This window comes from Pistacia vera, unplaced genomic scaffold (genome assembly GCF_008641045.1).
Source record: "Pistacia vera cultivar Batoury unplaced genomic scaffold, PisVer_v2 Contig1130, whole genome shotgun sequence".
Classification (NCBI taxonomy): Eukaryota; Viridiplantae; Streptophyta; class Magnoliopsida; order Sapindales; family Anacardiaceae; genus Pistacia; species Pistacia vera.
Window position 1 is genome coordinate 80713 of NW_022195172.1, and position 61728 is coordinate 142440.

Here is a 61728-nt window from a genome sequence, read left to right on the forward strand (position 1 = left end):
ACTCTGGTTTACAACTAAGAATAGGGTTCTTCAATCTTTGCTTATAATTCATGAGTCTGTCATTAATGAAACAATTATTGTTTACACAAAAAACCCAGGGGAAAGCTGCAGCCCGCACTTCATCTTATGGCAAAGCCTAGAAATTGGCATGAGATTGCTTTAACATAGTCAACCTACTAGAGATGAGCTATCAAAATATGAGAGCCAATCCTGATACAGAAATGAATTTATCATTGTTGTGTTTAAAACATAATTCAAACCTGTCAATCAACACTCACAAACACAATCATAAGATTTAATCTACCAAGAACACAATTTTTTTACCGTGGTTCGTTTATTCCAATGGAATAAACTATATCCACATTGAGCTCCAAGCAAATTGGGACTCACTGCACTATAATGATCAAAGTATTACAAGTACAACTCAATCACAACCCAAATCACTCAACTCTTACACTGTTACAACAATCACTCTAACTTCCCTGTAATCACAATAAGCTAACCAGAAAAACCGAAAGCCTATCCTAGAAAAACACTTTGTAATTTTTGCTAACAAGATTCTCAAGAATCTAAAACCTGATTACAATATTTGAAAGAGTAGAAAAATAAGAGCCCTAAAAAACCTGATGTAAAACGCGTGAGAGAAGAAGATAAAGCTATTGTGTTGATTTTCCCGATTTGCTGCTTTTATACTTTGACTTGCTAGGATGGTTATAGCCGTCAGATCTGGGTGGATTCAATGGTTGAGGATTGTCACTTAAACTAACACCAAAACGACAGTGTATCAGCTAGGCACAATGCGACACCGTTTAAGCTTCACTCATCAATCATAATAGCAATCTCCAAGAGTTTTTGCGATGTCAGAAGCATTAAAATGAGTTGGGAGTTTTTGCGGGAATGGAGACGAGGTGAGACGGGTGAATAACGAAATTCCGGTGGACCGAGCCGTAGATTCCCCCTCCTAAAGGGAACGGGCTTGGTCCTAGGGACGGGGACGGGCCTGGGATAGTGGTCACCGGACCGTTGTCATCTCTACCCAAAATGCTTATGCTGAGCGGCTCTGCTGGTGCTACGTTAATATTTAGCGAAGTTATTAGTACATCAAGGTCCAGGCCGACTCCTGTTACCTCTAACAACTTCTTCTCGTTCCCTTTTATTGCTACAGATTCCACAACTGTCAATATAAATTTAATACAGCTTCAATCATGAGTGTACAGAACCAAAAACAGTTTCCATTTGCCAACATTCAATTTTTGTGGTGAATTTTCCAAGGAGTCTCACTCACGTGTCTTTTTTATTTTTCCAAATTAATTGGACTTCAAACCTATAGGAACTAGCCAAGTGACAATTTTTTTTCTTACAATTCCTTTGGATCATATTTTGATAGAAGTTAACAAAAATTTCCCATTCCCTTGCTGATTACACCAAACCAAACACCGCCTGATTTCTTACCTGAAAAGGCGATTGCAGTTGTCAAGGCCTTTACGCGGCTGCTTTTGCTTGTATCCATCCAGGAAATTTCGATCTCCACCTTTTGCTGCAAACCAATAAATGAATAGATGAATAAGAAGTTCGTTCAAGCATGTAAGAAAGTTACAATCTTGGAACATATATAATTCCAGATTCATGCAGACCTTCATGGCCTGTAAATTCTTCCAAAATTGTCAAATTAAGCCGCTGAATGAGTTAAGTTTTCTACCTGCAGGCCCTTTATGAGTTTACAAGGGACAGATATTTCCAAAGCAATAAATCTTCAACTCTTCATATGCTTGACTTGATGGACGATGTCCTTATAACTTCCCGAAAATTATGATGTGCTGCCATTAAAAGAATAACTAAATTCAAGTCATAAAAAGAACCTTTTTTCAATCAAAATTAAAAAAAAAAAAAAAAAAAATTCCTATGGTGGAGTCACCGTCACCGACCCCCGCCAGACTCCTTGGTTTCTACTTTTCTACTTTTATGGGTTAGTGACAATTATGGGTTAGGGGTTATGGGTTTGGGTACGCTATTATTTTAAGTCTTCTTATAATAGATTTTAAAATAACTACTCTCAGTTATAATTTAATTTTTATTTATCTATGTAATTTATTTTTAGTTATACTTACAAATTATTAAATGTATAGTTTTTATTATTCATTTAATTTGTTGCAAATAATTAATTTAATCTTAGTTAATCTAATTTGTTTTAAATAATTAAATTTTAAGCTTAAATTAAAATTTATATTATTTAAGAAAAAAAAGATATAATAATGTTACCAACCCAATCCAAACTAATTACAGTCTATATTTTAAAACTATTAGAGCATCTCCAATGGTGCTCTTTATTTTAAAGAGCATATTTCACATAAATAAAGCGCATCTTCATTAATTTCTAAATATAAAGAACAAAATTTGTATTTAAATCTAATAGACTCTTTAAATTAATTAAACTTAATAAATAGGAGAAAGACCTAATACGAGAGAGAATTAATAATAAAATGCATAGAAACTTATAATTTATTAAATAAAATTGGGATAAAGAGTGAGATTTGATTCTCTAGATGTAGAGAGTGAAACTCACTCTTTAATTTATATTTAAAGAATAAAAAGTCTATTGAACTTTTGTTTTTATGGACAAACTCCTTATAATAAAGAATTTTTATCATATAAAGAGTCCTTTAGAGATCCCAAACTCTTTGTTATAAAGAGTCTATTTATAAAAATAAGAGTCTAACAGACTCTTTATCCTTTAATATAAATTAAAGAGTGAGTTTGACTCTCTACATTTAGATAATCAAATTTCAATTTCTATCATAATTTTAATTAATAAATTATAAGTTTCTATGCATTTTATTTATTAATTCTCTCTTCCATTAAGTCTCTTTCTTTAAAATAAAGAGTATCTTCATTAAATTTAAAGAATCCATTAAATTTGAATAAAAAAATTGTTCTTTATATTTAGAAAATAATGAAGATGCTCTTTATTTATATGAAAGATGCTTTTTATTTAAATAATTACATTTAAAAATCCATCACGAAGAACTTATAGCGTATCTATCTATATATCTATATAAAGCTGAGCCACCCCCTTGATTGATGGACATTTAATTAGTACTCATTTTGGGAGTATAGAATTGTTCCATCTTAACACATTGGATTGACATGTTGGATTTGCGGTTTAATGAGCCCACTAAAATTGCTCCATCTTGACATGTTGGATGTGTATTAATAATAATTATATAGGTGTATTGCATTAACATTCTAAAGGTCTTACTATTTTGACATGTTGGATGTGTATTAATAACAATTATATAGGTGCATTGCGTTGACATTCCAAAGGTCTAAATAAAAAGATGTAAATATTGGAGTTAGTCTCTTCATATTCTGTTTTGTAGCTTTACAATTGCTCCATTTTGACACGTTGGATGTATGGTTTAATGACATCTACCTAGAATTGCTACTAATAATTATATAGGTGCATTGTATTGACATTGCAAATGTTTCTTCATATTCAATTGCATTGGCATTCAAAAGGTCTAGATAAAGAGTTATAAAATAACCGTCTGTTCAGTTGTGTATCATCACAATATGTTAGTTGGTGTCAACAATACGTCTGGTCTTTTGTTAACTGTTTATAGGGCATGTTAGTTGGTGTTAATAATATGTTTAGTCTTCATGATTTTGTTAATCGATGATTTTTTGTTGTTGTTTACAGGTCATAGATCCAGGAATTGGCATAGAATAAAGACAGGACATTTGAGTAAGGAATTGAAATTATCAAATCAGTTGTTATTTCAATTCGTTCTTCCGAACTGTAAGTATATCTCCTAACTATTTTAATATGAAACTGTAAGTATATCTCCTAAGTATTTTAACAATTGTTATTTGATTGAATGATTGTTTTTGTTTTGTGAATCTGTTTGAATGATTAATTGTGTTAGTCATGTCGAACGGCAAGTGTATTCCTTAACAATTTTAATATGAAAATGAATTAACTTTTGTTGATCCCGTTTCAGGTAACAATTGTTATTTGAATGAATAATTGTTCCTTAACAATCTTAGTATGAAAATCGATTAAATTTTGTTATCTTTGTTTTCAAGGAAATATTCATGTACTTTACTAAAATCAAATCGAGGATGATCTTATTGTCTGTCGAACTGTAAGTATATGTCATATCTATCTTAATATGAATAGTTCATTTATGTTGAATATGTTTTTTGGAAAAACATTCACGTATTTTAAGTTGTTATTTGAATGATTGATTGTTTATGTCATGTTGATGTGTGAGTATATATGTTAAATGAATTAATTTTTGTTGATTTTGTTTTTCAAGTAATAGGTGTTATTTGAATGAATAATTGGTTTTGTACTGTGGAATGTTAAGCATATTTCTTAACAATCCTAATATGATAATCACTTAAATTTGGGTTCATTTTGTTTCAGGAAAAATATTAATGTGTATTAATGAAATCAAATTGAGGATGTTTCTATGCCCTGCCAATCTGTAAGTATATTTCTTAAAGTATATTAATATGTCAGGCAATTAATTTTTGCCTGTGCTGTTTACACCGAGTAACATATTGTGATATTAGTTGAGAGACTATTCCATGCTTTATATAACGAGCAACAAAATAGTTTATTGTATGAGGATTGGTCATGGTGAATGGCTAGGACTCGTAAGGCGAAATTGATTTCCTTTGGATTTATGAAAGGCCGAACGACTTGTGCATACCCAAGATTTATCGTAACGACAAGTTGGTACCCAAAAGGTTTTGAAACGACAAATAGGTACCTTCCGTCATGTTCTGTTAATGATTTTTGTTTATTAATAGTGAAAAGACTAAAATGCCCTTCAAAGTTTCAATTTTAGTTTTTTATAAATTTAAAAATTTCTAAAAAACCCCCTAGGTTTGCTAATTTGATTAAACACCCCTATATATAAAAAGTTTGTTAAATGACAAAATGTGCTGCCATTAAAAGAATAACTAAATTCAAGTCATAAAAAGAACCTTTTTTCAATCAAAATTAAAAAAAAAAAAAAAAAATTCCTATGGGAGTCACCGTCACCGACCCCCGCCAGACTCCTTGGTTTCTACTTTTCTACTTTTATGGTTAGTGACAATTTGGGTTAGGGTTTAGGGTTTGGGTACCTATTTTTTAAGTCTTCTTATAATAGATTTTAAAATAACTACTCTCAGTTATTATTAATTTTTATTATCTATGTAATTTATTTTAGTTATATCTTCAAATTATTAATGTATAGTTTTTATTATTCATTTAATTTGTTGCAAATAATTAATTTAATCAGTTAATCTAATTTGTTAAAAATAATTAAATTTAAGCTAAATAAAATTTATATTATTAAGAAAAAAGATATATATGTTACCAACCCAATCCAAACTAATTACAGTCTATATTTTAAACTTTAGAGCATCTCCATGGTGCTCTTTATTTTAAGAGCAAATTTCACATAAATAAAGCGCATCTTCATTAATTTCTAATATAAAACAAAATTTGTATTTAATCTAATAGACTCTTTAAATTAAATTTAACACTTGCAAAACTACAGAGTTAACAAAAATTTCCCATTCCCTTGCTGATTACACCAAACCAAACACCGCCTGATTTCTTACCTGAAAAGGCGATTGCAGTTGTCAAGGCCTTCACGCGGCTGCTTTTGCTTGTATCCATCCAGGAAATTTCGATCTCCACCTTTTGCTGCAAACCAATAAATAAATAGATGAATAAGAAGTTCGTTTAAGCATGTAAGAAAGTTACAATCTTGGAACATATATAATTCCAGATTCATGCAGACCTTCATGGCCTGTAAATTCTTCCAAAATTGTCAAATTAAGCCGCTGAATGAGTTAAGTTTTCTACCTGCAGGCCCTTTATCAGTTTACAAGGGACGAATATTTCCAAAGCAATAAATCTTCAACTCTTCGTATGCTTGACCTGATGGACGATGTCCTTTTAACTTCCCGAAAATTATGAGCATGTTTGGCTTATTATTTTTATCCATATTTCCAATCCTATTCTCCAAATAATGTTTGGTAAATTATTCCAGAAATATTACCCTATTTTTTTTAATTACTTTAGACCCCATAAGGTTATTAATTTCATCAAATATGCCCTAAAAAAAAAGTTTAAAAATTATCAAAAACACTCCCATGACCCATACTTGCCAGATTCCGACAACCACCATCGGTGGTAGCTGGAATCTGTACAACGGCCTACCTGCCGACTAGAAATGGCCGGAAGTTCACCGATCTGGCCTTTTTCGGCCAGATCCAACACAGATCTGGCCGTGAACGACGATCAAAGAAATTTGGCTGACCGAAAACGACGGCCATATCTTTGGCCGTCGTTTTGGCCTTTTCCGACCATCGCAGCCACAACAGGCCGTAGATCTGACATTTTCTGGCCAGATCCGTGGTGGATCTGGCCGAAAAAGGCCATAACGACGCGTTACGACACAGATCCGACCGGTCTGTGTCGTAACACGATTTTTCGGCCAGATTCTGGCAGGTGGTGGGGGTGTTTTTGTCATTTTATGTATTAGGGTATTTAATTAAATTAGCAAACCTATGGGCTTTTTCATAAATTTTTAAATTTTACCTCGTAATATTTTCCTATCCAACTACCCAATATTATTCTCAAAATCATATCCAAAATAATAAACCAAACACACCCTACGATGTACTGCCATTAAAAGAATAACTAAATTCAAGTCATAAAAAGAACCTTTTTTCAAAAAAAAATAAAAATAAATAATTCCTATGGTGGAGTCACCGTCACCGACCCCCACCCCCACCAGACTCTTTGGTTTCTACTTTTCTACTATTATGAGTTAGGGACAATCCAATATTAGGGTGACTGTAGACTGGGATATGTTTGGGTACACGATTATTTTAAGTCTTCTTATAATAGATTTTAAAATAACTACTCTCAGTTATAATTTAATTTTTATTTATCTATGTAATTTATTTTTAGTTGTACTTACAAATTATTAAATGTATAGTTTTTATTATTCATTTAATTTGTTGCAAATAATTAATTTAATCTTAGTTAATCTAATTTGTTTTAAATAATTAAATTTTAAGCTTAAATTAAAATTTATATTATTTAAGAAAAAAANTGCAGAAATAACCAGATCCATGCAAAATAATGAGATAAACATTTAATTGTTAGTGAAGACTACAACTAGGAAAATTGCCCGACTCAGAGCTCAAAAGGTTGCTTAAAAGAGTCGGCCAAATTAAAAATTAAAGTTCAAAGATCAGACTGAAAATTGTTTTAGCAGTTTCATTTAGCCTCCTGGCCTACCAATAGCTATTAATACTCCCAAAAGCTATAAGGAAATATAGTGAAAGGATATAACAAATTGCAGTATGAACTGGATTAGATATAAAGATCTTCCAATAAACTATAACTAGGAAAACAAACAGGGAATTGGAGAAATAAGAGACACTGTAGACCCCATTTTGTTCTCCAAAAGGGACTTCCTGTCTTTGCAAACTTAGAATTTCTCTGTATAGTCGTATCATTAATTCTAATTCCCAAAAAATGTGATGGTATATAACTCCCAATTATTATCTAATTTGACCCCATTTTTTAAAATTGTAATCCTTATTTTCATAGTTACCCTTGTTATGAATTCTTTTTCCACCTAATTATTGCAAATTAATTCACAGAATGTCGTCGCAACTTTAACCAAACAACAGTTCTTAAACTACCATCCCTTCATGAAATTCCCCGTATCCTTTTACTCTACGGATCATGATCTTCCTTCACTATTTTATTCCTGCCACCTTAGGAGAATATAGGCTTCATTTGGTTGGTTTTTGGGAATACTACTTTTAGTATTCTCAAAAAAGTTAAACAGTAAAATACCTACAAACTCACAATATTATTCAACTTTTTTTAAACCCTTTAAATTTATTAATTTAGTTAAATACCCCTAAATATTTTTTAAAAAATTACAAAAACACCCCAACAATCCACATTTACTAGATTCCGACCACCACTGCAGGAAAATGGCCGGCTATCCGTATTTGAGGGTGGGTTGAGGGTGTTTTTGTTAACTTTTAATATTTTATTTAGGGGGTGTTTTGTAAAAAAACAAACATAAGGGGTATTTTAAATTTATAAATCCTACGTCGTAATACCCGCTCAATTCAACTTGTTTTTAACTTTTTTCAAAAAAAAATTTCCAAAAACACAAAATTGTGAACCAAACAGAGCCTAGTTTTATCTCATAATTGTAGAGTTAAAATCCAACTTTACAAGATTGTATGCAGTAAGACTTAGGATTTATTATTTGAAAAGTGAAATTTAAACTTGTTCGGTAAGAAAGGTTAAAAAAAAAAAAAAAAAAAAACAGTGTGTAGTCCGTCTGTACTCTATATGACACCCAAAATCTGAATTTCTTGATTGTGTTAATTGAGATGCAATGGAGAGTAGTAATGCTATTTGTACAAAGCCTCTTACAAAGAGGTTTTGTATAAACTTACGTGGCATGCTACATCAATGGCATATGGCATGTGGGCCACGTTACTTAATGCCCTAAAAATTAAAAAATCAAACCCAGAATTTCTAAATCAAATTCCCTCTCAAATTTTACAATCCCTAAATCTGATTTTCTATTTCTTCTTCGCCATTTTTCAATTTTCAATTTCTTGTTCTTCTTCTCATCGCTTTTCTCCATTTTTCATTTTTCAATTCTTCTCCATCGCTCCTATTTCTTCTTCTCCATTTTTCAATTTTCTATTGTCTATTTCTTCTTCTTCTTCTTCTTCTCCATTGCTCTTCTCCCCGCCAACAAACCAAACCCTAATCCTAACCACTGAAACCATAGAGAGTCCAACCTTGTCATTTCAAAAGCTTCTAAAATCTGACGGAGGAACCAAAAGAGAGAAGTGAACAGAGTGACCGCCGTGATTCTCTGAAATTCTGTTGTTACCTCCACTGCAGCTCTTCGCCAGAAAAGCGTGAGTCTCTTAATACGGATAAGTCCTCTTTCAATTGAATTTATGTTGACTTTGATTCTAATTGTTCAGTAGACAAGTTGAAAAGATGTTAATGCTAAAACTCCTATTTCTTTTGATGTCTCTATGATATATTTTATTGAGAGGAATTCAGTCTTGGTCGCTATAATTTTTTCTTTACCATGCATTAAACGGAAATTTGTTATCACTACCACTCATGGCAGTGGCATGCATTCTTTCTTCTCTTGGAGTCTATTTTAAAATTTAGATTGGTTTTGAATCTTAATTTCTGAAACCTAGTTGTAAAACCATGCCTATGGATCAATTTTGATCCATTGCAGCGTAGAAATGTGGCTTAGTTGTATAACAGAGCAATTGAACCAATACGCTATTTGTAAGTTGTCTATTTTATCTTTTGTCAGCTTTTCTAACAAAAACAGATTTTTGGAATCGGTTTTGTGCCAACATTGTCAATTGAGTTGTAATGACTGTTATTTAACTTATGTCATTTCTAATTGTTGGAGGGGAATTCTATTAGAAATGGTCAGGATAATGCTTCAAATACCAATTGGAAAAATGGTTCAAGGAAAAATTATGTAAGAAATCCAAAAAGATAGCAGTCATGGGGATGAGTGCTTTTACCTTTTTTATTTTTTGGTTTACGATTTCTGCTGGTATAAGATTTCGACTAGTTATTTGTTTTCTATTTATTACAGGTGAAACAAATCACCTTTGTTATATTTATTTGGATTGTCATAGCAAAGGAGATGTGATCTATTTTAGAAGTTTGATGCACAACCAAAGATGTGCAGATTGTGGACTATAGGAGGCTGGAGAATTTGTTGTAGAGGGCTGATAATGTCAACCTTTGGACATGTAACGATTAGGGCCGTCTCAAGAACATTTGTGGCCCTAGGCAAAAGTTGTTTTAGGGGACTTCTAATAATATAAATATATATTAAAAAATTATTTCAAATTTATTTTTCTTGCCTTTTGAGATGCAAAATCACTAATTAAATTTTCATATTCAAGTTTAAAAACCAAATCTTTTTAAATTGATAATATAGCTAAATTACCTAATCTTTCTTGTGACATAGTTGAACGCAAATAAGATTTTATTAACTTTAATTTTGAAAAACTTCTTTCTGCTGAAGCTACAGTAACAGAAATAATTAACGGTATTCTATAAGCTATCCATGCATTTGAAAAGAATTTACCTTTTTTATAAAATCTAGTATTTCAATGGTGTTTTAATTTCCACGTTTATAATTTCTTTTAAAACTTTTAATTCTGATATAATATAAACCATCAATACAAAGAGCATGTCATGTTTTGAAAAGTTTTCAAGTTTAACACATGTTTCTGTAAACTATCATCATTAAGCAATTTTAACTTTTCTATATTATAAATACCAAATTAACTATATATTTCAAATATCAAACCTACTTTGAAGTGAGGAAATGGCATGATCAACTAAATATGTAAATAATTATTCTAAAAGATTCTTTAGCAAACAATTTCATCTCTTCGTTTTCATTCTCATCAAATTGTTTTTTTCTCTTTATTATAAGTTTTTCATGAAATTTTGGTTCTATATTCATTTGCTCTGCAATCTCTTTAGTAGAAATCATAGAAGATGTAAACCCATTTTCTCTATATTTTTTTAAAAATGAAACAAGACATTTCAACTGATCTGTTGCAACAACAATATCCATATTTTAATTGTAAATATCTACTAACCACATTAACAGCAAATAACATTTCACCAAATATTCATGCCTAATAGAAATTCAAAATTTTCAATCTCATACATTACTAAAGAAATAGTTTCACTTTTGTTTTAGGATCTTCACTAGTTTCTGCTAATTGATATAAACATCTCTTATATGTGAGCTTGAAATTTATTGCTTTAACACTTTCAACACGACTTTCCAACGTGTTTGTGATAATGGCTTAAGTGTCAAATTAGAAACATGATCTTGCAATTTTCCATCATTTTGTAGAAGAAGAGAATAATGAGTATATACGTGTATCACTCCAAAAAATGTAATAGCATTAGCATTATAGTCATATCACAAAGAACTAAATTAAGACTATGACAACCACATGGTATAAAAATGCTCTAGAATTTATATATATAATTTTTTTTGCACACCTTGAGTTTACCTTTCATATTAGACCCATTATCAATCCTTGTCCTCTCATATTATTTACATCAAGTTGAAGATTTTTTAATATACTTGTGAGAACATTAAAAAGGCCTGACTAGAAGTATCTTCCACTTTTATAAAATCTATAAAGTACTCTTCTTTTTTTATTGGACTTATTGAAATATCTACATATCTTAATATAAGTGATATTTTGTTCTTGATACTTGTATATGGGGTACAATCAAATATAACTGAAAAATATTTTGATTCTTTGATTTTTTTAATAATGGTATTTCTTATTTCTAATGCTAAAATATTTATCAACTATTTTGTATATTATGACCAAAATAATAAGTTGAATTTCTCCATTTTGAATACGTCTAAGGTGTTCTTGCATTATTGGATCAAACTCAGCAATCATTTCAATAAACTCAAAAAATTTCCATTATTTTCTTGATAAATCTTCTCATTTGTACCACGAAATGCCAAATTATTTTTTGAAAGATTTTTTACGACCACTATAATTCTTAATAGTACATTCTTCCAATGCTCTTTCTCTTTATTTATTTTCTCTGTAAATGTTTTCAATTGTTTTTTTTTAAGCAATCTCATCTCAACATCAACCCAAATGTTCATATTTATAGCATGTTCATTACTATTTCGTGACTTTTAAGCTTGGCACTAAGATTTTTCCAATCTCCACACCCTTCATTTGCTAATTGAATTGTATTTGCTTTTAACTAAATAATTTACAATAAAACAAAATACTTTATTAATTCTTTTGAATATACTAGCCATTTTCTATCATGTTTTTCTCCATTTGGTAATTTTCGAATGTAATGAATTGTAGAAAATCGTCTAAAATTTCATCTCTTGAAAATCTAAAACTTGTTTAATTGGACATTTTTCAACTAATAAATCACATAAATTTGTGTCTAAATTATTCCAATATACCGGGTCATAAATTTTTTAATGGTTGTTTCATCTTCATCATTAATATTTTCATTTTTGTCGAATAAAATTTCTTCTTCTAAATTTTCATGAGACTCCACTAGTATGATGAATTTGAATTGTTATCTTTAAGAATTTCTTCACCAATTTTCAATTGTTTTTCATTTAAATCTTCATTTGTTTTTTCTAGCATTTGGTGCTGTATTAATAACAAATTTATCAAGTACACATTTTGGGATTGAATTAGTTCTTCTATTCTTTTTTTTTCTTAAGTTTTTCAAATACAGATTCACACTTCCTAGTAACATCTGTATCAAAGAATAAATAATTTAGAGCTCTTAATATTATTTGCTAAAATAAAAATAATTATAAAATTAAGAAGGAATTTTAGCACCTAATTTATGCTCTTGATTTTGCTTTTTGCTATGCTAATACTAAAAATCTTATATTATTACCCTGCATAAAAATAATAATGTAAATCACTTGATCAAATAAAGTAAAATCAGTTAACAATGCTAAGAGTAAAAGATTTAAAACTCTTAATATTACCTTGCATAAAATATAATATAAATCACATTCACTTCATAATTCACGTAATAAAGATAAAAAGGAGAGACAATATGAGAAATGAGACAGGAGAGTAAAATAGATGAGAAAAGTAGAGACGAGAGTAACTGAGGTAGAATAAAAGAGTAAAATAGAGAAACCTTGAATGAACGAGGTTTAATAGATGGTGATTTGGGGGAGATATGAGATGTGTTTGACATTTGAGAGTTGGAGAGTTGCGTGAAAGTATTTCAAATTGCAACAAGAAAGTGAGCGGCCATTTGTGTTTTAAGTTTAAGAGATAAGCATGGTTGATTGGACAGGGGAATCGATGGCAATTAAAAAATTATTATATTAAAAAGCTCTTAAAAAAATCATTTTGGTAGAGGTAGAGGTTAGAGGTAGGCATAGGCGAGTAAATGCTAAAGGTGGGATTGATGAAAAAAAAAATTATAAATATATTAAAAAGTATTTTAAAATATAATTTTGGGCCCCTTTTAACACCTTTTTTTGGGGACGGGTTAAGCCGGGCTGGACTAATGATCACTATGATACAATTCATTTATACTGAAGCAGTTGCTGGACTCTTCTGTATTGATATTGTTACCATTAGGTTGTTAATTGTTAAGGCCACTAAGTTTTTGATTCCTAAGGCGGCCGAACGACTTGTGCATACCAAGGTTTGTCATAACGACAAGTTGATACCTAAAAGGTTTTGAAACGACAATAGGTACCTTCTGTCATGTTCTGTTAATGATTTTTGTTTATTAATAGTGAAAAGACTAAAATGCCCTTAGAAGTTTGAATTTTAGTTTTTTAAAATTTAAAAATTTCTAAAAAACCCCCTAGGTTTACAAATTTAACTAAATACCCCAATATATAAATTTTTTATAAAATACAAAACAAAAACCCCCCGCCACCTGCAGTGTCAGATCCGGCCACCACTGCCGGAATCTGGCCGGAAAGTTCGTTACGACACAGACCCGTCGTCTCTGTGTCGTAACGTGCCGATATTTTTCTTTCCGGCCAGATCGCCACAGATCTGGCCGGAAAAGACCAGATCTGGCCGAAAAAGGCCAGATCTGGCCGTCGAAGCAGCAACCAGATCTGGCTTTTTCCGGCCAGATCCGTGGCTAATCTGGCCGGAAAAGGCCAATCTACGGCCAGATCTATCCGTCGACGCCGCAGATGGAGTTTTGTGCGTCGTCGGCCAGATCTAGCCGTAGATCTGGCCTTTTTCGGCCAGATCAGCCACGGATCTGCCGGAAAAAGCCAGATCGCCGCTTACGCCACAGATCCGAATGGTCTGTGTCGGTGATGCAGCTTTCCGGCCAGATTTCGGCGTTGGTGGCCGGAACTGGCACTGCAGGTGACGGGGTGTTTTTGTTTATTTTATAAAAATTTTATATATTAGGTTTTTTAGTTAAATTTGTAAACCTATGGGGTTTTTTAGAAATTTTAAAATTTATAAAAAACTAAAATTCAAACTTTTAAGTCATTTTAGTCTTTTCACTATAATAAACAGAAATCATTAACGGAATATGACGGAAGGTATCTATTTGTCGTTTTAAAACCTTTAGGTACCAATTTATCGTTACAGTAAACCTTGGGTATGGTAATCGTTTCTCCCTTCCTAAGGCTTACCAAGTTGATTGCTCAAGAATGAGCCTGGATTGATCTGAATGTAATTTGTATGTTCTGACCCACTTGAAATTAATTTTATCTGTTCTTTTGTTGCTGCTTGGTATAAGTGAAGAAGAATTTTTTCTTTGTTCTCAAATTTAAATCTGCAGCAAGTGCTTTGCACTGCGGCTATGATTTGACAGTCCACAAATGTAGTTATGAGTTGAATGGCAATTCTCTTTTCACTTTTAACCTTTTCATTCAAAATTAGAGAAAGTAATGTCCTGTTATTTTTAGATAATAAACTACAACTGCTGCACATAAGAGTATTCAATAAATCCCCAAATAATAACTTTGAAGGATAGAGAAAATTATTCTGATTTGAAATCAATCAACTCATTACAACAAAATACTAGGATTTCTTACAAACATATGTAACTGAATGTTGGACTATAACATATCATGTTAATCTTGGAACTCATTTTGATGCTAATGCGTCAAAACAGGTTATTTAGGAGCAAGTCTTTCAGCTTTTAGCTGCGCAAAGATCCTCTCAAACTTACAAGACTACTTTTTCTTAAATAAACTACTTATGCCTAGAAAAACTTAAAAGTTGACCACTTTATCACGTTACCACCGTTACTCATCAAACTATCATACACAGCAATACTCAAGCATTGTGTCCAACAATGACCAGGCTGGAATCTGCTTACGAATGAACTGTAACTCCATGAAATTCAGCTTCACAACAGCACATAAACACAGCAGAAAAAGCGAAAAAAATGCAGCTGACAAGCTGTAAATCCAGAAAATTCTGCCAAAACCAAACTTCTCTACAAAACACTGCACAAACAACAAAAAAGGTGCAGTATTCAAGCTGCAGCAAAAACAGATATCAAAGGACACTAATCACATATCGAAATCCCACATGCTTCGGTATCCAACAATCCTGCGATTATATAACAAAAGTGTCGTTATTTATCAATAGATAGAAAACAAATAACTAGTCGAAATCTTATACTAGCAGAAATCATAAACCAAAAAATAAAAAAGGTAAAAGCACTCATCTCCATGACTGTTCTCTTTTTGGATTTCTTACATAATTTTTCTCAAACCCATTTTTCCAATTGGTATTTGAAGCATTACCCTGGCCATTTCTAATATAATTCCTCTGCAACAATTAGAAATGACATAAGTTAATTAACAGTCACTACAACTCAATTGACAAAGTTGGCACAAAAACGATTCCAAAAATCTGTTTTTGTTGGAAAAGCTGACAAAAGATAAAATAGACAACTTACAAATGGCGTATTGGTTCAATTGCTCTGTTATACAGCTAAGCCACATTTCTACGCTACAATGGATCAAAATTGATCCATAGACATGGTTTTACAATTAGGTTTCAAAAATTAAGATTCAAAACCAATCTAAATTTTAAAATAGACTCCAAGAGAAGAAAGAATGCATGCCACTGCCATGAGTGGTAATGATAACAAATTCCCATTTAATGCATGGTAAAGAAAAAATTATAGTGACCAAGACTGAATTCCTCTCAATAAAATATATTATAGGGACATCAAAAGAAACATGAGTTTTAGCATTAACATCTTTTCAACTTGTCTACTGAACAATTAGATTCAAAGTCAACATAAATTCAATTGACAGAGGACTTATCCGTATTAAGAGACTCACGCTTTTCTGGCGAAGAGCCGCGACGGAGGTAACAGCAAAATTTTGGAGAATCCACGGCGGTCACTCTGTTCACTTTTCTCTTTTGGCTCCTCAGTCAGATTTTAGAAGCTTTTGAAACGACAGGTTCGGACTCTCTATGGTTTCAGTGGTTAGGGTTAGGGTTTGGTTTGTCGGCGGGGAGAAGAAGAAGAAAAATGAAAAGCGGAGAAGAAGAACAAGAAATAGAAAATTGAAAAATGGCGAAATTGTAAAATTTGAGAGGGAATTTGATTTGGAAATTTTTTTTTTTTTTCTTAAGGCATTAAGTAACGTGGCCCACATGCTATAGACGTGACATGCCATGTGGCGTACCACGTCCGTTTGTACAAAACCTTTGTACAAATAGCATACTGTTTATGTATTAGATTTGTCATTTTCGAGTAATGCTATGGGTACTAACGGATTTTACTAACCAATGTACTAACTTAAAGCATTGTACCGGTACTATACGTATAGTACGGATACTATGTGTGATTTTAACAAAGATTAGCACACTGATTAATACAATTTGTTAGTACCCAAAGTATTATTCTTTGTTTTCATTTTTCTTCATTGAGTCTTGTGTAACATGTTTTGTTTACCATTTTCAATTTTTTAAGAATAATATTGTGCGTACTAACGGATTTTATTAACCAATGTGCTAATCTTTGTTAAAATCACACATAGTATCCGTACTATGCACATGGTACCCGTACTATACACATGGTACCCGTACTATACTTTAAATTAGTACACCAGTTTGTAAAATCTATTAGTACCCATAACATTACCCATTTTTTAAACCCAACAGTTACATATCAAGCAATGGAGAGAGATTAACTCGGAAAGAAGAGACAAACGCAATTTGGATTTTTTTGTCATTTTATTCATAGTTAGTCACTTCTTTCCTGGGATTTCTGAAAATTATTATACAATTCTATTCAAAGAAAATCATGTTTGATAACACCGTCCAAATTATTCCACGGCGTGATGGCGGTGCCTGGTGAGCTTAACATATGCGATCTGGTGTTGGGTTGCTGGCCCATCATTTATGGTCTTTGACAAAATAAGGAACATGCTGCTACACACCCTCACACCAATTTAACGCAGCCGTTTTGACTCACTCTGAGACTGAGTACGACCCAGGTTTTCAAGGCTCAGGCTTCCAAGTTTTCACACAGGATACTTACCAATCTGATGGGTGCGTTTCTTTCCCAATTTTTTTCCATCCTATCCAAAATACACGTTTATCTCTTTATTCTAAAAATACTATTCTAAATTTTATGGTGGGTTTGTTTCCCAATTTTTCCCCTATCTTATCTAAAATACACATTTGTTTCCCTATTCTTAAAATATTATTTTATTTTATTTAATAATTTACTAAACATCCCCAAAATAAAGTTTAAAAATTAAAAAAAATACCCTCACCAACCCACATTTACCAGATTCTGACCACTACCATCAAAAAATGACCAAAATCTGATATAATACTATTGACTGAATCTAACCCATAGTGTGTCGATCTATCCTTTTTTTGACCAGATCTACAACCAAGTATCTGGCTGTTGACGACCAAATCTTTAACCCTAACTAATCATCAATGACGATCATATCTTTGACCATCGTTGACGACCATATCTGACCGTCAATGACCAGATCTAACCTAAGATCTGACATTTTCTGACCAGATCCATTAAGAAAAGGTCATATCAACATGCGACCGACCACATCCAACCACTCGTGCATTAATACAACAACTCTGACCACTCTCCGACAGTGATGACCAACTATCAGTATTTAATAGGTGAATAGAAGTATTTTTGTTAATTTTTAATATTTTTTTACAAGGGTGTACAATAAATTAACAAACCTAAAATAGTGTTTTTATTAATTTTCAAATCCTAACTCATAATAAACAAATCAATTTTACTTTTTTTTCAAAATATTATTATAAAAAATATCAAGAATAATAAACCAAACTCCTATATCACTATTTAACCATTGATCCGTGTGATAAAATTTTAATATGATTTTAACCCATAACAGGACCCTAAAACTAAGATAGCATACAGAGCTAAAAAGAAAGCTAGACTTACTATGTTCATCATCTAGGGGAGTACTATAGGGAAATGAATGATCGAGGATCGCGCATGCGGATGGGTTCTTTTTCATTATTTTTGAAGTATATATTATCAATTGAGGATTCACGTCAAAAGATCCTTTTTCGAGAGAAACAGGGAGTCACAAACACCAACAAAGGGCAATCAGTCTAATGACACTCCACAGAGTATGCTTAAAATAGTTTTCTGACAAAAATATAAATAAAAATCTGTAATCACAAGAAATATACAAACTCGCAAAATGACTTCAACGCCGCTAGAATAAGAAAATTAAGCTCACACTGGATTTCACTAAACTTCCAATCGGAAAGAAAAGAACAGAATCTAGGAGTCAAATATTTGCCAAGTCCTTGTAAATTAATTAGCTGCATGATCAGAAGAAGGCACTACCAAAGCTTGCAAGATTGATTAACAAACAAGCAGAAACAATGTAAACACTGCAAAATGTGAACTTCAGGAGAAAAAGTAAGAACACTTCCAATAATATTTGTGGGCCATTGGAAAGGGAACATCTACTTCACACAAACTTTAAATCAAAATATTTCTCTAAAAGCATCCCTGAAAGCAGAATCTTATGCACGGCAAATCAGTTCAAAAGTTTCAAAATGACCAATTGTAGCTCAAGCCCATACCCAAATACTAACACCACATAGACACACAAACTGCTCGTGAGAATGTAGAAACAAGTGAAATCTTATTAGCAGAGATAACTTTATCTGAAATTTGAATCATTGATTTCAACTACTAAGGCACAAGTACCATATGTTAGTTGCCCATAAATAGTGCAATGACAATTTTACATTCAGTAAGAATTTCTAATCCCACCATAAGATTTCAACAACTCCAATTTTGACATGTGATCTATCAAAAATACATTAGAAAATTATCAAACGAATGGTGTAAACATGGTAACATAAAGAAATGCATCCACCCTACCGATGCCATTGTTATGATATAAGATGGGTCTACACATGAACTACCACCATTAGCCCCCAAAAGGCATACCCAAGTAGGACAAAAGAGCTTAATAAAGCATCTGTGTGACTACTAAAACAGGCCAGCAATAAAGTGAACTCATATCTCAACAATGATAACAACCACCTAACTAAAAAGACTCAACCTCCAACACCGTTAAACTAAGATAATCTGAAATATATAAAACAGGATCTCATAGCCTTGTATTGTGTTCATATACACACTCCGCAAGTCAGGACCTGAACTATACTTTGGCTTTTGCAACCAAATCAAATGAGCTACAAGGAGAAATTGTTATTACATGGATTCAAAACCACTTACCAACATTGAGGTATATCTAAGGTAACCAAGAGATTCTAACCAATAGTACTTGATGAAAATACTTCCCCTCTTTTCTCTTAGATGGTATTGAGTTATGTTACGACAAAGACAAATTTGCAGAGAGTCTAGCTGTAAGTAACAAGCCACCTTCTACTCTAAAGTCTTGTCACCGTTCCATTGGAATATTGGAAAACTAATTTAAAAATCAAAATTTGCCTTAAAAACATGAAAAGTAATTCCCAAATACGAATCAGTGCATAAGCAACAATAATAATTAAAACTAACTTCTTAATTAACAATCGAACATAAAATCCATAAGAAAATCTCAAAAGCATGAAACATAGTTGAAAAAACCTTAATAAAAATAAACCGTCAAAATCTCAATAGGCTGAGACATACTAATTCTTTAAAGTAAAACAAAAAAGAAGCAACATAAACCTTCTCTCTCTCTTGTGTATCTTCTTCAACGGTAAGATTTCTGGAACCTAGCTCTGGCACCACGTCCTCCAAACTTCTTAGGCTCACAGCGCCTTGGATCAGCAACAAGCAAAGTCCTATCATACCTAACCAGAATGTCCTTAATCTCCTTTTTGCTCTGTTCGTCCACGAACTTCTGGTAAAACGCTACCAGTGCCTTTGCGATGCTCTGACGGATGGCGTAGATCTGAGAAGTGTGTCCTCCGCCTTTCACTCGGATACGCATGTCAACTCCCGCGAAACGGTGTCGTCCAAGCAAGAGGATCGGCTCGTACGCCTTGAAACGGAGGATCTCTGGCTCCACCAACTCGATAGGGCAGCCGTTAATCTTGATCAAGCCGCGCCCGCGCTTGCAGTAGGTCACGGCGACGGCCGTCTTCTTGCGGCCGAAACATTGTACGGACTCGACTTGAGCAGGAGCTGAAACGGGAGTAGCCATGTTTGGTCAAGTGGGTGTGTGTGCTTGATGTGTCTTGAAACCCTAGTAGCAGACTATGTATGATATAACAGTCAGGAGGTATGACATTAGGGTTTTTAGATGGACGGCTGTGATTGCTTTCTTAAATATGCTTCACTACAATGACACGTGTAAACCCTTTTTTTTTTTTTTTTTCTTTTACATAGCATTAAGCATTTCGCCATTTCCTTAAAAATTAGACATAAGATAAAATTTTAATTAAAATATTATATTAAAATGCGCACTTAAAATATTCAGGGTAGAGAATACTATTTTAGAGCATATACTTTATGGATTAATTAAGTTTAAAAAACTGATAATATATTATTTGATTTTTTTTTTTTTTAATTGAAACTTAGTTGTTATAATAATACCTTTCACTTAGAAAATTAGCCCAAGTCTAGGCCCTGCCAAAACCAATGTTGGTTTTCAAAGGGTAAACCACTTTTTCCCAATGTTCTTAAAACTTGACCGGACTGACTGGTCGGACTGATCTGACCATCGACTGACATCCTTTTCGGCCCAAATTTCCAATTTCACTATTCACCCAAATCCCGAATCTTACCGTCGGTGAACGAAGGGTTACCAAGTGTCGGGGTTATAGGGGTTTTGTAGAGTAAAGGCTGATGGTTCAAGGGGTGGTGTCAACTTTAATTTTGGACACCGAAATCAGTTGGAATTTGGTCAAAAAAATTGACCCAATACCCAAGTCATGGCTAGCGAACAGGAAGCTATCAAGCGTCGGGGTTAGATGGGTTTTGTATAGTGAAGGTCGGTGGTTTAGGTAGTGGTGTTAGATAGAATTTTTTACGTCCAAATTTGGCTGGAAAAATCAACCTAATCGATGCGGTGTTCGCGAGTCACGGCCAGAGAATGGGGACCTACCAAGTTTTGGGGTTAAAGGGGTTTTGTAGAGTAGAGGATAATGGTTCAGGTGATTGTGTCGGATTGAATTTTGGCCGTCAGAATCAACCAAAACTTGGTTGGAAAAGTCAAAAACCAAACAAATCATAGGGGTGTATTTGCTGGATTTCAAATCAATAATGACTGAAACGTATTTTTAGGGGTATTTTTGCAAGATTTCAAACTTTTTGGACCACCAAAAACCACCGGTTTGACCAGTCAAACTGTAACCAGGCCCTTGATTGGATCAAGGCCCAGTCTGGTTTTCAAAACATTACTTTTTCCCACCCAAGGTTTGCCTTAATGACACTTTCCCACCCAAAGTTATATTTCGTTAATATACAAAATACACTTTACTTTCTCAGCCGGTGTTCGACGAGTTACTAAGAGCTAGAGTAAGAGGGGTTTTGTAGAGTAAGAGGGGTTTTGTAGAGTGAAGGACGGCAGATCTAATGTTGGTAACCGATTGAATATTCGCTGTTGGAATCAGCTGAAAACCAGCTAAAAAAAGGAAACTCTAACTTTGTGATGGCCAACAATCAGCGAAAAATCAAGTGTCGTTGTAGAGATGAGACCGGAGGTTCAAATGGTGGTGACAGACAAAATTTTTGCCATCGAAATTGACTTTAGATAGTAACGGAATATTAACTTTGGGTGAAAAAATTGTATTTTGAAACTTTTTTGGTGGGAATGGTCATTAAAGCAAACTTTGGTTGGGAAAAAGTCGTTTATTCATTTTTAAACTGTCAATCTACCTAGACTTTAGGTTCGCGTTTAAATTTACACTATTATAAATAATGTATATAAAATTCAATTATACAATAATTAATTATATTCTTCATTTCAATTTGTGTTTTTAATTCAGTAAAATATCACATATTGAAAATAAACCACATCACTTATATTTGCATACCCTTATTATTATTATTATTATTATTATTATTATTATTATTATTATCATCATCATCTTTGAGTCATTTCTTTTCCTTATAAAGTTTTTTTTTTTTTTTTTTTTATGTGACCACGGGTGTTCGGGCCAACTTGCGTGTACCTCAATTAATCTTTCAAGACCCTGAAGTGAACAACTGGGTAAATCCCCTTAGTGACCACCCTATTAGTGCCTAGGAGGACTCGAACTGAAGAACTCATGTTGGACCTCTTTACTCTTTTACCATTTGGTCACCTAGTGGTAGTTTCCTTAAGGTCTACTTGAGAGTCTTATGATAGCGGTTATGAGGGTAAACCACTGCAGTAGTTTTGAGGGGTTTTTAAAACACCCAACCTACGCTTGGGAGTTTATTTTTCAGCGGCTCTATAGTTTTTTTAAAATGATAAATTTACATATATACCCATAAAAATACCCCAACTTCAACCAATACTTGGAAGTATTTTTTTTCCAATTACCAGTACTTAGTATCAAAGTTCCTTCCAAGTTTACTTACTCTCCAACCTTCGTGTAATTAATTCAAATGCATTCATCTTTTGCCTTATTTATCGATGATTAGAATGATTCTTGATTATGGAAGTTTAACTTCAATTTCATATGTCTTTGCACAGATACTTTGTGGTAGCATTATCGATTGCTCTATTTACGGAAAGTTCTGTCAACATGTAGGAAGCGCGTTCGCAATCGCATTGGTTGCTTCCATTCTGCTTATTCTGCTTTCTATGCTGTCTACAACAGCCTCCTTTACAAATGGGTTTGTGATTAGAGATATTAGCTATCCAAGTTCTACCTCCACTCATGCCACTGTTGCAGTTTGTGTGTTAATTTAATTATATGTTCTATGTATTTATGTATGTCCAGGGTTCATTGAAAGGTATTTAATTTATTTGTATGTTCTTTCATTGTATGTTATTTAATTTATTTGTAAGTTTTCACTAAAATATATAATTTAGTTGATGACATTTGTTATGCTGGCACTATTAGCATACTTGGTAATTAGACTTCCATTCAACGACTAGATTTACTGAAAATATATGCAAAAGAAGCCGAGTTCACATAAAGTAATTGTTATAAAACTATGCTCTTCTAGAACCAAGATCAAATCATATGACTTCTTTCCTTGTGTTATTAAACTTGCCAATTTGTGATGTAGGAGAGTGTAAGGGAAACAATACACAACCAAGATCATTCATTTAGATATAAGGAACGAGATGATTTAAACTGAGGAAGGTAAAACTATTTCAACACAATCATTGAGGCAATAGTACCATTAACTACAATCTCTGCAATAAATCTGCAAGTGAATCTATCACTTTGGCAGGTTGAAAAGCATGGTCATAAAAAGAGGGTCCCAATAAGAACTTACAAGTTCATTCCCTACATGACAAGGTTGCCCTCAAGTCTTGAAGCAAAACCCTGGGTACTGGCTGCCCAAGACTCTTACCTTTGTCCAGATGGTGACCATATACATTGCAATTGAAGTTTTTTATGTCCACTGCCAATTTTTAAACTGGAGACTCTGTACTCTAAGTCTGACTTAGCAAAACTCTTCAAATAAGCCTCCTGTAATTGATAATTTAAATTTTCATCTAAAATTCAATTAATTGGACTTCACTTTTTTTTTTTTTTTTTTTTTTTTTTTGGGGGGGGGGGGGACAATCAATTGTCTAATAATTAAAAACCAAACTTTAAATAAAAGAGGAGCCAATATTTATACTAAAACAGAAATTAAAATCTATTTTCTCACTATTATCAAATGTATTTAAGGAATAAATGTGTTATTCCTACACTTACACATATCAATTAGTAGAACCCCAAAATTTATAATAAATTCTGTACACATTTAGCCAATATTTGCACTAAAATGGAAATTAAAATTTGTATAATAATGTTCAGACATTAGTTTTCAATCTCAAATGATAGTCACAATATCTCAAATGTGATTAATTTTACCACTAGAATAGTAACAAATTGAAAACCTAATTAAAAAGAGTAACATTTTGCAAATCAATTAAGAAGAACAAATTATCCTTCCCTTATTTAAGTGTGACAGATATGCCTTTAAACCCAAACAAAAAATGAGAGAAAAAGAGAGAAACAAACCTTGTAGAGAATTGAAGAAGTTGGAGAATGAAGAATCAAATGAAAAGAGGTCAGTCTTTTTCTTTGTCCTCTGTTTTGTGCCTTTTTTTATCAGCAAAGTGATTATTGTGTATCAGGAGATAATTTTGTAGTGAAAAAGAGTTTTTTGGGATAAAATTTGAAAACCAGCCAAAACACTCCGATTTGGGGTGTTTTATAAACCCCTCGAAAATACACTGCACTGGTTTTGGAGGTTTTTTAAGCCAGTCAAAACCAGTGCATAAAAAAATTGGCAAGTAATGGGTTTAGAACATTATAATTTTTGTTCCATGATAAATAAAATCTACATAAAATCTATGATGTCACATTTTTTCTTATGATATATTTTTGCATGTAATGTTTGTTTTGCTCAAGCATATTATGTTAATGTTTTTTTTTTTCTCAAATATATTAAGCTGTAAATATTTGAGGAAATTAATATAACAATAATATTATGCTTAAAAAAGTTGATAAGCATTTTTTAATAAAATAATTATTACATTTTTACATTAAACTACTATTCTGATTATCATATGGCAAAGAATATTATTAATGAAAGGTTACTCCATATTCTTCTTTGTCAATGACCGGTAGCTTTAAAGTTGTGTTTGGTTAGGGGTCTAGGAAGATTACTTCGGCAATATTTCTTTAATTTTCAAGATTCTTTTGTTTGGTTTTCAAATAATAAAATATTTCGATAATCTTTTAATACAAATAATGTTTATTGTTGATAAAATAGGTAGTAATCAGATTACCACCTCAGGGAGTGTTATTAAAAGATTACCAGTGTAATATGAACTTTATACATATTTTGCCCTTAATTAAATATCATTTCGGACACATTTGTCCTCAAATGTCTATCAAATAACAATTAGCCAAACTGTACAAAATGACTTCTATGACCTCGTAAATTTTTTTGACAGAAATACCTCTCATTTTACATAAAATTAATCTTAATTTTGTTACAATTTACTCCTAAGAAACAAATTTTTGGACAATAATGCCCTTAATCTGAAAATTATTTACATAAAACCCTAGCCACCCAAGACGATTGCCGATCATCGCTAGAATGGCTCATGACCTGCTAGAACTGGCCAGTCGTGTGCCGATCCGATGTTCTCAGCCAGTGGCCGTTGAAAACGGCCAGATCCACGACCGTTAATAGCCATAGATCGATCGTTAATGGTCATGCATATGGCCAGAAATGGCCGATTTGTGGCTATTAATGGCCGTGGATCTAGCCGATTTGTGGCTATTAACGGCCGTGGATTTGGCCGGAAACCATCAGAATAGATCTAGTAATTTTTTACAGCCATCTAGCCATTTACAACCAGATCCGACTAGTCGTGTACCCTCTGGCACTAACGACAACAACCAACACTCATCTAGGGTGGCTAGGGTTATTTTGTCAAATTTTAAACTTTTTTTGTGGCTAGAGTGTTTTAGCTAGATTATCAAATATAGGCGGTTAAAGTAATTATAATAATATTAAAAAGAAGGGCAATTCAGTAAAAGTCCCTCCCATAATTTTTTTATTCATCTTAACCAAACATATTAATTATTTATACCTAACAATCTAACCAAACGTATATCACATAAGATTCCCAATAATTTTTCAGGTAATCCATCTCATTAATAATCTTATTATTTTACTAATAAAACATTCTTGAAACCAAATGCAGCCTAAAGGCGTGTTTGGTTTGGGTAAATGTCATAAAACTTTTTTAATATCATCTTATATTACGGGTGTGTAAAAATACCCACTACCCGAACCAATCATGCTAACCAAACTGAGCCGAACCGAATTTTTGGGTACCAGAAAATTCGGGTCAGATTCAAATAGTAGTTCATGAGATACCCGAATTCTCGGTTTGAATATCGGGTTATATTGAATAATTAAGCCGGGTACCCGGTTTAATTAAAAAATAATAATAAATTTAAAACATTCAAACAAAACTATTAAACTAAAACACGATTCTTTTCTTTCTTTGACTCATTACAAAAGCCCCAAAATCACTTTGACCTAAATCTTTAATTTCTCCGGTTCACCACTCCACTCAAGTTCGCATTTCTTCTTCAATTCTTCACTGGCGTCCGTCGTTCTCGTTCCAGCCGGCATCCGGTCGTCGTCAGTCCTCTATCCTCAAACACTCACAACAGCCGGCAGCCACGCGTTGATGTCGTCAGTCCTCTGTCCTTAAGGTATGTCAGTCTTATTCTCTGTTCTATTATCTGTTTATTCTCGGTTGGACGGCTGCTTATTGCTTAGTTGAGTTCGTCTTTAATCTTTATTAAATAATTTAAAGCTCAGTTTGATTAAGCTGTTCAAAGGGGTTTTGTGCCTTCTCTGACTCCTATTTGGAAGCTTATAGATAGTGTGGTGGTAAGAAGCTAGCTACGGTTTTGGTTTATGAATGTTGATTAATTTTTTTCTATTTTTTTATTTTTGGGTTCCTTTATCATGTATTGAATGTGCTTACTGCTTACAGGCTGAATTTTTTTTGGACTCAGTTTGGTTTATTAATTTTTTTGCAATGGGAAATCTAGTGTTTATCTATTAATTAATGATGAAGCACTTTTAATTTGGTTAACGCCTTACCGTACCCAGAGTTGAATTTGTGAGTTTATCAATTTGGTTTACACAAATCTGGTTTGATTTACAGACTGATGAAGCACTTTTAATTTAGTTTATACCTTACCCAGAATTGAATTTGTGTGAGTTTTTAAGTTACTTTTAGGAAGTACTTTCATTCATAAGCACTTATTAGGCTATTTGACTAGTAAATTGCCTCAGAAAATGTTATTTAGTAACATATAATATATAATTAATATGATAATATCATTAATTGTGGCTATTTGTGCATTAAATTATTTGTAATGGATTGATTTGATTTGGGGGTCCAAATTCCAATTGTTAATGTGTCGATTTTGAGTTTAAACCAGAATTATCAAACTAACTTTATGGTTATTCTTTATAATATCTTATCCTTTCAGAACAACTATTTTATAAGAGGTAGAAGACGTTATCTCAAGTTTTGAGAATCATCAAGGCGTTTATCATGCCAAAGAATCCCCTTCCACTCCAGACACTTTCTCACTACATCTCTGCAGAGTTCCTTTCCAGTGAAGAAAGCCAGATTAAGCGCTCAATTTATATTCTGTGCCTTTGTTTCCTGTTTATTTTGGCTCTAGTCATACGACATCAAGGTGATTGCCAAGTAATAAACACCTTTGAGGGGTTTAATGTCTTCGTGGTTTGCATCATGTTATCAGTCACCGGAGTATATTGTGTGTTGCTGATCAGAAACCAGCCCGAGCTTGCAGTTCTCCAGAGATGTTATTTCATGCTGTCCGTTGTTTCAATGGCATTAGCTTTATCAATATTGGGATATGCCTTGTTTCTGGAAAGTTTCAGGTGGGTTTATGGATGACTAAATTGTGGCAAGATGAATATCTCAGCTTTTCAAATTTGATGGAAAAGGTAAGCAAAAAGAAATTTATCAGCCAAAGATTTCTCTTATGTTGCTTTTTGACTGTCAAATTTGATAAACATAAAACTCGGCTATTTTTCTTGTGTTTTAGAATAGAGTAACTCTAAATTAGATCCAAAATATGTTATTTATATGGGTTTCGAGTTTGTTTCAAGATTGTTTGTATGTTATTTGCTGATTATGACCAGAGTTCTTGTATTTGTGTGCCTCATTGAAATATGTAAGATTCATGCATATTTGGGGATTTGGTTTCAATGCCTTTCAGCACAGCACAATTTTTATTTGAAGAATTTGGTGGTATGAAGGTCCTTATGATTAAAGCTTCATTGTTAGTCTGGTTCTTGGATTTGGAAGAAACCTCAACAGTTTGAAGAAGAGACTATGTTTAAATTCATTTTGAATTATTATTAAGTAAACAAACCTCAGATTTATTGTCATTTGGTGGAGGTTAATTGACTGAATTTCCCAATCTTCGTTATCACATTTTGATTCTTTGAAATGACCAATTCAAGTTCTAATCAATATTGAGCTAGAAATGTTTTGATTCGCAACCGGTAAAGATTATTTTCTTGAACAGTGCTAGCATGAATTGAAACATAAATTTGCATCTCCTTACTGCAGCAGGAACAGAAATACAGTGGTTAACTTTTGTATTGAGAAATTCAGGCCTCTGCATGTCTCCTAATCTTCTTCTTTAGTTTATCTCTTCAAGTTCTTTTCTCTTCTCCTCTGCTTTAACCTTTCGTTTCTTCACCTTTAAAAGCACAACCCCACAATTGAATAGGTAACAGTACAAAATCAATGCTTGAAAATAACAGCTTTCCAGATTTGATGTAAGAATTAGGAAAAAGGAATTATCAGCCACGTTTTTTAAGATTACTCTTATGTTTCTTAAATCGATGTTTGTTATTGCACTTTTCTGTAAAATTATTAATCTTCTGTATTCCATTTTGAATGTTGAATTTGATAAACATATAACTCTGAAATTTGCCTTCCCTTTTAGAATAGAGTAACTCTAAATTAAATCCAAAATATGTTATTTATATGGATTTCGAGTTTCTTTCCGGATTGTTTAAATGTTATTGCTGATTATGATCAGAGTTCTTGTATTTGTGTGTTTCATTGAAATATATAAGATTCATGCATATTTGGGGATTTGGTTTCATTGCCTTTCACCAGAGCACAATGTTTATTTGGAGAATTTGTCTATATGCAGGTCTTTGTGATTACAAGCTTCATTGTTTTGTTGGTCTGGTTCTTGGATTCGGAGAAAATCTGCATAGTTTGAAGAGACTGTACATGTCAGATTTCTGGTAATTTGTAGGAGATTTAAAGAATGTTCTTTTTGAGCTTTTGCATTTCCTAATCATCTGTATTAGCTAGCTTTTTTAATCTAGAATTGATCACGTTTGCGAAGCTAGTTAAATGATTGCCTTTTGATACACCCAATTCAAATTGACATGTTTTGATTCACCAGTGAAGAAAACTCTTTTGGTATCATTATCGAAACTGAAAGATGAAAGAAATTCTTTACGGGTATTCAACACCTGAGAATTTTCATGAAACACTAATTATAGCAAATAGCAAAGGATATATGGGAAAAGAAATGGATATCTCAAAACTAATGGAGGAGAGGTCTGTTATTATTACAATCAAAGGAAGATCTATCTTTATTCTTCAAAGTTGAAAAGCTTCAATAGCTTTATTAGAAAGGGGTTCTAGATTTATAGGCTAAGGTTCTGTTTGTTATTGCATTAGATAATTCTTTAAGATTATATTTAATACTAATTATTATTTTGCTTGAGATTATAATTATATTATTTTGCTTAAGATTATAATTATATATGTATCGAGAAAAATCAATTCAATACAAAATGATTTCAAATAAATAGAACATTTTCCGTGCATAAACATTTTTGTAGCCTCGGAAAATATTTTCCTGTCCTGATTGGACAAAGAACTGATCCTACTCATAATTTGGCTGCATTTGTTGTACTATTTTTCTACTATCTTATCCTAAAACCTAAAAAATACATTTGTTTTAATATTCTTAAAATCTAATTCTATTTTATTCAATTCAAAACATTAATTAAAAATAACTTAATTTTATTTTCCTTAAAACACTATTGCAAAAAGCATTAGAATACTGAACTAGTCGAGCCTCTAAATTTGAATACTATTGGCTCCGTTTGGTTTAAAATTTTAGGTTTTTTGGAAAAGTTTTTTGAAAAAAGTTAAAAAAAAGTTGAATTGGGCGGGTATTACGATGTAAGAATTATAAATTAATAAAATACCCTTTATGTTTATTTATTTACAGAAACACTCCTATAATAAAACATTAAAAGTTAACAAAAACACTTTCAATCAACCCTCAAATACGGACAGTCAGTCACCACCGTTGGAGGGTGGTTGGAGTCATCGATCTAGCCGGTCGTACGTCAATATGGCTTTTTCTGGTTAGATTCACGATGGATTTGGCCGACAAAGGCCAGATCTATGACGGCCAAATCTGGTCGTATTTGCTCGTCAACGATGGCCAACAAACGGTCGTCGTTGATGGTCAACAACGACCGTTTGTTGGCCGTCGTTACCGACTGTTACGGTCAAAGATCTGGCCGTCAACAGTCACATCTTTGGCGTTAGATCTGGCATTTTCCTGCCAGATCTACCGTGGATCTGGCTGAAAAAGGCTAGATCGGCTCACTACCGGCCAAATTCAGCCGATCGTGCGCCATCCTAACAGATTCCGGCCATTTTTCGGCAGTGGTGGCCGGAATCTGGTAAATGTAGATTACTGGGGTGTTTTTGTAATTTAAAAAAAAAATATTTAGAGGTATTTAATTAAATTATCAAATTTAAAGGGTTTAAAAAAAGTTGAATAATATTGGGAGTAGTATTCCCAAAAATCAGAGTTTTTTAGTATTTTACTGTTTATCTTTTTTGGGAATACTAAAAAGTAGTATTCCCAAAACTGAAACAAACGAAGCCATTATTTTCTTAGATATTATAAGGTTATTTAATAATCTTGATTTTGTTTCAATTATACCCTTAACAAATAAAATTTTAGGATATTATTACTCTTGTTCTTAAAACAGTTTACTCAAAATGCCCCAACTACCTTCTGACAACTGCCGGTATTGCCGCCACCGTTAGTCGCCGGCCAATCATCTCAAGCTAGTAATCCGCGCGTTTCCTCTCTCAGCCAGTAATATGCGCTTATCCAATCATCTCACCCCATCTGCGGTTTGGTATTTCAAAATTCAAATTATAGTACAGAATTTGTTTTGTCAAAGTATAGTAAGTTGTAAAATATATAAGAAAAAGGATGTGATAATAAAATTATGTTAAGAAAAATCATAACAAATTTCTAAATAATTAATTAATGATAATTAATATAAAGGTAAAACTTTTAGTTTTGTAAGATGATTCAGATTTTTAATAACAACCAAATAATTTTTAAATACATATTTTTTTGTCTTATCATATATTAATACCCTTTTTTTTTTTTTTTTTTCTTTTTCATCCCCCAGCACAAAAAAATAAAATAAAATCATAACTTTTAGCTTATGCAATAGCTACACAATTCGTATAATGTTTCCCTATATATCTTTTTCAATAAATAATTTATTTTTGGTACTATCCATAAAAAACTGATATATAATTCATAATTATTTTGAAAAATCTTTCGGCCCACACTCATACATATCAATTCATGCTTGTCTTTAGATTTGGAATTGGAGATTCGGTTAAGAAAAATAAAAAAATTATCTGCAATTGATGAAAGAAGCCAGGCGTCTGATCATATCTTTAGCACTCTGCGTCTCAGGATAAAAGACATGAAAAGCATGATCCTCTCCCTCCACTTCGAACAACTCAACTTCTCCTTCAAACCCACTTTCCTTCACTGCATCAACATACCAAATACCTCTATCTCTTAGCGAATCCTTCCCGGCAACACAAACCAGCAACCTTGAACACCCAAGTTTGGCCAAACTCGGCTTCCCTGGACCAACCGGATTCACCATCTCATTATCAATACCTCCAGACGCTGATGGATAAACAAACTCCCAAACCAAACATGAAAAACTCTTCTCATGATTATCACTAGGCTCTGATCCAATCGGCCTTGAGCCCCAAAAATAAGGATGTGAAAGAATAGCTCCTGCAATCTTTACATCGTTAGGCAAACTCTCCACACCCGCCTGCATAGCTATGTTATGCGCTATATTGCCGCCCGCACTGTCACCACCGATAAAGACTCGATCAAAATCGCCATATTTTAGCAACCACGGCTCTTTGTTGGGATCCTCGGCGATCTTATGGGATGTGACCCATTGAAGAGCTGCCCAGCTGTCTTGATATGCGGCAGGAAGAGGGTGTTCTGGGGCTAGCCGATATTCTACTGAGACTGCAACGACTTGAGATTGAGAGACTAGAGCATTGAGGTATCTGTGGTCGAGGAATGAAAAGGAGGATTCAATGCAAAAGCCACCGCCGTGAAAGTAGACCAAAATGGGGCATTTTTTATCCGATTGGGTGAGCTTCGGGAGGTAAAGGCGAGCTGATATGACAGGGTTATGGGAAATGGTTATGTCTTTTGATGAGACTCCGGTTTCTGGATCTTGGTCAGGTGATGAAGGGACATAAGGTGAGCCTACTGGACGCTCTACGGAGCCATCTTTGTAGACTCTGACCAGTGGAAGGAGCTCCTTGGTAACTTCTTTGACTGTGGAAAGCCATTGAAGAAGATACAGGAAGAGATGATGTGTGAAGTAATTAAGAAGGAGTTAAACGAGAAAGGGCGGTGGGAATTGATCAGAGGAGAGCTACGCACGCAGTCATGTAAAATTTTATTAGAAAATATTGCAAACTTCGAGACCAAGTCAGATTGGTGACGAAATTGGTTTGATTTGATTTGATATGATGAAGAGATAAGTTCTTCATGCATAGTTGATAATAAAAATGAATAGTAGTATACCAATAATTCTCTCCTATACGCTGTCTCTCACAGTCTTGACATGGTGGAGCGGGCCCAAAAGCTTAGTTCTAAAACCCAATCCTAAGATCGGTCCTTGAGAGGACCGGACCTAAGAGGTCTGATCTCGTAAAGAGACGGGCTCGGGTCCTCCATTGGGCCCTCCTCCAAGGCCTGGGCCTGGGTCTAATTTTTTTTATATTTTTTCAATGTAGTCCTTTGTCAAATTACATAAAACTCTCTGTTAATTTTAAAATAAATATAAATTACGAGGGTTAAAATAAAATTTTACAAAATTTATAAAAAGAAAAATCTTCCAGGTCTAAAAAATTTATAAAATTTATAAATTTTATCCCAAAAAAATACTAAAAACCCCCTATAAAATGTCGTTTTGCCCCCAAAATATAAAAAAATTGAGAGGAAAAAATGAAATTATCCAAGGCCCATGGGACCAGTCCAGACCAGGCCTAAGGCCTGGTCCGGGTCCTGGTTTTTCTCATGGGTCCCAGGCCCGCAAGGGACCGGTCCCTTGGTCCCTTGCCCACCTGTATGACATGGTAACTTACAATTAGTCAGTTTACAAAGGGTTTTACATGACCCTACTAATTAATTACAAACTGACCAATTGTGAACTAGCACATCAAGGTTGTAAGAGAAAATTTATGAGAAATGGTTATTGGTGTAGTATTATTCTAATAAAAATATCGAGGGTCAGTTTGGTTAGTTATTTAGAATAGCATTTTTTTAAATATTATTTTTGAAAAATATGATAAAATTATGAGAAGTTTTTAGTATATTTCTTATTAGCATTTTTTGAAAATATTTAGATTATTTTAACTCCTTAGGTTTGTTAATTTAACTAAACACCCCTCATAATAAAAGGTTATAAATTGACAAAAACACCCCCACCCACCTACATATTGCTGGCAGCCAGCCACCACCGTCGGAAGGTAGCCAGAATTTTTCGAAATTGCGGACTACCTACTGGATTTAGATGGTCATACACTGATCTAGCTTTTTTCGACCAGATCTACGACCACATATCTGGCCGTTGATGGCCGAATCTGGTCATTGTTGACGACCATATCTTGCTCGTCGTTTCACCATCATTTAACTGTCAACGACGGTCAACATATGGTTGTCGTTAACAACCAAATCTTTGGTCGTAGATCTGGTCGTTTCTAGCTAGATCCATGGTGGATCTGGCCGGAAACGACCAGATCTATGACCGAAGATTTGGTTGTTGACCACAACTGTGGATTTGGCTAGAAATAGACATATCGGTGCACTACCAGATCAAGCTGATCGTGCGTCCTTACGACGGCGACAGTGGCTGTTGGCGGGTAATAATGGCTTGAGTGGGTGGGGGTGTTTTTGTTAATTTTAAAACTTTTATTGAGAAAAGTAATTGTTAAAGTTTTGAGTTGAATATAATATGATTGAATTTTGAAGAGAATTGAGAATATTAAAACAAATGTGTATTTGGATAGGATTGTGGTATTTGAATAAAACAAACGGATAATACTTTGAATTATTTTTATCAGTAAACGACATTTTCCCACCCAAGGTTTGGTCTAAAGATACTTTGTCACACAAAAAGTTTCAAAACGACACTTTTCACCCAAAGGTCAAATCTGTTAGTAAAATCCATTCTAAAAAAGGGAAGGGTGGTCAAAAATCCATTCTAAAGAAGGAAAGGATGGTCAAATTACATGAAGCCACAAAAATGAAAATTTAAAATTCGAAATCTCTTTAGTATTCAAGGTTGTGATTGTGGTTGTCGTGATTGTACACATAGAAAATGGTGAGAAGTCGTTGTGGTAGTGGTGAGTTGTTGAAGGTAGATCGGAGATGTGGTGGTTGTGGTGGCTGCTATAGCAGATCTAAGATGTGGTGATTGTGAAAGGTAATATAAGGTGTGGTGAGAAGTTGTTGTGGTAGTGATGGCAATGGGCCGGGACTGAGTACTCTTTGGCCTAAGCGCAAGCCCGACCTCATGACAAAGGCCCAATCTCGGCTCGAGCCCATCACGGGTATGGCAAGTAAAGTACAAGCCCGGCCCGATGGGCTTTTTGTAACCTCAAGCCCGACCCAAGCCTACCCATTTTTATAATGTGAAATTTTAAATATTAATAAATTTCAATTTTTTTTATATTTTTAATTCTAGCAACAATTTTTAAATATTAATTTAACTTTGAATCTCACCAAATATATAAATAACTTTCATAAAGTGCATCCATCCATCCATGTAGGGTTTGGGAAAAATGAGTATATATATGTAGGATAATCTTGTAATTAAATATACAGTATAAGGGTAATTTACTATAATTAATACTAAAATTGTCAGGCTAGACTAGGTCAGGCCGAGCCTGAAGACATACCCAAGCCCAGCCTGTACCCGAGGTTGGGCCTTAAAATCAAGTCCAGGCCCAAGCCCAAGCCCAAGCCCAAGCCTGCGAACATCGAGTAAAGCTCGACCTTTTCGGGATGGGCCAGGTCGAGTACCTGAAAATATCATGCCCATTGCCATCTCTATGTTGTGGCAGTATATCGGACGTGTGGTGGTTGTGGTGGCTACTATGGTAGATATGAGGGGTGGTGGTGGTTGGCTGTGGAAGTTGTGTTGCGATAGTGTTGAGGTGTCAAAGGCAGGAGTGGGGTTGTAAGGTGGAGAGCGGCACAATTGTTAGAGAGGAATCGCAGTAGTAAGGCAGTTGCGCGGCATGACTATTAGAGCTAGAAAAGAGAGGCAACATCGCGGAGGATGCGTGTAGGCGATGACAACGATATAGACATGCGCAATCGATCACAACCGATTGCGGTTTGGCGGTGTGGCTGCCTAGCAGAAGGCTTCAGAAGGGAGTGTCTTGGCTGCGGCTTGAACAATGGCGAATGACTGTAGATGTGCCTTTGTGGTCCCCAGCCGCTCGATGTAGAAGCGTTTGAAACAGAAAGTGACGCAGCAACTGTGAACTATGTCGATGTCTCTACAACAAATAGTAAAGGGTATTTTCGTTTTTACATGAATATATAGTGTAGTTAACAGATTTTACTAATAGATCTGGCCTATGAGTGGGAAAGTGTCGTTTTGAAACTTTTCAGGTGGGGAAGTGTCTTTAGGCCAAACTTTGGGTTGGAAAATGTCGTTTACTCTATTTTTAATTACGTCAAATTAAAGTTCTCTCAATTGATAATAAATCATATATATTTCAAAGAAAATTGAAGTATACAACTATACATAATTGTTAAGTATGTAATATTAAATAGTTTTTTTATTTTTTTTATTTTAGGTCTCCATGAACTGGAGTAAATAAAATGAATAATTGAGACACTCTCTCATCGCATATAATAACATAGTCAAAATTGGAAACAGCTGAAGTTGCAATCTTTGACCAGATTAGTTTTCTAAAGGATAATATATACAAAGTAAACCACTTTTCCCACTCAAATAAGGGCCCATGACACTTTCCCACCCAAGCTTTGAAACAATATAGCTTTACTATCCAAATGTTATACTCCATTAATAATTTAAGTTAAATACAATGATATTCATTGTGAAGACGAAAATACCCCCACCAAAATTCAACAGCCAATCGTCAGCCATTGCAAATCAAAGTTTCAGGTGCCTTAACCCAAATTCTGATGTCGAAAATCGACCATGTCATCACCATTCAATTCATCGGCATCCCCCACCAAAACCCTTTTCACCCCCACCTACAATCACTCCTCAATCATTGAAAGTCAGGGACGAAACTCTTTGGGGCAATCTATCAAGCAGTTGTTGTGGCTCGAAATAGGCAAAACAAACTGCAATCACCGACCAGAAGAACAACCCAAAAATACAACCACAAACAATTACAATCACTTAACCCAAAAAAAACAACCAAATCGAAGCCAAATCAACTGATAAAAACAACTCAATTGTAGCGATAGGCAATGAGTCTTAGTCGGCGTTTGACAAGTTACCAGAAGCCAAGGTAAGAGGGGCTTTGTAGAGTGGAGGTTGGTGGATCAAATAGTGGCAAACGATTGAACATTCATCGTCAAAATCAGTCGAAAATTAGCCAAGAACAAGAAACCTTAGCTTTGCGGTGGCCGACAATCAACAAGAAATCAAGTGTCGAAGTGAGAGGGGTTTTCTAGAGAAGAGACCGGATGTTCAAATAGTGGCGACGGAGAGAATTTTAGCTACCGAAATTGGCTTAGAACAGCAAGATTGAAGCTTTGAGATCGCGCGAAGAAGTAGTGGCCGGCAGCCAGTGAATGAAACGTGCAATGGATGAGTGTGATAGTGGGTTTTGGAAAGGGCGATGAAAGGATTATGTCATTCTTAAGGAAGTGTTGAGGAGGTTCAGTGGTGTCGGAATCCGACCAAAATGGCCAAAATCGATGGTCGTATGACAAAAGTTAGGTCATTGGTAACGGAGCACAAAAGGTTGACAGTCGCAAAAGGAGAAAAACAAATTGATGTTTATTGACCATCTTTGTAATAGTTGTTTTATACTACTATACTCATAAAAACACATATAATAAAATACTGGTACATTAATAAAAGTAGTTGGGCCCAAAAATTTTCTTTCATTTAATATACACATTCTTTACACAAAGTCAGTATCATTTACAAAAGTTCTCAAAAATGTGGTGGACAGTATAACTACTCCTCCTCGCCCTCATCCGCCGACATCCATCTGACTACGTCCTCACCTGGAACCTGTAAAAGCATAGAAAAACAACGGGGTGAGCAAAATAATGCTCAGTAAGTAAATCCTCTATTCGTCTATCCTCATAACTCTTTCTCTTAATTCTTTCTTTACTCTCTTCTCTTCTCATTTTTGTTCCCTTTCTGTTTCTGTTTCTCATACTTTTTTCCATATACTCTCTGGTGTATGTCACGGCCTCATCTTACCGGAGGCCCGGCTGGGGACTCAACTCACTATTCGTGACTCTACTCATTTTCTCTTCCTATTCTTTCTATTTCTCTGTTTTCCCATTCTACTCATGGGAATGTCATGGCCTCATCTTACCGAAGGCACGACCGGGAACTCTCTCGCTCTACATGATTTCTACTCATTTTCTCTTTATGTACTGATTGGATTCGATTATGCATGGATTCAGAACCTTTGGCCATGTGAGTGTACATGCTTTCTCTCAATCTCTCAAATGTCACGACCCCTTCTTACAAGAGGCACGGTTGGAACCTCATGTTCCACTCTGCGTGACGGTCACGACTAGGGATCACAAAGCACCCACTCTCGTGACTTTACTCCTCGCTCACGGGTTCCCCATTGCACAACCTTCTATATTCTCTTCTTTAGCTCTTAGAGTAGTTTAAGCACAAAAGTCTATACTCTTTCTCAAGCTAATACTCATAGTGTAGAAATTCTCTACTTTTTCTCAAGCTACTTCTTAATGCACAATTAATGCATATGGATGGTTCATGCTCATTAATGCACTTAGAAAATTCCAATATGCAATGTTGCAAGAATTAAGGTTCATAACTCATTCTCAAACTTCTCTTAGGTATTTCATCAAATAATTTATGTGCATACAAAAACTCTTCTCTAACTACAACTCTATTTCTCTTTTCAACCATCCAAAATGGGAAGAAGCTCTCTTCTATGGACATAATTCCTATCATAGAAGAACACTCCCAAAATGTTTACTCAATCTCCTCCAACTTCATCTGAAACTCATCACACATCACACTTCTCATAAAGGAAATGTATCCAACAAACTCAACATAAATACTCATCTCAATTCAATTTCTCAACAAGTAGACATATATCTCTACTCAATTTCTCAATAAGCATCATATGTACATGCATAAAGAAATCTCTACTCAAGGATTTCTCAAAATTTAGCTTGAGTTGGATTTACTTACCTTGTGATAGTGTGATTCCACTAGCCCTTCTCTTTTCCTTTGGGAGATGTCTTTTCTCTACACTTTTAAACAATAACACAATAAGACTTTAACACCTTTATAGCTAAATTTCACATCTAGAATAAAGGTCCTTACCTTAGGATGCCTTAAATCACCCCTCTACCCAAAAAACTACTCAAAAGCCCTTTAAAATCCTTGAAGGATTGGATGGAAAGTAGAGAGAAAATGGTGAATGAGTATGGCGGTGGAAGAAGAAGAAGAATGAAAGGGTTTCTAAGACTTAACCCTTATTAACTCATATTATACACCTCCTTTCCCATTTTGCCCTTACCCTTTCTTAGAAATTCCATTCTTGTCCTTTGATTCATTACACTCACACCCCCAATACTAACACATTCTCCATGAAATTTCCTTGCATTTCACTCCCCACTTTTCCTACTAATTAGGGATAGAATGGTCATTGTGGCCCAAAGGAAGAATTCTCTAGAAAGTTAATAAACATTTTGTCAGGCCCTTCGCCTCGGCGAAAACTTACAGAACCTACCCGTGGGTTGTAGCACCTCATCGCCGCGGCGAAGCTTCTTCTTCGCCCTAGCGAAGCCCGTAACACCAAAATTTCACCAAGTCTTTACAATTTCAGGGCAACCACTCAACCAAACCAATACTTCCATTCAACCAAGGGTCAACCAAACCATAGTAACAACAAACCAACTCAAATGAGAACAAATCAATAAACATTCAAGTAATACAATGCAATTAAACTATGTACCTCAAGTGGGGCGTTACAATTCTCTCCCCCTTAAAAGAATTTTGTACCCGAAATTCACACAAACAACTTCGGGTAACGATCCTGCATGTCTTGTTCTACCTCCCATGTGGCCTCTTCGACTTTATGGTTTCTCCAAAGGACTTTCACTAACAGAATACTCTTATTGTGAAGTTCTTTAATCCTTCGGTCTAAAATCTAAACTGGGCGCTCTTCATACACAAAATTCTCTTCTAAGGCAATGTCCTCTATACTTAAGATATGAGAGGGATCACTTACGTACTTCCAAAGCATCGAGACATGAAAAACATCATGCACCTTGTCCATGCTAGGTGGTAGTGCCAATCTGTAGGCCACCTTTCCCACTCGCTGCAATACTTCAAATGGAGCTATGTATCTCGGTGCCAACTTCCCTTTGCTTCCGAAGCGCATTACCCACTTATAGGGGGAAACTCTTAACAATACTTTGTCACCCACTCAGAACTCTACATCTTTTCTCTTGAGATCAGCATAACTTTTCTGTCTATCTTGGGCTTGCTTCATTCTGTTTCTAATTAACTTTACATCCTCTATCATCTTTTGAGTTATTTCTGGCCTAAGAACTGTACTAAACTAATCCTTTTCACCTATCTCATCCCAATATAGGGGAGACCTACATCGTCTACCATATAAAGTCTCGTAAGACGCCATCTTAATTGTAGACTGGTAACTGTTATTGTAGGCAAACTCCACTAAGGGTAACATCTCATGTCAGGATACTTTATAATCCATACAACAAGCTCTCAACATATCTTCAAGCACTTGATTCATTCTCTCTGTTTGGCCATCTGTCTGAGGATGGTAGGCGGTGCTAAATGCTAAACGAGTACCCAAATTCTTCTATAAACTCATCCAGAAAACTGAAACAAATATGGAATCTCTATTTGACACTATTGTCTTGGGCACTCCATACAACCTGACTATCTCCTTCATATAAATCTGAGTCAACTGATCTGTAGTAGTGCTTTCCTTTATTGGAAGGAAATTGGCTGACTTGGATAGTCTATCCACAATCACCCATATAGCATTATATCCTTTCTGAACTCTAGGGAGACCTGTGATAAAATCCATCGAAATGCTCTCCCATTTCCACTCTGGAATACTAAGCGGCTGAAGCAACCCTGATGGCCTTTGATGTTCTGCTTTCACCTGTTGGCAAACCAGGCACTTAGCTACAAATTCCGCAATATCTTTCTTCAAACCTGGCCACCAATAGCCTTTCTTTAAATCTTGATACATCTTGGTTGCTCCAGGATGAGCAGTGTATGGTGTGTCATGAGCCTTTGTAAGAATTTTCTTCTTCAACTCATCACTTGGAGGAATACACAACCTATTTCTGAAATAGAGGACACCATCCTTTAAATAAAACTCTGATGTCTTGCCCTCATACACTTGCTGAACTATTCTTTAACACCACTCATCGGCTACTTGCTTTTCTTTAACTTCCTCCAGTAAAGTAGACTGGATCTCTAAACTGGCAATCCATCCCTTAATTACTTCAATCTGCTCTCTACACAACTCTGCTAATAACTCTTCCTGCTTAGTGAGTCGGGACAAATAAGCTTTTCTAATCAAGGCATCAGCTACTACATTGGCTTTTCCCGGTTGATACTTGATCTCACACTCATAATCTTTAACCAGCTCCAACCACCTTCTCTGTCTCATATTCAACTCCTTCTAAGTGAAGAAGTACTTTAAACTCTTATGGTCGGTGTAGATATTACTTTTGGCACCATAAAGGTAATGCCTCCAAATCTTTAATACGAAGACCACGGCTGCCAACTCTAAGTCATGCACAGGGTATCTCGTCTCATACTCTTTCAATTGCCGAGAGGCATATGCTATCACCCTACCTAACTGCATTAACACAGCACCAAGTCCTTGCAAAGAGGCATCTGTATAAATGTCATAATCTACACCCTCCTGTGGTAACACTAACACGAGAGCTTTCGTTAACCTCTTCTTCAACTCTTGGAAACTCTCCTCACATGCTTCTGACCATGTAAAAGGAGTTCTCTATTTGATAAGAGCTGTCAACGGTTTAGCCAATTGGGTGAACCCTGCTATAAATCGCCGGTAGTAACCTACTAGGCCCAAGAAACTTCTGACCTCTTTTACTGTCTTCGGCCTCTGCCACTCAAGAATTGCCTTGACTTTACTCGGATCTACTGAAATCCCTTCCTTAGACACAGTATGGCCCAGAAATAGTACTTGATCAAGCCAGAATTCACACTTGGAAAACTTAGCATACAGCTTCTTTTCCCTCAATCTTTGCAACACTAATCTTAAGTGCTCCTCATACTCTTCTCTCGACTTAGAATAAACCATGATATCATCTATGAAAACCACTATGAATTTATCCAAACAATCATGGAATACCCGGTTCATCAAGTCCATAAAAACAGTTGTGGCATTAGTCAAACCAAAAGGCATCACTACAAATTCATAATGCCCATAACTTGTACGAAAAGCAGTCTTTGCTATATCTTGCTCGGCCACTCTTACTTGATGGTACCCTAACCTCAAATCAATTTTAGAGAACACTGCTACTCCTTTCAACTGATCAAACAGATCATCAATACAGGGTAGCGGGTACTTATTCTTCATTGTTACTTTATTCAGCTCTCTATAGTCTATACACATCCGCAGTGACCCAGCTTTCTTCTTCACAAACAAAATTGGAGCTCCCTAGGGAGAATGACTCGGTCGGATAAAGTCTTTATCTAAAAGTTCTTGAAGTTGCTTTTTTAATTCTTGAAGTTTGGCTGGGGCCATTCGATAAGGGGCTTTAGATATTGGTGTTGTTCCTGGTGCTAGTTCAATACTAAACTCAACCTCCTTTTCTGGGGGTAAACCCGGTAACTCTTCCGGAAACACATCTAAAAAATCTCGAATTACTGGCACCCTCTGAATCTCTGACTGAGGAATATCACCACTCTGTACTACATGTGCAATATACCCTAAACACTCATTTCTTAACATCTTTCTAGCTTTCATGCTACTAATCAACATGCTTAACTGATGACCCTCTCCAAAGCTAAACTTGTCTCCATTATCAAGATTAAATCTCGCTTTCTTTTTCCGACAATCACTACTCCATTCCTCCTTATGAAATCCATGCCCAATATTACATCAAAGTCGGGCATATCAAACACTATTAGATCCACTACTAATTCTCATCCATGGATCACTACCGACTCTCCAGATAACACCTCATGGGTCACAACACTAACCCCATCGGGTTACTCTATCTTAATGGGTTGATTCACTCTAATAGGTTTCAAACCTAATCTCTCTATCATCCCATAAGATATAAATGAATGAGTGGCTCTAGAATCAATTAAAGCATATAAAGGAATAGCATGGAATAATAACTGATCAGTTACAGCTGATGAACTGGCCTCTACTTCACCTTTGCCACTGTAAACACTCTGACACTAGTACCTTTAGAACTCTGAGCTGCTAATGGGAGAGGAGCTTTACAATCCCTCCTCAAGTGCCCTGGCTGCCGGCACCGATAACACACGTTCTAGTTGAGTGATTGCCCTAGAATTTGTAAAGGCTTGACGAATTTTTGTGTTACAGCCTTCGTCGGGGCGAAGAAAAAGCTTCGCCGCGGCGATGAGGTGCTGCAACCCACGGGTAGATTCTATAAGTTTTCACTGGGGCGAAGAAGAAGCTTCACCGTGGCGAAAAGCCTAACAAAATGTTTATTAAGTTTCTAGAGAATTCTTCCTTTAGGTCACAATGACCATTCTACCCCTAATTAGCAGGAAAAGTGGGGAGTGAAATGCAAAAAAATTGCATAGAGAATAGTTTAAATGGGGGTGCATTTGCAAATAATTAAAAGGGCAAAGGTGAAATTTCTAAGAAAGAGTAAGGGTAAAATGGGAAAGAAGGTGTAAAATATGAGTAAATAAGGGTTAAGTCTTAGAAACCCTTTCATTCTTCTTCTCCCACCGCCATACTCATTCACCATTTTCTCTCTACTTTCCATCCAATCCTTCAAGGATTTTAAAGGGCTTTTGAGTAGTTTTTGGGTAGAGAGGTGATTTAAGGCATCCTAAGGTAAGGGCCTTTATTCTAGATGTGAAATTTAGCTATAAAGGTGTTAAAATCTTATTGTGTTATTGTTCAAAAATGTAGAGAAAAGATATCTCCCAAAGGAAAAGAGAAGTGCTAGTGGAATCACACCATCACAAGGTAAGTAAATCCAACTCAAGCTAAAGTTTAAGAAATCCATGAGTAGAGATTTCTTTATGCATGTATAAATGATGCTTATAGAGATATATGTTTGTTTGTTGAGAAATTGAGTTGGGATGAGTATTCTTGTTGTGTTGTTGGATACATTTCTTTTATGGGAAGTGTTGATGTGTAATGAGTTTGAGATGAAGTTGGAGGAAATTGAGTAGATATATTGGGGAGTGTTCTTCTATGATAGGAATTATATCCATAGAAGGGAGTTTCTTCCCATTTTGGATGGTTACAAAGAGAAAGAGAATTGTAGTTAGAGAAGAGTTTTTGTATGCACATGAGTTATTTGATGAAATGCTTAAGAGAAGTTTGAGAATGAGTTATGAACCTTAATTCTTGCAACATTGCATATTGGCATTTCCTAAGTGCATTAATGAGTATGAACCATCCATATGCATTAATTGTGCATTAATGAGTATGAACCATCCATATGCATTAATTGTGCATTAAGAAGTAGCTTCAGAAAGAGTAGAGAATTTCTACACTGTGAGTATTAGCTTGAGAAAGAGTAGAGATCTTTGTGCTTAAACTACTGTAAGAGCTAAAGAAGATAATAGAGTAGGTTGTGCGATGGGGAACTTGTGAGTGATGAGTTAAGTCACGAGAGTGGGTGCTTTGTGATCCCCAGTCATGCCTCTGGTCAGATGAGGCTGTGACCGTCATGAAGAGTGGAACATGAGGTTCCAGCCATGCCTCCGGTCAGAAGGGGCCGTGACATTCGAGAGATAGATAGATAGATAGAAAGAATGTACACTCACATGGCCAAGGGTTCTGAATCCATGCATAATCGAATCCGATCGGTACAAAAAATGAGTAGAAGTCATGAGAGTGGGTGCTTTGTGATCCCCAGCCGTGCCTCTGGTAAGATGAGGCCGCGACAAGAAATAGAAAGAACAGAAAGAGAAAATGAGTAGAAGTCACATAGAGCGGGAGAGTTTCCAACCGTGCCTCCGGTAAGATGAGGCTGTGACATTCCCATGAGTAGAATGGGAAACAGAGAAATAGAAAGAACAGAAAGAGAAAATAAGTAGAGTCACGAAGAGTGGGTTGAGTCCCCAGCCGTGCCTCTGGTAAGATAAGGCCGTGACATACACCAGAAAGTGTACAGAAAAGAGTATGAGAAATAGAAAGAGAAAGAGAAAGAGAAAGAGAAAGAGAAAGAGAAAGAGAAAGAGAATAGAAATGAGAAAAGAAGAGTGTAAGGAAAGAATTAAGAGAAAGAGTTACGCGGATAGACAAGTAGAAGATTTACTTACTGAGCATTATTTTGCTCACCCTGTTGTTTTTCTATGCTTTTGCAGGTTCCAGGTGAGGATGCAGTCGGATGGATGTCGGCAGGCGAGGAGTAGTTACACTGTCCACCACATTTTTGAGAACTTTTGCAAATGATACTGACTTTGTGTAAAGAATGTGTATATTAAATGAAAGAAAATTTTTGGGCCCAACTACTTTTATTAATGTACTAGTATTTTATTATATGTGTTTTTATGAGTATAGTAGTATAAAGCAGCTATTACATTTTTGGTATCAGAGCAGAGATTTTGGGATTTGACAGTGTACTATTCTCATTGCCACGACGTCCGATAGCCGACTGTGTGAGTTAATTCTTTCCTTACTGTGAGTCTTTCTCAAATTGATCAAATGTGGTTGTTTTGTAGATAAGGCGTGGCGCCCGAAATCGTGGTAAAGGTGTGATGAATGAGGGAGAAACTTCTAACCCACCAGAATCTAAGCCTCCTCCCTTGGATGAAGCTAGAATTCGGGGAATTATACAGCAAGTTATGGCAGAAAGCCAAGGGAGAGTTGAGACCCCCGTGCAAGTACCACTGACTACTAATGTCAGAAGAGAACAACCGGTACCTCCCCAATACAGAATAAAGTTGAACCAATTTATGGTCTCCCCAGTCAACATCAACCCTCAGAGTTTAAGGGTACTATGGACCCAGTAATAGCAGAAGAATGGTTTAGGTCCGTAGAGCGTACAACAGGTTTATTCCCCATGACGGACCGGGAGAAGATCTGATATGCGAGTTTCTTATTTCGGGGTGATGCCCGAATTTGGTGGGAATTAATAGAAGATACTTGTGATGTTGCAGTAATGATCTGGGAAGAATCCAGGCGAGAGTTTGAGGCCGAGTATAGAACAGAGGACTGAGTTCATGAGAAGGTCCAAGAGTTTATTGGTTTGCAGCAGGGGTCCAATACAGTTAAAGAGTATTCAGTGAGATTCAATGCCCTTGCCAGATTTGCACCAGGAATTGTTAGTACTCCGGTATTGAGGAGAGATAAATTTGTACATGGGTTGAAACCAGAGATAGCCTGGGACATAATGGCGGGTGCCAATCCCCCACAAACTTATAGTGAGGCCTTGAGACGAGCAATGAGGGCGGAGATATTTAAGAACAAGATCACCCCAGTAGGTCCCTCAATGAAAGATTGAGTGAACCACCCTCTGTCCCACAGAGAGAAAAAGTTGAGGGTGGAAAGAGCAAAGAAATGAAGAGTAATAAAAAGAAATTTCAACTTAGACAGAATAGAAGGGATTGGAGGAGTAAACGACCTCGGACAGAAGGGTTTCCCCCTTGTCCTAAATGTGGGAAGAACCCCTCAGGAGAGTGTTTGAGAGCCCAAAACATGTGTTATCGGTGCCAGCAGCCAAGGTACTTGAGGAAGGATTGTAAAGCTCCTCTTCCATCAATAGCTCAAAGTTCTAGAGGTACTAGTGCCAGAGTGTTTACATTGGCACAAGGTGAAGCAGAGGCCAGTCCACCAGCTATAACTGGTCAGTTATTATTCCATGTTATTCCTTTATATGCTTTAATTGATTCTGGAGCCACTCATTCATTTATATCTTATGGGATGATAGAGAGATTAGGTTTGAAACCTATTAGAGTGAATCAACCCATTAAGATAGAGTTACCTGATACGGTTAGTGTTATGACCCATGAGGTGTTATCAGGAGAGTCGTTAGTGATCCATGGACGAGAATTAGCAGTAGATCTAATAGTGTTTGATATGCCCGACTTTGATGTAATATTGGGCATGGATTTCCTAGGGAGGAATGGAGTAGAGATTGATTGTCGGAAGAAGAAAGCGAGATTTAATCTTAATAATGGAGATAAGTTTAGCTTTGGAGAGGGCCATCAGTTGAGCATGTTGATTAGTAGCATAAAAGCTAGAAAGATGTTAAGAAATGGGTGTTCAGGGTATATTGCACATGTAGTGCAGAGTGGTGATGTTCCTCAGTCAGAGGTTCAGAGGGTGCCAATAGTTCGAGAGTTTCTAGATGTGTTTCCGGAAGAGTTACCAGGTTTACCCCCAGAAAGGGAGGTTGAGTTTACTATTGAACTAGCACCAGGAACAACACCAATATCTAAAGCCCCTTATCGAATGGCCCCAACCGAGCTTCAAGAATTAAAGAAACAACTCTAAGAGCTTTTGGATAAAAGCTTTATCCGACCAAGTCATTCTCCTTGGGGAGCTCCAATTTTGTTTGTGAAGAAGAAAGATGGGTCACTACGGATGTGTATAGACAAGTAGAGGATTTACTTACTGAGCATTATTTTGCTCACCCCGTTGTTTTTCTATGCTTTTGCAGGTTCCAGGTGAGGACGCAGTCGGATGGACATTGGCGGGCGAGGAGGAGTAGTTACACTGTCCACCACACTCTTGAGAACTTTTGTAAAGGATACTGACTTTTGCAAAAGAATATGTATATTAAATAAAAGAAAATTTGGGCGCAACTATTTTTATTAATGTACTCGTATTTTATTATACGTATTTGTATGAGTATAGTAGTATCAAGCAGTTATTACATTTTTGGTATCAAAGTCTTTTTATTGTCACAGCCCAATCTGCATTGTGGGCACTGCTGATCGGCCCCTCTACTCAGGCCCACTCTGTGTGACTCACTAGGAATATCTCTCTCCCCCCCCCCCCCTCCCCTTAAGGGATTTCTTTCGCCTCCCCCACCACTCAAACCCAACATGACCAAGGGTTCTGAATCCATGTATAATCAAATCTGATCGGTACAGAAATTTAGTAGAAGTCACGAGAGTAGGTGCTTTGTGATCCCCAGCCGCGCCTCCGGTAAGATGAGGTCGTGACAAAAAATAGAAAGAATAAAAAGAGAAAATAAGTAGAGTCACGAAGTATTGATTTACTTACTGAGCATTATTTTGCTCACCCCGTTGTTTTTCTATGCTTTTGCAGGTTCCAGGTGAGGATGCAGTCGGATGGATGTCGGCAGGCGAGGAGGAGTAGTTACACTGTCCACCACATTTTTGAGAACTTTTGCAAATGATACTGACTTTGTGTAAAGAATGTGTATATTAAATGAAAGAAAATTTTTGGGCCCAACTACTTTTATTAATGTACCAGTATTTTATTATATGTGTTTTTATGAGTATAGTAGTATAAAGCAGCTATTACATTTTTGGTATCAGAGCAGAGATTTTGGGATTTGACAGTGTACTATTCTCATTGCTACGACGTCCGATAGCCGACTGTGTGAGTTAATTCTTTCCTTACTGTAAGTGTTTCTCAAATTGATCAAATGTGGTTGTTTTGTAGATGAGGCGTGGCGCCCGAAATCGTGGTAAAGGTGTGATGAATGAGGGAGAACCTTCTAACCCACCAGAATCTAAGCCTCCTCCCTTGGATGAAGCTAGAATTCGGGGAATTGTACAGCAAGTTATGGCAGAAAGCCAAGGGAGAGTTGAGACCCCCGTGTAGGTACCACTGACTACTAATGTCAGAAGAGAACAACCAGTACCTCCCCCAATACAGAATAGAGTTGAACCAATTTATGGTCTCCCTAGTCAACATCAACCCTCAGAGTTTAAGGGTACTACAGACCCAGTAATAGCAGAAGAATGGTTTAGGTCTGTAGAGCGTACAACATGTTTATTTCCCATGACGGATCGGGAGAAGATCCGATGGCGATGCCCGAATTTGGTGGGAACTAATAGAAGATACTTGTGATGTTAGTTTAAGCACAAAGATCACTATTCTTTCCCAAGCTAATATTCATAGTGTAGAAATTCTCTACTCTTTCTCAAGCTACTTCTTAATGCACAATTAATGCATATGGATGGTTCATACTTATTAATGCACTTAGGAAATGCCAAAATGCAATGTTGCAAGAATTAAGGTTCATAACTCATTCTCATACTTCTCTTAGGCATTTCATCAAACAACTCATGTGCATACAAAAACTCTTCTCTAACTACAACTCTATTTCTCTTTTCAACCATCCAAAATAGGAAGAAGCTCCCTTCTATGGACATAATTCCTATCATAGAAGAACACTCCCAAAATGTTTACTCAATCTCCTCCAACTTCATCTAAAACTCATCACACATCACACTTCTCATAAAGGAAATGTATCCAACAAACTCAACATAAATACTCATCTCAATTCAATTTCTCAACAAGTAGACATATATCTCTACTCAATTTCTCTATAAGCATCATATGTACATGCATAAAGAAATCTCTACTCAAGGATTTCTCAAAATTTAGCTTGAATTGGATTACTTACCTTGTGATGGTGTGATTCCAATAGCACTTCTCTTTTCCTTTGGGAGATGTCTTTTCTCTACACTTTTAAACAATAACACAATAAGACTTTAACACCTTTATAGCTAAATTTCACATCTAGAATAAAGGTCCTTACCTTAAGATGCCTTAAATCACCTCTCTACCCAAAAAACTACTCAAAAGCCCTTTAAAATCCTTGAAGGATTGGATGGAAAGTAGAGAGAAAATGGTAAATGAGTATAGCAGTGGAAGAAGAAGAATGAAAGGGTTTCTAAGACTTAACCCTTATTAACTCATATTATACACCTCCTTTCCCATTTTGCCCTTACCCTTTCTTAGAAATTCCATTCTTGTCCTTTGATTCATTACACTCACACTCCTAATACTAACACATTCTCCATGAAATTTTCTTGCATTTCACTCCCCACTTTTTGCTGCTAATTAGGGGTAGAATGGTCATTGTGCCCCAAAGGAAGAATTCTCTAGAAAGTTAATAAACATTTTGTCAGGCCCTTCGCTGCGGCGAAGCTTCTTCTTCACCCCGGCGAAAACTTACAGAACCTACCCATGGGTTGCAGCACCTCATCGCCGCAGCGAAGCTTTTTCTTCGCCCCGGCAAAGCCCGTAACACCAAAATTTTACCAAGTCTTTACGATTTCAGGGCAACCACTCAACCAAACCAATACTTCCATTCAACTAAGGGCCAACCAAACCATAATAACAACAAACCAACCCAAATGAGAACAAATCAATAAACATTCAAGTAATACAATGCAATTAAACTACGTACCTCAAGTGGGGCGTTATAATCTTGCTCTTACTTATAATGAATTTTTTACCATCATAACTTTCTTCATAACGAAATTTATTAATGGAGTTGTGCTTTAGGTAATAAAGTTGTATTATTTCAAAGCTTGGGTGGGAAAGTGTCATTAGGTCATTAAATAGTTTTTTTGATTTCATGTCTCCGGATGAACTAGAGTAAATAAAATGAATAAACTCTCTCATCGCATATAATAATATTATAGTCAAAATTGGGAACAGTTGTAGTCGCCATCTGTGACCAGATTAGTTTTCTAAAGGATAATATATAAATATTTGTTTAGTGTCATGCCTACTTTTCCGGAAAGCTTATAAATGAATTTCCTGGAAATTTAGCTACTGCTAAGTGCTAACGTGACTACTGAAAAAGATTAGAAAAAGTCCAAATTTTTTTGTCTATATTTTTATCAACCTAATCATATATATATATATGGAAGTTATGGAAGACATTTTTGAAACTTCAAAGAAGGAAAGAAATAGAAAAGATAGGACTTAGGAGTGGAATGTATTATGTAATTGATAATATTAATACCGTAACAGCGAGAATTTAAGCAACCGTCAAAGGAAGTCTATTACACCCGTAATACATATCAGAAGACTTATGAATACTTCTGCTTATCACAATTCACCAGCAGTAAAATATTATGAATGAAAAGAAAGATGAAGGTGGTATTTCATGAATCCCAAACCTCTCTTATTTTGTTTTATTTTTGGGATCGACATGATATATTCTAGAACTTGAGAAGAAACGAAGCCAAGCGTTTGATCAATTTCATTGCATTTTGAGTCTCGTATTTCAAGATATGAAAGGCATGGTCCTCACCCTCCACTTCAACAAGCTCTACCTCTCCTTTCCACCCACTTTCCGTCACTGCGTTATAGTATAGAACACCTCTATCCCTCAGCACATCGAGTTCAGCAACACTCACCAGCAACCGGGAACACCCGAGTTGAGCTAAGCTTGGCGCTCCTTGGGCAACAATATTTATCATCGGATTATCAATGCCACCAGTTGCAGTTGGATATAAATAGTTCCAAACTGCAAAAGGCGCAAGCTTCTCACGTTCTGGACCTCCAATCTCCGACCCAATTGGCTTCGAACCCCAAAAGTATGGGTGAGTAAGAAAAGCTCCTTCAATCTTTACACCGCCAGGCAGGCTTTCCTCGCCAGCACGGATGAGTATATTATGCGTAATGTTGGCTCCTGCACTATCTCCGCCTATAAAAACTCGTTCAAAATCTCCATAAGTTCCTAGCCACGGCTCTTTGTTGCCGCCATTATCATCAGCCGAGTGTGACGCAACCCATTGCAGCGCAATCCAGCAATCTTCATAAACAACAGGAATAGAAACTTCAGGAGCTAGTCTGTACTCTACTGAAATCGCAACAATTTTCGCTTCAGAAACCAAGCTGTTCATGAATTTAGTTTCCATTAAAGAGAAGGCGGATTCAAAGCAGAAGCCACCGCCATGAGTGTAGACCAAAACTGGGAGTTTTTGGTCAGGTTGGCTTAATTTTGGAAGGTAAACTCTAGCTGAGATATGGGGGTTCTCAGAAACGGTGATGTCTTTGGATGAGACTCCAGTTTCTTGGTCTTCAGGCGATGACGGAACGGCAGGAGAGCCACACAGCCGCTCAACCGAGCCATCTTTGTAAACCCTGAGAAAAGGGAGCAACTCTGAAGCAACCTCCTTCGCCGCAGAACCCATAAGTAAAATTCTAAGGAGATGGAAAATAACGTGTTATGTGAAGGATTGTGAGAAGAGAAATATGTGAGTTATGTCTTCGTCTTCTAAAATTTTTATAGGAAGTTTGGGCTCCACAAATGTCAACTGATTTTTGGGTTGACGTAGAATAATTGAATAGGTTAAAAAAGACACCTAATTTCTATGGCTTTTTCGGCAATGCCTATCACCGTCAACACTTAGTGGACTGCTTCTCCTGTGATTAAATAATCGTTCCATCTTTTTATTTTTTATATTTTTGTTCACATAACTATTTTTTGGATGAGTGGGAACAAATAATCTATGACAACCAAAACTTGAGAAGACTACAAAAAGAAAGGAATGAGATTCAACCTCCCATGATTTGGCTTTGTGCGGTTGTTCGGAAGTTGGATCTACCTTCACACGGTGTTGAGAAGGTCTGAATCTGGTCTCACGTGAATGCAATGAGGCTGGAGATGAGATCTTGTAGCCGAGGCTACCTCCAACCAGAGCTTTTCTTTATTGTATGTGAAGCTGTCATGTATTCTTTGCGACTTTTTTTTTTTGTTTTAATTTCAAAATTTTAATTACTATATAATAAACGAAGTGCCAATTTTCTTATTTAAAAGTAAAATGAATTATAAGTTTGGAAATTTATAAAACTCAAATTTAACACATAAAATATGGTATATTATATATTAACAAAAAAAATAATAATAATAATGGTAATGGTTAATTACTTATATAGAAATAGAAGCCAAGGTTTTAATATAAGTAGGGTGGTCAAAATCGGTACCCAAACCGGTTTGGTGGTTGACCGGTTTTGAACCGAACTAAAAATCCGATTCGATTTAAGTGGGTACTCGATTTTGAACTGAATTTGAAATTAAAAATTGCAATTCATTCTGAAACTTAAAAAACCCTAAATCTAAAGCTACCAACACCATCTTAACCCTTTCTTGTTGTCGAAATCCTCTCATTTTGTCACATTTTCCTAAACGTTCACAATAATCTTCAAGATAATTTATCTTTCCATTAATATAACATTCTTTGAACCAAGCGCACTCTAAGGATTATACAAATCCTTTTATGTTCAGCAACAACCATTTGCTTCCAAGTTAGCTGGTAGTTATTCAACCTTCCCTCTTCCATGTGCCTTCCCTCTTCCATGTGCTAATATGGTTCATCTTCTTCTCCGTTGTTTCCATGTAATAGGCTAATAGCTTGTTCTCAGTTGAAGGGACAATGGGCTACTATCACATTGTTTATTGTCGTTTGTTAGTGTGTGATTTTAAGTGTGCGGTATTTGCTTTGTTAGCGTGAGCGTGGGGTTAGCGGCTATCGTGAGGTTGGTCGTTGGCATAGTGGGGCGTCAGGGAAGGCAAACAGGTTGGGGGCTGCTGTGCGGAGGTTGTTCATGAAACCAAGCAAATCTTTTTTTTTATTTAAAAAATTAAAATGGAAAAGATACAGCAAAATCTCTCTATATTCATAATGGTGAGATCAAACTAATTTATTATTATAAGGAGGTTATAACTTAATAGAAATATAATAACAAAAATTAATATTTTGATTTCTTTTTTAATTCATGTTTTAATCGTGTGTATTATAATTTCAATTAATTGTTGTAGTAGTATTGGTATTAGTATTAGTATCACACAACTGTTATGTTCCTACCACCAGTTAGCACTTCCAAAATCCAGCTGTGTGATGTAGGCATCATTAGAAATTTCAATGGTTATTATAATCAACGTTTTAATCGCCTATTTTTTAAACGGATAGAAGATCATGTATTAGAACCGGAAAAGAAAAGTATCCTTAATAAAATTGTAAATGCAGTTGCTACATTGTCAATTGATGTGAAGCCACAGACAATTATCAATTGTTTTAAACACTACAAAATTAGGACTCTCGGTATCGATGAATTGCAAATTACAAATAAAGTGGATGTGGAGAATAAAAGACTCATTGCAAAATTGAGTGATCAGATTTGACAACTTCATTATACTAATCGAATGCATATTAATGTCTTCTTCGATCATCCAAATGAGCAACAAGTCGTATATGCTTTAACTGAAGAAGAAATCATTGCTGCAATTAAACAAGAAGAGAAAGAAAATAATCATGAGGATTATAGTATAGAAATACAAAAAGTTTCGTGTCATGAAGCTCTAAACATGCTTGAAAAGCTAAAAATATTTTGGTTTCAACAAGAAGATGTCCATACTAATGAATTATTACATACCCGCATGTTAAAACGTGTCGTAACAATTTTAAAGCATAAATCATTATCCCAAACAACTTTAGATAAATATTTTATTTCATTTTAAACTTTTAATGTAACGTAGCATATATTTTTTTGTAATATACAGATAATTATTACTATGTGGAGGTAAATTTCCTTAAGACGGGTATTAGAAAAATTATAACTTATTACAATGTAGAGTTTATTTTTATTTATAACTATCCTAAATTGGGACTAAAATTTTTATGACTATATAGAGTTTATTCCTATATAGAGTATCGCTATAGAGAGGTTTTACTGTATATTGTTTTTTCTTAGATTGAATGGATTTTTTTATTTATACTAGTTTTTATCACAATTACTCTTTTGTCCTTCGTTTGTTTAATGCACCCCTGAATGCGTAACATTTAGGTAACGGTAAGGGGTTCATGGCTATTCCCCCCAGGGGTTTCTTTAATTATAGTTTACTATCTCTTATTAATTTAATGGATAAAAAAGGTAATAAAACATTAAATTTATTAAAGAATTATATAAAATTTCATTATAGAACATTGCAAAATATGAAAAAGGAAGAAAATTAATGAGACCCAATATACTGTTATGTCATTTATAATTATAGAGTAAACGACATGTCACCCAAGGTTTAGCTACATGCCAAGTTCCCAGCCCTGGTTTTATAAGGGTAATATGGTAATAGCGTGCTTCACAGTTGTGTCAAGAGTAACAAAAACTAACGGTATGAAGGGGGCAATCTGGAATTTATGAAACCAAGGGTGGCAACTTGTTTTTTCGCTCAACTTGGGGTGGGAAAATGTCGTTTGCTTATAATTATATTATAGGTTTATGTAAAATCACAATTTACTCCAATACAAAGAAAATTTATATAAAAGCAAAGAAAAACCATAGATATACCTCAAACTGGAATAAATTTTTAAAGGATGGATGATATATTAATCTACTTGAGAAGAAATAAAGCCAAACGTTTGATGATTTTCTTAGCATTTTCAGTCTCATAATTCAAAATATGAAAGGCATGGTCTTCTCCCTCCACTTCAACAAGCTCCACCTCTCCTTTCCAGCCACTTTCCTTCACTGCATTATAGTATAAAACACCTCTGTCCCTCAGCACATCCAATTGGGCAACACTCACCAGCAACCGAGAACAACCTAGTTGAGCCAAGCTTGGCGCTTCTGGGGCAACAAAATTTATCATCGGATTATCGATACCGCCGGGCGCTGTTGGATATAAAAAATTCCAAACTACATAAGGCACAAGCTTCTCACGTTCCGGGCCTCCGATCTCTGACCCAATGGGCTTGGAACCCCAAAAGTATGGGTGAGTCAGAAAAGCTCCAACAATCTTTACACCACCAGGCAAGCTCTCTTTCCCAGCTCGCATCAGTATATTATGCGTAATGTTGGCTCCTGCATTATCTCCGCCTATAAAAACTCGTTCAAAGTCGCCATAAGTCGTCAACCACGGCTCCTTATTGTCGCCACTGTTATCAGCTGAATGTGATGCAATCCATTTCAGGGCAGTCCAGCAATCTTCATAAAGAAGAGGGATAGGAATTTCAGGAGCTAACCTGTACTCTACTGATATTGCAACAACTTTGGCTTCAGAAACTAAGCTGTTCATTAACTTAGTTTCAACCAAAGAGAAGGCAGATTCGAAGCAGAAGCCTCCACCATGAGTATAGACCAAAACGGGGAGTTTTTGGTTGGGTAATTGGGTAAGTTTTGGAACGTAAACTCTAGCTGAGATGTGGGGATTTTCAGAAATGGTAATGTCTTTGGATGAGACTCCAGTTTCTGGGTCCTGAAGCGATGGTGGGACATTGGTGGAGCCATTTAACCGGTGAACCGAACCATCTTTGTAAACCCGGAGAAAAGGAAGCAACTCTGAAGCAATTTCCTTGGCAACAGAACCCATTGTGATTGTATGAAGAAGACCAAGAAATTAATTCTTCAGAATGAACTAAGAATTATATAAGATGGACTGTTGTTGAATGAATCTGCGCAGCCCAAACTGCAATTTCTGTGTACCATAATTACAATATTAATCAAAATTTCTGCTTTCAAAATTAGGTGGTAATTGAAAGAGGGATACGCGTAGAGAAGAGAGGGCGGCTACACCAATTAAGTTGTGTAGCACCACAACAATATCATTATATACAAGTCAAAAACTTGGAAGTCATGCGTAGCATTCAGTGCATATATATATATATATATATATATATAGACCATTATTGTGAAAAGCATGGAGCAGTGTGTATCAATCATCTTGAATTGTCTACTTAATTTATCTACTTGTAATCTTCAGTTGTTAAGAGATGTGTTAAGTTCATTATTGACTGCTTTTGTGGAATCTGGGTGGCCTTAATTATAATTACACTTCACTACACTGATTTCAAATTTTAATTCCGTGAGAAAAGCCCCAAGATCCCATTTTTCTTTTTACCCAGATTAGAAATAACTTGGTTTTATTAGTAACAGTTAATATTTTTGAAAAATATAGCAAAGTGAATCTAAGTTTAAATCAAGGAAAAATTTTACAATAATAAACTATCAGTTAACTATTATAATAATAATAAAAAAAAAAAATTAGAATCATTCATGTTTCATGTGCCAAGATCTCGCCATTCTTTTAGACTTTGTTACCGAAAAAACTAAGATGATCCCGAAACACGATGTGTTTCTAGAATTGCGGTACTCTTATATGCCATTTTGAGAAGATGGAGACTGTATTTTTGTGGAAGTTTTGATTGTAATTTAATATTATCATCGTAATATTATAAAGAGCAAAGCGAGTTACACACTTTCAAAACAATAAAAGCAACTTAATTTCATCTCTGGCCAACAACAACGGCCAACAGCTCATCCCAATTTCAACAACACAATTTATCATTCAAACCGGCAAACCCTCGGGCCTCGGGCCTCAAAAACTTCTTTTTAAATTTTTTATAATAAATAATTATAAGAGTAAACGACTTTAACTTTCTTTTTTTTTAATTTATAATAAATAATTATAAGAGTAAACCACTTTTTCTCACCCAAACAAGGGTCTAATGATACTTTCTCACCTAAGAAGTTCAAAATACAATTTTACTGTCCAAAGTACAATTTCATTAGTAAATTTTGTTGTGAAGAAGACAAGATAATCAAAAGTCCATTATAAGTAAGGATAGAATGATCATTTTAAAATTCCACTTTGCTGAGAAAACAGAGAACAACAAAAGGAGGGTGGCGATTCTTGACTGACGAACAATGAGTAACCAAGTGTCGGGGTTTGAGGGATTTTGAAGAGGAGCGATCAGAGGTTGAAAAGGTGGTGAAAGATTGGATTTTGGTAGTCAGAATTGATGAAAAAACAACAAAACCCTAGATCGTGGAGAGCGGCGAACAGCGTGTAATTCACATCGGGAAGGTCAGGGGATTTTGGAAATGGGAGGTCGGAGTTGATTGGTGGTCTCAAAAGGGATTTTCGACGCCAGAAAAGGAAAGAATCATTCAAACCAACCATGCGTGGTGGTTGGCGAATGGAACGGCACCGGATTCAAGCCGAAATGGCCTAAAAATGACAATCGCGCTGTGGCGTGGTTCACGGGAAATCGACGTTGGTTCAACCTGATTTCAATTGGTTTTCTCACAAAACTTGACAAAAATCTTCTCCCATTCATCGATTGTGCCTTTTCCCCAACCTAATTATCCTTAATCTAGACAGATTTGCGTTTTTCTTCCCGGAAAAACCCATCCTTGCTCAACCGCCGACTAAGGCCAAATCGGCCTTTTTCTAGTGTCGCCAATCTCTCCCACCACCACCAAAACACTCCCTTCACTTCCCTTGCCAAAACTCACTACCGTCCCACCCCTATCTGTCCGTCGTTCGTCAACTGGCAACTCGATTAGGTTTTGCATGTCATTTGCTTTTCTGGTCAATCCCGTCACCAGAAATTGTCCCTATCACCACCAATCGACTCACTAGCTGTTCCTCTCCAAAAGCCTCAACATTCCCAATCTCATTTGCTCACCAATCGTCAGCGATTGAACCTTAAGGTTTTTTTTAGTTTTGATTGATGAATTGGGTTTGATACGTTTCCTTTTTTGTGCTTGTTGGGTTGAAAAACAGTTGAAAAAGGTTTATTTGAAGTGTTTGTGGTTTGTTTGTTGATTTTCTGGTCATCGGCAGTCTCACCTTCCACCATTCCCAACGTGCACACTAGCCATTCGACAGAATACCGACAATTGTCAACAATGGAAGAGATTAAGAAAAGACGAGAATAAGAAGAGAATGGTATTTTCATCTTCACAATGAATATCATTATATTTAATAGAAATTATTAATATATCATAACGTTTGGATAATAAAATTATATTTTAAAACTTTTTGGATGGAAAAATATTAACAGGCAAATTATTTGGGTGGGAAAAAGTTGTTTACTCATAATTATAAACCCTTTAAATACTAGATGCAATGCAAGGGCTATGTCAAATGTTATAGAACTTACTCCAACAATACTATAACATTACCTTCATAAGTATCGCAAAGTAAACAAAAGAAAAACAAAGTTTGTTCAACAATAGCTGTCATGTTCATGAATTTTCTTTCTACTTTATTTTGACTATATACAGAGAATCATGTGCCACGTTCCCACTTTTCTTTTCCACTTTATTCGTAGAGGCGCCCTTTGGGGTAAAATTATTGCCATTTTTTATTAAAAATAAAGGCTACCCTATAAGGATTCACCAACGCACAAAGCCTAAATGATGGATGAATGGTCGTTGTCTGGATATTCAAAAAAATATCTACTTAACCCACATCCCTTTCAGGTTAAAAATTATCTTTGTACTAAGCAAATCTGGACCAGACATATGGCAATGATGTACTCACAATTGTGCCAAATTTCCAGGGATTAAAATCAACGACAGAGAGTTCTGATAAGAATCCCTCAAAACGTTTTGGGAAAAAAAGGCAATGCAATCTTATTATCATACAAAGCATCTAGTTCTCCACAAAGTAGAGACTTTAAGAACAAGAATCTGGATACTATTAAACATGAAACGCTTAGCTAAATTACAATCACAAGCTGTAAAATTTTGAAAAGTAGAAGGGAAACTCAAGGTGGGACTGTAAATCCCTAAATCCTTAACCTGTTTATTTGTAGAAAGTCAAGGAAAAGATGATTGAGTCTACTTGATAAGAAAAGAAGCCAAGCGTTTGATCATTTTCTTCGCATTTTCAGACTCATAATTCAAGATATGGAAGGCATGTTCCTCGCCCTCCACATCAACAAACTCTACCTCTCCTTTCCACCCACTTTCCTTCACTGTGTTATAGTATAAAACACATCTACTCCACAGCTCATCCAGTTCAGCAGCACTCACCAGCAACCGACAACACCCAAGTTGAGCCAAGCTTGGCGCATCGGGGGTATTGAAATTCATCATCGGATTATCAATACCACCAGGTGCAGTTGGATATAAAAACCTCCAAACTTGATCAGACACAATCTTCTCTCTGTTTTCGGTAACCTCTCTCCCAACTGGCTTGGAACCCCAAAAATATGGGTGTGTAAGAAGACCTCCATAAATTTTTACACCACCAGGCAGGCTTTCTTTGCCCGCTCGCATGAGTATATTATGCGCAATGTTGCCTCCTGAACTATCACCACCGATGAAAACTTTTTCAAAGTTTCCATAAGTTGATAACCATGGCTCCTTATTGCCACCTTCAGCAGGAGAATGGGAACAAACCCATTGGAGAGCCGTCCAGCAATCTTCATAAATCCCAAGGATAGGATTTTCAGGAGCTAGCTGGTACTCTATTGATATTGCAACGATTTTGGCTTCAGCAACCAACGTGTTCATTAGTTTAGTTTCAACTAAAGAGAAGGCAGATTCGATGCAGAAGGCTCCACCATGGTAATACACCAAGACTGGGAGTTTTTGGGTGGTGACTTGGGTGAGTTTGGGAAGATAGACTCTAGCTGAGATTTTAGGTTTTTCAGAAACAGTTATGTCTTTGGATGAGACTCCAGTTTCTGGGTCTTCAGGCGATGGTGGCACAATCGGAGAGCCTCTTGTTCGTTCAACCGATCCATCTTTGTAAATACGGAAAAACGGGGGAAGTTCTGACACTACTTCCTTGTCCATGGAACCCATATTGAGAGATTGGAGAAATGTGTCAAGTGTGAAGGAAGAAAGCTAGAAAATATCTTTTGACTGGCTTGATGTTGGTGAACTATGACACACCCATGTGTCATTGCGTTTTATAGTGTGCAAAGCCTACTCACAGTCATACCGGCCAAAATAAGTTGACCGTTGCCCTAATGTCAACATTCTTTTCTGAAAATTAGGTGCTGAGCGGAAAGGGATGGTTGGGAGGGGAAGACTATCAAATTTGTATATTCTATTATTACTGAGATAAGCTTTGGGGTTTGAGTCTTTGACAGTTAGTTATACATTAAAATATTCACTTGTCCATTTATGGTCCTCATGTATGCCCGTTAACGCATAGAAGGTGGAGAATCACATCCCTGGCAACTCGTCAATTGGAGAGGTTTACCACGAATATTTGTTGTGTTAACCCAACAAAATCCCCTCAACCCACTAAAAGCTTCATCCAAATAATACTTGTTCTATCATGGAATTTTGTTTTATTTGAACATTACAGTTGACACTTAACACAAATGGAGATATGTTTTGATAAGAATCGAATCCAGCAGACAAGAAGCCTACTTATTGCACATGCAAAAGATACATCTCTCACTGAAGAGTTCTTAAAATACATTTCTGAGTTTACAACCATCACAATCCATGAAAAGCAATAATGTTTTGTGAAGGCGCAATACCCCAACCCAAGACAAAGGGCTTGAAGAAGAAAGTTACAGTGAGTCTACAAACAACATAACTCTCTGGCATCAGGGACAGGAATGATTATGAGCCCGCAGAAAGAAACTTACAGTGAGTCTACAAACAACATACCTCTGGCATCAGGAATGGTTATGAGCCACCCAATTAGAATCTGTAATTGGCTCGATAACAGTGAGAAGATCTACTACTTTCTGTACACCGTATCTAGTTAGAGTTGAAGAATCAATGACTGGCCATCTATAGCCGCATATGTTGGTTAGGTTTAGTGAGAGCTTTCGCAAAGTAATTGTGGATTTCTGGTAAAATACGCTGGACCAGATGGGAATGCCTGCGAATTGTCATCATGCAGATAATTTCAGCCAATGATGATAACATGTTATAGCAGCAGTCATGAAAATCTCCTCATTTCACTCCACAGGAGAATTATCCATTTCAGAATTTCAAAAGGAAATCAAGACAGTAGAACAGATCACTGTCATTATTTTTTATGAGCTGAAGCAAAATTCATTTGAAAAATATGATCTGCAAAGATGTCATTTGGACACCCCATGTTCTACTGCTTGAATCAACATCAGTGTAAGCTTATTCAACCATGCAAGCTCCCGTTCATACAACTTACTTCCTCCCATAGCTTAAACACTTGATAATTACACGAAACTTCTTGCATGATGGATAAAAAGAAAATTCAAAAAAAAAAATTATTATATTTATAAAACAACGTATAAACCAGTTAATAAGGAAAGGCCAAATTTATTACTAGAAGAACATCAAAATCTTCTAACAGTAAAAGGTAATTACTGTCATTTATTTCAGTGAACAGATTCAATATGACCAGGTTCTACAAGAACTCTCCTCCCCAGTGACA

At 35.5% G+C, this 61728-nt stretch overlaps 5 protein-coding genes and 1 long non-coding RNA gene across 6 annotated transcripts; 1 reads left to right on the forward strand and 5 right to left on the reverse strand.

Moving 5' to 3' along the window:
* Positions 1-19707: 19707 nt before the first annotated feature.
* Positions 19708-20347, reverse strand: LOC116142738 (40S ribosomal protein S16). Its single transcript, XM_031428145.1, has one exon. The coding sequence runs from the start codon at positions 20280-20282 to the stop codon at positions 19830-19832; it is 453 nt and encodes a 150-aa protein (XP_031284005.1). The 5' UTR covers positions 20283-20347; the 3' UTR covers positions 19708-19829.
* A 5901-nt stretch (positions 20348-26248) lies between these two features.
* LOC116142746 lies at positions 26249-29426 on the forward strand. Its single transcript, XR_004130037.1, has 3 exons — positions 26249-26472; positions 27265-27751; positions 28978-29426. It is a non-coding gene; the product is annotated as an uncharacterized LOC116142746 (long non-coding RNA).
* A 2099-nt stretch (positions 29427-31525) lies between these two features.
* LOC116142694 (2-hydroxyisoflavanone dehydratase-like) lies at positions 31526-32548 on the reverse strand (the record flags this gene model as incomplete). The annotated part of the gene is made up of 1 exon (XM_031428112.1): positions 31526-32548. A coding segment is annotated over one exon (1023 nt), but the record flags the coding sequence as incomplete, so codon positions are not given.
* An 18037-nt stretch (positions 32549-50585) lies between these two features.
* Positions 50586-51821, reverse strand: LOC116142763 (2-hydroxyisoflavanone dehydratase-like). The gene has a single exon (XM_031428169.1). It carries the CDS (start codon positions 51746-51748, stop codon positions 50771-50773), a length of 978 nt encoding a protein of 325 aa, XP_031284029.1. The 5' UTR covers positions 51749-51821; the 3' UTR covers positions 50586-50770.
* Positions 51822-54945: 3124 nt separating this feature from the next.
* Positions 54946-55923, reverse strand: LOC116142705 (2-hydroxyisoflavanone dehydratase-like). Its single transcript, XM_031428121.1, has one exon. The coding sequence runs from the start codon at positions 55921-55923 to the stop codon at positions 54946-54948; it is 978 nt and encodes a 325-aa protein (XP_031283981.1).
* Positions 55924-59095: 3172 nt separating this feature from the next.
* LOC116142794 (2-hydroxyisoflavanone dehydratase-like) lies at positions 59096-60316 on the reverse strand. The gene has a single exon (XM_031428203.1). The coding sequence runs from the start codon at positions 60150-60152 to the stop codon at positions 59181-59183; it is 972 nt and encodes a 323-aa protein (XP_031284063.1). The 5' UTR covers positions 60153-60316; the 3' UTR covers positions 59096-59180.
* Between the last annotated feature and the right edge of the window lie 1412 nt (positions 60317-61728).

What these genes read in the sequence shown, in the direction of transcription:
- LOC116142738 (XM_031428145.1), bottom strand. Translation starts at nt 20,282, where the DNA reads ATGGCTACTCCCGTTTCAGCTCCTGCTCAAGTCGAGTCCGTACAATGT.
- LOC116142763 (XM_031428169.1), bottom strand. Translation starts at nt 51,748, where the DNA reads ATGGGTTCTGCGGCGAAGGAGGTTGCTTCAGAGTTGCTCCCTTTTCTC.
- LOC116142705 (XM_031428121.1), bottom strand. Translation starts at nt 55,923, where the DNA reads ATGGGTTCTGTTGCCAAGGAAATTGCTTCAGAGTTGCTTCCTTTTCTC.
- LOC116142794 (XM_031428203.1), bottom strand. Translation starts at nt 60,152, where the DNA reads ATGGGTTCCATGGACAAGGAAGTAGTGTCAGAACTTCCCCCGTTTTTC.